Below are 71095 nucleotides of genomic sequence, written 5' to 3' on the forward strand. Positions count from 1 at the left end.
GCCGTCAGGCCCTGATGTGGTGGCCTCCTTAACCCTCTCCTTCTGAAAATCAATTACCCAAGTTTTCTTTTGGGGAGGGGTGAGGGGTGAGGGGTGAGGAGCATGCATGATATTGAAAGTCAAAGTCATAGCTGTCAACTTTTCCCTTTTCTTGCGAGGAATCCTATTCGGAATAAGGGAATTTCCCTTTAAAAAAGGGAAACGTTGACAGCTATGGTCAAAGTACACAGTGCAGCACATCTCCGCGTATGCTTATTGACTCTCCCAAAGAACACGAAAAGTGCTGATTGTACTAACTCGGTTGTCATCTTCAGTTCATTCTGTTTGTTTTAATGACAGACCACAAAAGCTACAAATTGGATAGTGTTCAGGTACTGCACTGTACTTGGTGTCCTCTCTCTGGTTCACCTTGTGTTCTTGTGCTGCGATGCAAAAATAGCTCTCCTTTGATGCAAAGTGCCAAGAATTTCTGCCACAGCACATTAGAAGCATCAGTGCAAGATGGGTGGGTTATAAACAACAAAATTATTATTATCATTATCACAGAGGCTTATAAATAGTAAAAGATTCAGCCGTTGCAATAACATAAAACCTTGGTAGCATAAAACCTCTCCCTGTCCTCTTTGAGATCCCAACCATGAAAATCTACTACTACATTGCTGTCCTTTCTGAGACGTTCTTTGTTTCTCAAGGTATTTTTATTTTTATTATTTATTGAATTTATTTACTGCCCTATACCCAGAGGTCTCAGGGAAGTTCACAGAATAAAATCAAAATATAGAACCACAAAATACCTAATCAAAATAAAAACAACAGCCCAATAACCCCTACCCCCCCAAAAAACCCACCACATTTTTAAAGGGCATAGGATGTCAAGGTATGCATACCATGATGTGTTGCAATTCAGCTGTTTCATGTAACAGCTTCCTTGGAAGTTATTTTGCTTTAGGGTGGCCAGGTTGAAACGCCACCTCCCCTATTGGTCTTTTAATATTGCTATTTTGGATGTGAGAGTTCTGTCCAGTTATCTGCAAGGCCAGTAAGACAGAGTTGTTCCGCCTGGCCTTTGGCTTGGAATCAACTTGATCCCCATCCCCTCTTTCCTTTTTCCTTTCTCCTTCTGTGATGGAACTCCTATTTGGGGACTATCCTGGCTTTTTTCTGGCCCACATAGGACCAGTCTGGATAGTTGGCCTTGGTGAAGATTTGAAGTTTTCATCCCCCAAAAGTTTTTGATTTGAGTTTCTACTGAAATGAGGCTGCATTTTAATGTTGTATTTTAATCTTGTTTTTAAATTGTGTTTTAATCAATTGTTTTTATACCTGGTGTTAGCCACCCTGAGCCTGGACTTGGCTGGGGAAGGTGGTGTATAAATAAAATTTATTACTACTACTACTACTATTTTGCATAGAGAGTGGGCTGTTTGTTCTTTGCAGAATGAAATTGGATGTTGGTTGTCATTGTTGTTGCTGCTGCTTTTTGTGTGTATGTGTATGGAAGAGGGAGAGGGGGAGGGAAAAGGGGAGAGACACCATGCTCTTGCTTCTTGATCTCTTGTTGGCATTTGATACATACGACCATAGAACCTTCCTAGACCAGGTCTGAGGAACATGAATATGGGAGACTGTATTATAGTGGTTCAAGGAGAAACCTTCACTTTATTTGGAGCCTGCTGAAAACATTCTTGTTTGGATAAATCTACCTGGATGCTTAGAAAGTTGAGGTGTTTTAGCATTTTAACTTCTGTATGTTTTAAAATATGGTTGTAAATTCTGTCCATAAGTCACTGTGGAGGCCTATTCTGGATCCACACATTCTTCTACTGTGGCGACATAGGTTTCCAGGTGGGAATTGATCACAGTGAGAGTTTGCCAAACATGCCTTCCTCTTAGCTTGTTTCTCCTTTTGTCCTGAGTTTGTGCTTCATTAAAGTCCACGATGCCTTTGGTAGAAGCCAGTCTCCAATTGAAGTGCTCACAGGCCAGTGATTCCCAGTTGTCGGTGTTTATATTACTTTTTTTTTTTTAGATTTTCCCTGAGAGTGTCTTTAAACCTCTTTTGTTGTCCACCAGAATTACACTTACCATTCTTAAGTTGGGAATAGAGTAGTTGCTTTGGAAGACGATAATCAGGCATCTGAACCACATGACCAATCCAACAAAGTTGATGTTGAAGAAACATTGCTTTGACACTAGTGATATTTGCTTCTTTCAGTACACTGGTGTTAGTTTGTCTGTCATCCCAAGTGACATGTAAAAAATTTCAGAGACGGAATCTTTTGAGGAGTTGGAGATTGTGTTTGCAGCTTAATTCATATATGGAAGTTATTTTGTGTGTGCAAAGGTGAATTTGTGTGTACCTCGAGTCTTCTCTTTTACAAAGGTCTTGCATGGGAGGGGGTGTTTTTCCTAGAAATGAATATTGTTGTTGTTTAGTTGTTTAGTTCCGACTCTTCATGACCCCATGGACCAGAGCACGCCAGGCACTCCTGTCTTCCACTGCCTCCCGCAGTTTGGTCAAACTCATGTTGGTAGCTTCGAGAACACTGTCCAACCATCTCGTCCTCTGTTGTCCCCTTCTCCTTGTGCCCTCAATCTTTTCCAACATCAGGGTCTTTTCCAGGGAGTCTTCTTTTCTCATGAGGTGGCCAAAGTATTGGATCCTCAGCTTCAGGATCTGCCCTTCCAGTGAGCACTCAGGGCTGATTTTCTTCAGAATGGATAGGTTTGATCTTCTTGTAGTCCATGGGACTCTCAAGAATCTCCTCCAGCACCATAATTCAAAAACATTGATTCTTCGCTGATCAGCTTTCTTTATGGTCCAGCTCTCACTTCCGAAGATATTAAAAAGGTGCACCCATGAATGAGTGGCTTACAATGCCTTTTCTCTTTCTGTTTGCAGGTCAAACCGGTTTTATAGAAACTCGTGAAGCGTGCAAAGCCGCTGAAGGTTGGTGCCAGGAAGGCCCATGCAGTATCGGACCCATGGAAATTGGAAAGTGTGACACATGGATCTTCTGCTGTTCAGGGTAAAGTTTCCCAGTTTGTTTGTTTGTTTTTTAAATCCACTCTGCCCCAATTAAACATGTGTTTGCATTTTCAAATTTTCAAATTTACATATACAGTACACTGGAACATCACAGGCCCCAGTAGTTTTGCTTCTGGAATACAGTGGTACTTCTGGATGTGAACGGGATATGTTCCGGAGCCCCGTTTGCATCCTGAATAGAATGTAAGATGTGACTGCATGTCTGCGCATGTGCGGGTCACATTTTGCTGCTTCTGTGCATGAGCGTGATGTAATTTTGAGTGTCTGCGCATGCGCGAGTGGCAAAAGACGGAAGTAACACACTCCTTTACTTCCAGGTTGCCGTGGAGCGTAACTTGAAAACGCTCAACCTGAAGCACATTCCACCCCTAGGTATGACTGTACACAGTTTGTTTTCTTCATAAGGAGCTGGTACCTGTTCGTTGGTGAAAACTAGAGAATGGCTCTGAAACCTGAGTACAGTGGTACCTCGGGTTAAGAACTTAATTCATTCTGGAGGTCCGTTCTTAACCTGAACTGTTCTTAACCTGAGGTACCACTTTAGCTAATGGGGCCTCCCGCTGCCACTGCCGTGCGATTTCTGTTCTCATCCTGAAGCAAAGTTCTTAACCCCAGGTACTATTTCTGGGTTAGCAGAGTCTGTAACCTGAAGCGTCTGTAACCTGAAGCATCTGTGACCCGAGATACCACTGTACAACAATGTGAAGCAGAAGAGTAACTTTTTTGGGGGAGTGCTTTGTCATACACAGACACTGAAAAATGGCGATTTGAAAATGCAAATACATGTTTAATTGGGGCAGAGTGCTGACAGAAAATCTGAAAGGGGATTTTGCTTAGTTGGGGTTCAATTCGGCAGCAGAGGAGGCTCTCAGGTAATGCAACCGGTGTGGTCACGCTGGGCACAGAGGTCATGGGGTGCCACAGCATACACTACCACTAATGCATCCAATAGAAGGTGAGAGTTGTGGGGGGTTCCCAGTTTTTGGCATCACACAGAGTGCCACTGAAATTTGATATGTCAAGGTCTTTTACTGCCTGCAGGTAAGAATGAGTTTTCTCAAGGCTCAGCTCTGGAACAATGAGGAAATCCCCCAGACCCATGAAAATTAATCAGTGCACATTACAGCCAAAAGATGGTTGAAGGAAAAGTTTGAGAGGCATCCATACTGCCTTCCCAGTCTCTTCTTCACTTCCTGGGTTATTGTTTTGGGGAAGAGAGGAGGCTGAAGGAGATAATGACATTCACCAGCTTGTGTTATGGTGATATCTGTAAGTTCTTTCATGCAGAAGTACTATTTTTGTGCTTGAAAATCTGCATGAATATTCTTCGGTAGACTGTGCTTTCTGTTTCTTGCAAATGCCATGCGAGGTATGTCCCTGAAAATAAAAATCTGCTATCTTCCTATAGGAACTACGGAAACTGAAGTTGGCACCTCATCAACTATTATGTTCTCATGTACATGATGATCCACTACTCTTTAGCCTTCAGAATATGTTACCATGGGACTGAGATCCTACATTGTTGATTGCAGGATTTGTTACACATCTTTGGAAAACCAGTGCATAATGTGTCAAATAAAGGAGATGATGTACCACTAAAAATTCCTGTGTGTGCATTCTGTTAAATGTGCATATTGTCTACAAGGAAAGTGGTTTTACTTTCAGTTCAGTGAGCTACTGGACTATGAAGTGATCTGCTGGCAGCCCTGCCAGAGAAAGAAAACCTTTCCAATTTTGGGAACACCTTTGATGCTCCATCTTGTATTCACCTTTGCCTGCTTCACAACTTTTACAGGCACAGAAGGGAGCCAATGGATAGTGCAGAGGCACTGCAGAGACATAACTAATCAACTCAGTGAGTGGACTTTAAATAAGTATTCTCCACCCCCCAAAAAAAAAATCAATTCACACACATTTTTACAATGCAGTTTCAAATCACGGTGTATTTATTTCTGTGGTCTATATAATGGGAGATTCAGGGTATGTATTTCTATTGATGTTCCCCTTTGATAAAGAGATTGTATATTAAGCAGAAGATGAACCCCAAACTTAGTACTGCCTGCAAAAGAAAGAAAGAAATGAGTCACTGAATCGCTCGTGCAACAATGTGTAATTTAACAACAAATTCATAGCACTGTTGATGCCCACCTTTAGAATTTTTCTCATTGATGCAATACTGCTTTTGGAGATCAAATAACAAAAAAAGTAATCAAAAGCTAAAGGTGCTGAAGAAATTGCATGCTTGTCCCCACCATAAGTTAGAAAGAGAACCCTGAAGGCAGAGGGAGGCAACAAGATGTCTTCAAAGACATCTGGTGAACTCATGTTTGCAACCAAGGGCTCTATACAAAGTCCTGCCCTGTGGCAAATGATCAGCAAGTTTCTCCTCCAGGAGAGAATGGCGAAATGGCTGTCGTCTCTTGCCCAGGATTCCAGCCTGGTAAGAAGATCGTGATTATATTGTTAGAATTCCTGCTCCATGATTGCAGTCATGGGGTTGTTGTCTTTCACATGACGGTGTACGTTTTGACTCCACAGAATGGGAAGTGACAGAGACAGGGTGTTTGTGTTACTGTGTTCAGTGAAGTGGGATTATTGTCCTTTGTTCATTCGCTTTGCTGTCTGATGCTAGAGAGATAGGGAGCCATGTTGCAGTGCTCTGTGTGTGTTTATATGTAAATAAAGTAGATTAGCAAAAATGCTGAGTTGCTCAGGTCTGTTACGCAAGCTGCGCAAACTCTGAGGCTCCCTAAGTGTGCCGATGTCTGTTGGCATCGCTCGCTGTGATGTTCAGGCTGAAGAAAGCTTTTGAAGCTCCTGAACAATCGACCAGGAGGGAGGGAACATGCCAGTCGGGCATGTGTCTCTACCAGGGTTCTACTCGAGTGTAGGGAGACCTCCTGACACATATCACTTGCCATCAGACTGAGGGACTCATATATATAATGTCCAGTAGCACCTTAGAGACCAACTAAGTTTGTTCTTGGTATAAGATTTCATGTGCATGAATACTTCTTCAGATACCCTTTCTCTGAACTGTTCATTTTCTGCTACTTGCTCAAAGATGAGGAGTCTTTTCTTTAAAAAGAAACAAAATGAAGGGACATGGGGTTGCAGCTGTTGTATATTCAGCATTTGTGCCTTACATCAAACATTCAGAGAATTCTGTTGAAGCATTTTGTGGGGATGTTTAGGATAATAGATAAGGATACATTTGTTAAGTGTTATCCTTCCTTCACTCACGCTAGGGTCCTCTCTTAAAGGGGTTATATAATGGGTGTCACTGGCCATACACTGTAAGGTTGTCAGTGAACTACCCTGCGTGCAGGGCTATGGGCTTGGCTGCCTGCTACATTTACGTCTCACAGAGCACCCCCATGTCCCATTTATCCTGATGTTCCCCAGTTCCCCCACTTGGGGGAGCTGGGAGGGATACATGCCCAAGGCCTAAGCCAAGGTCTTCCTACATTCGGAAGTCTAATAAAATTGTGGCCCAATTTTTAATTCCATAATGTTGTCAGAATCTTTTCTTATGATCCCTGGGGGCTGGGGCTGTCACGCCTGGTCAAGCAATCCCCTGAGCCTGAGCTCAGTCAGAGCAAGTAGCCTATCAAGCAGACAGAGGAAAAGGCAGCCAGCTATTTCCCTGTTCCAGGTTGTCAACGTGCTCATTGAGCCATATATGGCTGTGTCTTGCCCTGCTTTCTGTCTCTGTGTTTGGGGCAAATAATGGCAACCACATTTAAGGTTGGCTTAAGGGAATTTTGCCTACCTTAAGCAGCACGGACTTCCTCTGCTACACACCCCAATTTTCTTGTAATTATCAAGACAATGCCACACCAGGCAATGGGCCCCATTTATCTTGCATGAAATCATGTGATTTATCAAGCTAAAAGAAAGAAAGGAAAATTCGTGATCAAAACAGGCTCAAGTCAGGAAATGCTAGGCTTGCTAACTGCCTAGCTGTCTTCTGTTTAGCTCAACTGCTGATATATGACAAAACATATGATATATATTACTTGATTGTAATAACCTCGAACCAGTTTAGAAGAAAAGAAGAAGCTTTGCATCAAGATTATCAATAAAAGTAAGAGAAAACAAGTTAACCTAAAATGTATCAGTCAGATTGTTTCCCAGTTCTGCAGATACAAGATGAACTTTGTTGCTGGTGCACGCCTATAACATATAGAATGACTGAATAATTGAATATGAGATCAGAGCATATTGATAGTCTATATCTTTGAGATCACAGTCCATACCTAAGGGAAAGTTTGTCATCCTTCTAATCTTATGTTCAGTTTGTCATGTTTCTGCATGTTTGGGATACTTTTTTAAAAAAAACAAAGTAGTCAACAAAATTCACAAATGTTTTTGAGGTTAGCGGGAACTAACATTTCTCCTAATATGCACATATATTGAAATACTTTTGCCCAATATTCCAATTTTTGCAAAACATTTTCATATGTTATTTTCCCCGATGCATGCATTATAATGCAGACTTTCCAATAATGTGTAGTTTTGGGGTTGAAAGCACAAAGTCAACAAAAAGTTAAGAAACCCAACACAAAGCTAAGAAAGCCGAATTTTGTCATTTAGCCACATTTCAGATCACCTACTGTAGATGATGATATTGTCAGTGCTTTTCTTCTGGAGGGACCCAGGGGTATGCATACCCCTAAACATTTTGTAAGTTTGGCCTCATTGAGGGGCAGTATTTCAATATGAGTAGGAAAATGAGAGTACCCCTAAACATTTTTTTAAAGAAAAAAGCACTAAATATTGTTATAAACTTTGCATGATTGTGCTCAAAGATGGCCCAGCCATTAGGCAGGGTGAAGCTGCTGCTTCAGGCATCAGAACACCCTCCCCACCTCCAGGTCGCATGCCAATGGGTGCCCAGCCTGCTCCACCTCTGGCTTCAGTAGTGGAGAAGTGTGGCTGACATTGGCACCAATTTTGGGCAAGATCACATCCATTATAGGCCAAATTTCACGTGTGTTGTCATTTCTTTGTCAGTGGTGGGTGTGGCAGGGCATGTGGTGGTAGTGGCAACAGCAGTGGCAGGGCAAAGCAGCACTTCCTGTTTCGCCTTAAGCAGCAAAACCTGATGTGCTACCCCTTTTTGGTACTTTACATGTGAATTTATGCATCCAGCACAGTTGACCTGCCAGACTTACCTGCTTTACTTTCACATATGTTGTATTTGCCATCTGAAAGGACAAGCATTTCCCTTCACAGAGTACAGGAGCTCTGCATGAACTCACGCCACTCTCAAATGCAGAGCCATCAACCACAACTCCTTGGAACATGAACATGCTTAGCTTGATGGCCCTGCAAGGATCATTGTGGCAAATTCTGCTTACCTTTTACAACACATCTTCCCTTCAGAACATGATCCAAGGTTCAGCGCATACAATGGACAGTGTTTTTGACAGTCAGTATTCTTAATATATAAACATGAGATCTCATCAAGGTCCCTTAGAGCAGAAAGCCCTAAAGAAGAAAAGAAAGAAAGAAAGAAAGAAAGAAAGAAAGAAAGAAAGAAAGAAAGAAAGAAAGAGATGAATATGAGAGCTGAGATTTCAGTATTTCCCAAAAGTTTCCAACTCTTCTTAGCATCATAATCCATATGCAACACATGACCTGGTTCCTCATTTGATGCCAGATAGAGCTTGAAAAATGGCACAGCAGACAGCAGTTTTATCAGCTGTAAGCTTTCTGCATCATTTTACCAATCAACGTTATCGTCACCGACACCATCATCATTTAATACCTGGTCTTTTCCATATAGATTCAGTGTTGGAAAAGACCACCTCTATAGAAAAGAATGTAAGTTGTTTTTATATGCAACAACAGCAGCAAGAATATTATTGGCACAAAAATGGAAGCAAGAAGAATTACCGACGAAAGAAGAATGGAGGATGAAATTAATGGACTATGCAGAACTAGATAAACTAACAGGAAGGTTTCGAAATCTGTGGGACCAGAAATTCACAGAAGACTGGCGTAAATTTGCAGACTATTTGAAAAGTAATTGTGATGATCAGACTACGTTTGTAGGTTTGCAAGAAGTTTTGTGAGGAGAATTATTGGAACTATTGCAAAAATGGATAAAGGGGAGGATGGTTAGTTATGATAATTAAAGGCAATATGAACTTAAGAAATGCATAAGAAGTGGCTAAAACGGTGGATCATCAGAGGTGCTGATGGAAGTCCCAAAAAAGGAAGAAAAAAAGATTGTATAAGTGGTGAAATTTTGTGGTATGTACTATAATTTATATGTTAAAATTAATAATAAATATTATTAAAAAAGAAGAGGAAAAGGCCACCTCTTACTGCAGAATCTCCATCAGTGTATAAACACGCACTTGGCTGACAGAAGGTGAGATTAGGAATGGAAGAGAAATGTGCTTAATACACATTTCAATACAAATCAATTTATGTATGCTGTTTCCCAATCTCAACAGCCTAGGAAGGTGGTTGGCCAGTGGAGTGGTGGTGATGCAGCAGCAGTGAATGAGAAAGAGCAACTTTAGCATACCACAACAGAAGGCTTCAACACCTTCCCTTTCCCCTGGACTATGTAAAATTTTCCACCCACATTCCGATATAGACAAAATCTTCACACCAAATGCACCCTCTGGATGAGATTGCAAAGGGTTGAATATGTGCTAGCATTACTACCAATCCTCCTCATCACCACTATTATACCATCTCCTTTATAAATTGTTTCCCTTAAAACATCTCCAGGTGATTTAAGATTAAAAGCACATACAAAAATAATCTTAAATCCAGTACAAATGTAGACTGGGATAAAAATATCCACTTAAGAGAGTTATGGAAAAAGGAAACACAGATTGCAATATAGTTGATGCCTAAGGTAAAAATATGCTTTTATATGCATTTTGGTACTCTCTTTTTTTAGCTAAGAACTGCATTGCAATGTTCAGAGAAATGCAAAATCTAAAGGATAAAATTAGTTCAGGAGGTATAGATCAGGTCAATTCATGTCAGAATCTTCAACAAATGATTTTTCTTAGCATCTCTAAAATAGTTGTGATAAATGGCAAAGGGAGTGGTTGGCTGGCAGGTCGTCTAGAAAACTAGTGTTTTCTGTTGGGTCTCCGGCTTCAGCTAGCTTGCTATGCAAACATTCTAGAGAGATGCCTTGCCCTGCTAATTAATAAGGTGAATACATATATATATATAACATACCTGGAGAAGTCAACAGTGTCCGTAAAAGAAAAAGAGGAATAACCCAAAAGACTTTCATGGTTGTTTTACTGAGAATTCAACCACTGTGGCAAACAGGGTTATTTGCTGAATCTAATCAAAAATTAAATAAAATACTTGCTATCTTCCTGGGGGAGGGGGAATGCCTAGACACAAATAAATGCTGTGTGTGTGTGTGTGTGTGTGTGTGTGTGTGTCTGTGTGTGTGTTTGCTTAGGGTAGAGAGAATTGTTCAGAAACTGTCTTTGTGGGACTTCAGACAGAGATTTTAATGGCACACAGTGGAAAGCAATGACGGACAGACAGCAAGGATAATATTGAGTACAGATTATTCGCTTGGACAACTTTTGTCACAGGACGTTCAACAGTGAGACGGAATGAGGTGGGTAGTGCCTGATGTTGGACTTCATGGACATCTTTGATGCCTACAGAACGTTCAAAAATACAAAATGTACGCTCCGTCAGGACAGCTGCAAACAAGTTATCCCAAAATAGGTCTCTGTGAATTCAGGGGAGGGGGCTAATCCCTACCGAGTGCTTTTCATCTCAGAGGCTCATGTAAACACATGGAACACAGCCATGTTATTGGGACATAGAGCATATGAAACTTGTGTTTTATCTCAACAAATAGCTCTCCCTCCCCCAAATGCCTATAGCACATGTGAACATAAGAATGGCTCTGTTGGATGAGGCTAGTGGGCCATCTAGTCAGGTATCCTGTTCTCCCTGTGGCTAACCAAGTGTCTATGGGAAGCTCACAAGCAGTGGCGTAGAATGGGGAGTGGGCACAGGAGCAGTAGCCTTGAGCGCAAAATTGTGAGGGGCACAAAATTCCAACACCCGGTACTGCCTCAATACAGCCGTGTGCTTCTTTTGCTGGGCTCTGTTGAAAATGGCTTCTCTATGCAAACCAGGAAGTGGCCTTTCCAGACAATGGAATAATTCTTCTCATTTCTGTAGCTGTGATTTCTTGGGTAAAGCGGGTGCCGTTAGGCAGTTGAATATGTATGCATACTCTGTCCATTTCTCTCTCTCTCATTCCTACTCCCTGTGGCCCTGGACACTTGCAACCCATGCTATACCACTGCTCAAAAGCAGGGATACAGGGAAATGTTGTAGGGGTAGTTTAGCTGCTGGTGTTTGATGCTGGAGGAAGATGTTTAGCCATAGCCAGGTGATGTGTTCCATATCTGATCCATTGTTAGTACCATCTCAAGGGGGGGGGGTCCCATTTTTATTTTGATCATTGTCCTTTATTGTTTTAAAGCTTTGCAGCTGCACTCACAAAACAAGTTCCAGGACTTTATTGAGACACAATAAAATATACTCATCCCATACATAGGAAGAAGAGGAAGAGTTTGGATTTGATATCCCTCTTTATCACTACCCGAAGGAGTCTCAAAGTGGCTAACATTCTCCTTTCCCTTCCTCCCCCACAACAAACACTCTGCGAGGTGAGTGGGGCTGAGAGACTTCAGAGAAGTGTGACTAGCCCAAGGTCACCCAGCAGCTGCATGTGGAGGAGGGGAGACGTGAACCCGGTTCCCCAGATTACGAATCTACCACTCTTAACAACTACACCACACATAGGGTGGACTATTCTTTTCTTGCAAGCTTTCTTCTTCTTTGCAATGGTAATTTCTAGATAGTATTGTGCATGGGTGCATTCAACACTGTTGACCTGCAAAATCAAGTGGTGATATGTGTTCCGTATCTCCAAACATCTAAATAATGTCACTTTAGATAACCACCCAATGAAGTAGATGCACAAACTTTTCAGCAAAGCAATTTCACATCAAAATCGTTTATTGGTTGGTTGATTGTGTCAGTAATGAAATGGATAACTGAAGATATGAATTCCTGGTGGCAAGATTCCTTGGGAGTCCAAGCAAATTGATGTAGAGTACATGAATCAGAGAAGGCTCTAGACACACACACACACCTCGAGATATTCAGGTCTCCATTTGCTTCAAAATATGATTTGACCAAATGGGACAAATTCTTCTAAGCCATAGCGTGGCTGAGTCTCATCTTTGCTGTTTCTTTTACACTATTTTGATCCCAGGTGGTTTGCTGTCTCTTTTATTCTTCATCAAAACCTGCTGATGTCACCCATAATTCTCTTTATTGAGACTTTTCCGACTTCAGCACTGGAGTCCTAATAAACTCTGCTGTTGACTGGTTACACCCACAGCATTCTGGTCACCCTATTAAAGAATATAATGGGTTAGGTGAGGCTGGCCAGGAGGGGAAATTTGACTCATTTTCCATTTAAAGGTATAATGATCCAATCCACACTTTCTGAAGTGATGTAAGAAATGAAACACCACCTTTGCTTGAAATTTTTTGAATTTTCTGATGCAGTTTTTCAGCCAAATATGGTTTACAAAAATGTATGTATTGGAGAAAAGTGTGCATGAATATGCATATTTTAGTGAAAATAGCATGCATATTAGGAGAAACTGCTTGCAAAAATGTATGCTTTAGGCAAAGATGCATATAAAACGTGTTTACTAGAAAAGATTTGCACTAAAATGTTGAAGAATCTGTCTATAACGGCTTCTCTTCATTTCTGGTTTTCCCCATCTTAAATTCAGGTCACCTCATTCCTACATCCATTTGTAATGTCTCCCCCTCTCAATATATGTTCTTATTTTTATTTTGGTATTTGCATTTGTCTGATATACATATTTTTGCAAGCAATTTTTCCTATTGCAATGTAGGAAATCCATGTATCATGGATTCTTTAGTTGAGATTCCTGCATTGCAGGGAATTGGGCTAGAAAATGGTTGAAAATGTATATTGAAGCAAATACTTTGTCACAAAATACACCAGAGATGGGGAACCCTCAGGCCCAGGATCCAAATGCAGCCCTCTAGGAATAATAATCTGTTCCATCATCCTTTGCCTCTGATCATACCCATGTTTGCTTCTGGACTCCATTGGCTAGTAGCCCCTGGAAGTTTGTCCAGAAAGGAAAACAGCCAGCCCTTTGACTAGAACTAGGTTCACCACCATAAACTATCTAAATAAAGTACATTTTATGCTAAAATACACATCGTTGAATGCACTTTGGTGCATTTTTTGAATCAATAAATCCATAATAAAATTCAGAGGAGTGGAAAATCTGGAGAGAAAAAATATCACTATAATTGCATTCCAATCTGTGAGAAGCAAACAAAAACTTTTCACTTAAAAAATGCAAAATGAAGGAAATTATTCTGTGCCATAGTAATCAGAATTAGGAAACAGTACAATCTAGGACTCAGCACTCAGGGCTGATTTCCTTAAGAATGAATAGGTTTGATCTTCTTGCAGTCTATGGGACTCTCAAAAGTCTCCTCCAGCACCATAATTCAAAAGCATCCATTCTCCGGCGATCAGCCTTATTTATGGTCCAGCTCTCACTTGGCTGCATCTTAAAAAGCAGAGACATCACTTTGCCAACAAAGGTCCGTATAGTTAAAGCTATAGTTATGGTTTCCCCAGTAGAGATGTATGGAAGTGATAGATGGACCATAAAGAAGACTGATCATCAAAGAATGGATGCTTTTGAATGATGGTGCTGGAGGAGACTCTTGAGAGTCCCATGGACTGCAAGAAGATCAAACCTATTCATTCTTAAGGAAATCAGCCCTGAGTGCTCACTGGAAGGACAGATCCTGAAGCTGAGGCTCCAATACTTTGGCCACCTCATTGGAAAAGACCCTGGTTTGGGAAGGCTTGAGGGCACAAGGAGAAGGGGACGACAGAGGACGAGATGGTGGGACAGTGTTCTTGAAGCTACTAACATGAGTTTGACCAAACTGCAGGAGGCAGTGGAAGACAGGAGTGCCTGGCGTGCTCTGGTCCATGGGGTCACAAAGAGTCGGGCACGACTAAATGACTAAACAACAATCTAGAAAGAGCCCTGCTGGATAAGTAGACACTTGATAACCTTACCCTCCATGAATTTGTCTATGCCATCTGTGTTGGTGGCCACCACTGCCTCTCCTGGCAATGTACTTAGATGGGAGTTGGAAAGGATAGTTATGAACATTTCTCTGGACTTACCCTGGAGAGATTGGCCTACTTTCCTGGAATGGACTTCACACAGCATGGGCTTCCTCTGCCACATATTCCAAACTGAAAGTGCTTGAGAGGGCAGTACCACATTGAGCAAAAACCTTTACCAAATCCACACAGCCACATATTTGTTACAATGCTGAAGAAAGAAAGAAAGAAAGAAAGAAAGAAAGAAAGAAAGAAAGAAAGAAAGAAAGAAAGAAAATCAGAATGATGGCCTGTGTGAGCTATATTATCCATGAACATATCAAGGGGGAAATAGGCTGTTGAAAATATTCTTGGGCATTAAACTCTTGTTAATAATAATAATAATAATAAATAACAATTTATTATTTATACCCCACCCATCTGGCCGGGTCTCCACAGCCACTCTGGGTGGGTTTCAACAAGATATTCAAAACACAATAAAACATCTATTGACTCATTACGTTGAGCAGAATGTGTATGATAACTGGCCAGACGAAGGGCGTGGCAAATACTCCAAGCAAAAACACCTGAGAATTATAAGCTTCAAGCGTGACAATCATTCAGGAGTGGAGGCCAGAGACATGACTGTAACACTGCCCTTGAACATTCCAAGTACAAAAGTGTAGGGCTCTGCCTAGCCCCGCTTCCTTGGTTCCAGTCCTGAATCAAATTGGGAGTCAGGTTAATGCTTAATTAGGGCTTTTAAAAGCTGCTGGATTATGCAGATTCATGGAGGAAAGGGCTGCCAAAGGCTACTAGCCATAAAGGCTGTGCTCTGCCTGCAAAGTTGGAGGAGGAAGCAATGCTTCTGGTTTCTGGAAATCACTCGAGGGGAGAGTGCTCCTGCAGCAGCATAGGAAGGGGCATGCGGTGGTTGAGGGAGTTATTTTTTAAAAAAACACATAATCTGGCCATTTTGTCACCCCCTCAGTGATGACACCCGGGTCTTCACTGGCTGCTTCCTATGCCACTGGGGTGAAGACACTCCCAGATCACTGTGTCAGGCAGCCCAGTATGGTCTGGGGCAGTTAGTGTCAGGAGCTTGTCTTACACTTGAGTAAGACCCTGGCACAGACACATGCCCGACTGACATGTTCTCTCCCTCCTGGTCAATCATTCAGGAGCTTCATTAGCTTTCTTTAGCCTGGACATCACAGCGACTGATGCCAACAGACACCGGCACACTTAGGGATCCGCAGAGTTTGCACAGCTTGCGTAACAGACCTCAGCAACTCAGCATTTTGGCTAATCTACACACGGAGCACTGCAACATGGCTCCCTCTCTCTCTAGCATCAGACAGCAAAGAGAAAGAACAAAGGACAATAGTCCCACTTCACTGAACACAGTAACACAAACACCCTGTCTCTGTCACTTCCCATTCTGTGGAGTCAGAACATACACCATCATGTGAAAGACAACAACCCCATGACTGCAATCACGGAGCAGGAATTCTAACGGTCAGGGAATCAGGAAGGAAGGCTGCAAGAGTCTGTTTCACCAGCCTGTTCCCTTCAGGGAATGTGCTAGGGAAGCAGATCCCAGGAAGATTGGAATCCCCTTGCAAACCAGCACCCTGCAGGCTCAAACCCTCCACTCACCAGCTCGTGAATGCACTTGCAAAGCAACACTCTGCAGGTTTAGACACATGCGGACATGGGAGGCAATTCGGCCTAGAAAGTATTGCAGGCTGATTGCATCAGCCAGTTGCATCAGCTAGCAAACTCAAGCCTGCAGACTCACTATCTCACACAGCATTCTGTGAATCCCGACAGCGTCTGCCCACCGCCTCAGTCACCCTACAGCTGAGGGGGAGGCGGTGGAGAGGCTCCATGCAGCGTGCCCTGCCTTGGCTCACCCTGTCCCCATGGGCAGTTTACCGCGCCCCCATGAGCAGCTCGTTCCACCCCCGGCTGCAAGGCTTGTGTGCAGGGCACCCAAGCGGCTAGCTATGCCACTGCTTCACTCAATTTGGCTGAAACCCAAATCTGCCCGATTCTCTCCAGACCAAATCTAGGACAGATCCCTATAAAAGGGGAGTGTTTTAAAACTTGGGGGCAGGTGAGATTGGACCGACAATGGCCACAAATGTTATATAGACCCACAAACACCAATCACTCTCCAAATCTTAGAGCCGATTTTTTTCCCTACAGGGGGAAATTAAAGAGTTCAGCTATGTTCAAAAAGGCAATCATCACAGGGAAGCACGACATGGACATAGCTGGAAATATATGGCTGTTAACAAGAATAGTGGCAAGCATTTCCAAACCTGCAAGAATAATATTGAAGAGTTGTCTACCTTGTGCAGCAAACTGCACGTTTGCCGCATGGTGCAGTAGTCCTAGAAAGAAAAGGGCACGTATGCTTGGAGCACAATCCTTTGTCGAGCCAACACATGAGTAGGTCACGTGAGAGGTTTGGATCAAATGGGTTATCTATGCAAGTTGCCAATGCAGAAAGAGAGAGGGAGAGAGGAAAGGAGAAGAAGAAGTTGTTAATGACCATGTAAAAAATAATAATGATGTGGTGATTGTAATTTGGGATTTCATCATTTGGGATTTCGTCCTTACAAAACAGCGCTACATTAATCAATATTTCACACATCAAAGACGACCAGCAATATTCAGTTTCATTCAGGGCTCCATGGTAACTCAGCCCAGCAGGAACCTCAGTTCAAGCAGCCAGACATTTCAGGTGCTGTATGGGCTCCTCCTATCCCTCCCCCCTGCTGACATGCAATATCATATTTTAAGGGGGAATATGCAATGTATCTTAGAATGTATGCATGCAGCACACACCAGGGTTTTGCAACATAGGAGGTTAACAAGGAAGTACCCCCCCCCACCAAACTTCTATATACTTCTGGGCAATTCTTATTGGCTTGCTGGGAGTGGCATGGGCCATATTTTTGGTTTGGCATTTAGTATCCTCATGAGAGGAAGTACATAAGTGTTTGGTGCATTGAGGCATTATTGAGGAGCACTGAGACATTATTGCATTAAAAGCCATTTGTCACAGCCTTATGCACAGTGGGTCGGGGGGGCACATTCTTGTGAATGCTGGATAGCAGTTCCAGGGTTCACATGCTGAGTTCATGTACCCAAAGCTCACTTAGGAAGGAGGAAATAAAATTCTCCCAAACCTTGGCTGGGGAGACTATGGACTTACCTTTCCTGTGCACTGTCCATGCATAATTTGTGCTTTAAGGCTCTACGTCCAAGCACCCTTTCTTTTTTCTTTTCCCCAGTCCAGAACTTTCCCCATGAAAGCTCTTTCTTTACCCCTGAATCAGAGCCAACAGCAATCCACAGAAAACCTGAATTGCCATTTGTTGCACTTCGACTTTAAAGAGCGGGTTTTCGTGGGGGGATCTCCAGAGCAAAAAGATGAAGCACTCGGACACAGAACTTTAATGCATGGATTTGTGCCTGGAACATGCAGGACAAAAAAGTTAATTGTGGCTAAGCCCTAAGACAGCAGCTATTAACATGCCCAGGGGAACGAAAGGTCGTTTCCATATCAGAATAAGACAAAACGCTTTCCAAATTTGGCATGCAGATGCCGTATTTCTTATATTCATAAATATGGCCTTTCAACCGTTACTTTGCATCATGAATCTTCCTTGCAGGTGTGGAGGCAAATGGCAACCTGCTACACCAGTATTGCTAGACAACTGGATTAATTGGCCTTAATACTTTATTGTTGTTGGCACCCGTCTGTCTCAAGAGGCAATGAAATACGCCTCTGGGGGTGAAGACAAACCACTGGAGAATCACAGCGCCTGCTGTGGCTGCAGAGACTGGTAACTTGTAACTGCTGCCTCCCTCTTTTACTTATTTCAGCCATATTAACATTAATAACTACAAAAAGAAACAGAAGCACACACCTTACCTTCAGCAGCCAGATTCATCCATGAAAGAGCAAATATGAGAAGTCGAAAGACTCCCATGGGCCCAACACTCACAGGGCACAGTGGCCACCAATGGCCATCGTCCTGCAAAAAGCAATAATATGCCAAGAAGAAACCGGAAATTGTGAACTGGAGAGAAGTTTGCCTTTAAACGCAAACCGAATAAATTTTCTCCCTCTTCTTTAATTTGGGACCTAATAATAATAATAATAATAATAATAATAATAATAATTTTATTTGTATCCCACCCTCCCCCGCCAAGGCCAGGCTCAGAGCGGCTAACATCATAGAAACAACACAATATGCATAAAAACAGACATCAGTTAACTAAAATACAGTGGTACTTCGGGTTACATACGCTTCAGGTTACAGACTCCGCTAACCCAGAAATATTACCTCAGGTTAAGAACTTTGCTTCAGGATGAGAACAGAACTCGTGCAGCGGCGGTGTGGCGGCAGCAGGAGGCCCCATTAGCTTAAGTGGTGCTTCAGGTTAAGAACAGTTTCAGGTTAAGAATAGACCTCCAGAACGAATTAAGTACTTAATCTGAGGTACCACTGTACATCTTAAAATTAATTCAGACAAGTTAATATCTGGGCAGGTGGCAATTTTCAGGTTGGAATTGAGAGTGGTTAATATTTGACAGGACCAACTATTTCCACTGATCATACAAGGACCTGTGAGTGTGTTGGGGGCCTCCTTCGGGCTTGTTTTATACAAAGGAATGTAAGTCAAACTGCATCCTGCCCAAAGGGGGGGGGGGCACAGAAAGCTGCCTTATACCAGCTCAGACCATTGGTCCTGCTAACTCCATGTTGTCTACACCGACTGGGAGTGACATGCCAGGATTTCAGATGGAGAGCATTTCAAACTAAACCAGGGACTTTCTGTAAGCCAAGCAGACTCTGTCATTGATCTGTGGTCCTTCCCATATGTGTTCTCTCTGATCACCATTAATATTCCCAGGTACCAAAGTTCATCCACCCAGCACCACCACATTCCTCCTTTCCTGGGTGATTCTGCTTCCTGCCTAATGTCACCTGTGAAGATGGAAAGGATGTTTTTTTGCCCCCTTGCTATCTTGCATACTCTTAGGTTGTGCGTCTACGACCTTCTTTCCTTCATTAGTTCCACCGGCCACTGTCAGGAAGCCCAGCTTAGGTAGGCAGCATGGAACGGTGTGTGTGTGTGTGTGTGTGTGTGTGTGTGTGTGCAGTGCTGGATTTACGTATAAGCTAAACAAGCTATAGTTTAGGGCCCCACTCTCTTGGGCCCCCCCAAAAAATTTAAAGGTGGGGAAAACTGGATGTGCATTTCCAAAATATAAGATAAAAAACAGATGAAATAAAACCTACATACAGCAACAGTGTTTTGTGTTGTGTAGGCTCCTATGATGTAAGTAATGGGCCTTGCCTGCTAGCCTGCTCCCTAAAATATCACGGGTTTGCTCCTTTCTATATATAGGGTGCCTTCATTCTGCATAGACTGGTTGCATGGCAACATGTGCAAATGGCTTTAGATACTTATTAGGTCCATAAATGACCATATAGCATATATTCAACACAAAAAACAGTGACAATTTGTTGTTGACAAAGGACAGCTGGACATATAAAGGGCCCCATTATCTTCAGTAACTTAGGGCCTTATCAAACCTAAATTCAGTCGTGTGTGTGTGTGTGTGTGTGTGTGTACGAATAATTGAGGAGGTCTACTTTGAGGTGCAGGTGGGGAGTTGTGTTCCTCACTTGTCTGGCTTAAAATTCAACCCAGATAAGAATTTAGGTGTCACCATCTTCTCCTGGTGATTTGAGTAAATAATTTCTGGTCTCCCCACCCCCAAGACTTGTGTTTCTGAACTAGGAAATCTCAGCAGCATCGCAGCTCACCTCCTGCAGTTCAAGTTCTGAGATGAAAAAAATATCTGAATCAAAAATTTGTACCTATATTGTATTTGTAGAGGTGCCTTTAATAAAAATAAAAATCAAACAAACAAACAAACATTTGACTCTGTTCCAGTAGCTCAGGAATTAAATGGGGTGGGGGTGATGAAGATGGAATGTCTTACGTGAAGACCATTCTCTCTCTCATGCTGCTCTGATGTCACAAAGTAGAATCCTGTTTCTTGGCTACCTGGATGATTTGTCATGCGGACTGAGTGTGGCCTAGCTTGGTGAGAAAATGGATTCCTCTGAATTTGTGATTTGGTTGAATCTGGTGCGCAGCCTTAACTTCTCCCCTCTCCAGTTCTTGTCAGGCAGTGAGGGGGGCAAGTGTTTAAAAGCGCTTCTATTACTTCTCCAGGAATAAGTATGGTGTAAGTGAAAATGATATGAATTGTAGAGTTTTGTATTATTATTTTTAACGCATGCCCATTTCCCCTCATTTTCAGCTTATTTCCAAGGTTTGCTTTCCTTTTGTGGAGTATAAGATGCACTAGTCGTTTATATCATTTATATTTACAGTGGTACCTCGGGTTAAGTACTTAATTCGTTCCAGAGGTCAGTTCTTAACCTGAAACTGTTCTTAACCTGAAGCACCACTTTAACTAATGGGGCCTCCTGCTGCTGCCACGCCACCGGAGCACGATTTCTGTTCTCATCCTGAAGCAAAGTTCTTAACCTGAGGTACTATTTCTGGGTTAGCGGAGAATGTAACCTGAAACGTATGTAACCTGAAGCATATGTAACCCGAGGTACCACTGTACTGTCCTACAAAATGTAATTAACCATTTATCCCCTGTGGTGTTTGTTTTGTTGTTTTCAGAAGTTATGTGCAAAATTAATAAAGAGTATTTAGTTATTATTATTATTTTCTAAAGTACTGCCCATATTTTGACTGATAAATTAGGGTTGCCATATCTCGAAGAGCAAAAAGGAGGACAGCCCAAGCTGCTGCCAGCCTGAGCTGGTGAAAGAGGCATGCAGGTGTGTGGGGCCACTGCCACCTTGCTTGTGCACCTCTTTCCTCGGCTCAAGCCATAGCTGTCAACTTACAGTTTTGAAAATAAGGGACCAGCAGCCTAAAAAATAAGGGATCAGCAGCCAAAATAAGGGATTCTCCAGGCACAGGTATGATCAACTTCTGAGCCCCTCTGAGCCAAAGGCAGAAAGCCCATCCAGCAGCCAAACAAGGCCTCAAGCGGTGGTTCCCACAGCGCAGCAACCTGGCAAAGGGGATGCAGCAAGGAAAACCACCGTCACCTCTCCGCTGGGAAGTGCATCATCAATTGACATCATCAATAAGGGACAGCAGCGGGACACGGCTCTGGGATAAGGGACTTTCCCGCCAAATAAGGGATGATTGACAGCTATGGCTCAGGCTGGCAGCAGCTGAGATGTGCAGAGCAGCCTGCGCCCAAGCCACCCACCCCCAAAACCTGGACATTTCCTCTAAGATGTACAAATCCATGTGGATGGGCATGTTGCCCCTCCTCCAAAAGGAGATGTCCAGGTTTTTCCGAACATATGCCAACCCAATGACAAATGGGGTCGTTCAGGTACGTACAATAAACCACTATCTTGTTTCTTCAGGGTCTTATTTCTGCAACTACTTGAGTTTGCTATTTGTGGAAATGAAGATTCAAAGGATATTTCTGCACCACTCATTTATATAATATGTCATGTAAATCCTTTACACCAGGCATAGCCTGTTAATCAAAGGAGATCTTGCCTGGGAGAGCTAAAACCATCCATGAGAGGACAGAAAAGAGAAGCCAATAGACTTTCATTGTTACTTTTACTGAGAATTCAACCACTGCAATGACTGGGATTGCTATGGTGCTTTTAATCACAGGAACAAAATATTTATATGGCTTTCCAAAATAGTAATCCACAGACCGTTGCTTTTAATGGTTTCGAATATGAATCAGAACTACTTGCTGTGTTCCTTATGGAGCAAAAATTATATACACTGATTTGACCCCACCCCCATTTTTACTGCAGTTAATAAAGATGTTAGTGGTCACACAAACTGCTTTGCCATTGCAATGGGGGGGGGGTGTCCAGGGCCACACAATATCAACCTCAGACTGTGGAAGCAGAGCATTGCATCACACCAAACACTAAACAACCAAACAATAAATAATAGGAGAAATAAATGTTGACATACCAATATAAATCAAGGCATCCATATTTCCTGAGCTGATGTGGTGATATTGTGCATTGATTTCTGAAGCATGGGAAATAAAATCCCGCCAGATGACATAATAGAATTGTGGATCCTTCATCGCCTTGGAAACACACATATGCATGACACATATTTTCTCCCACAATAGGCCAAAGGTCCATATGTTCTTATGTCACAAAAACAAATGTAGATTTTCAAGGTTTCCCATTGCTGGGGCTGTTGAAATCCTAGCTGCAGCAAACATCCATATTGAAAGATTTTCAGAGAGATGAGTTTTCATGTTGTTCATCCTCATATTCTGGAATGACAGTTGTGTGAAAGCCAGACATCTTAAACTGTTGATTTTTTTGTGCATTGGGTAATTCTGAAAGACACATAGTCACCACCTGAGATGTGGAGAAGTGGGTGGTGCAGGACGAACTGAACACAATCTCAGAAGCTTAGATAGGTATGCATACAGAGAAACATAGTGTTCTTTTCTTTGATGTTGCCTGAGAAAAGAATAGGGCTTCACTCGCACTCCTCTCTCCCCATTAAGGCTGGGCAATATCTGATTTTCAGCATCACAATATATCATCAGCTAAACATTGTGGTATATCTATATATCATGATGTCCGAAATAAGGATTAAATTATGTAGAGGCAAACATCTAGGGCTGGGCAATATCTGGTTTTCAACAGTGTGATATATCACCACCTAAACAACAATTTATCACACTGTCTGATATATCATCATATATCACAAAATATCACGATATATCAGGCTGTATGAAATAAGGATGGAGCTATGTAGAGGCATTGCCTGGCTTCATGGTTTCCCCTGCATTGTGATTTTTGCACAATGCACAGAGATACACCATGATTCGTGATATATTGCCAGGTCAAAAATTATGAAAACGATATCACAACATAAACTTCAAACTGGTTTTGTATAATATGTTGATATATCATCCAGCCCTACATACCATCACTTCTTGCTACATGGATTCCAGTGCAGATGGCAACAGGAGCATTGCAGATCTACTTACTGATGAGAAAAGAAGCCTGCTGGATCAGGTTAATGGTCTAGCATTCTGTTCTCATAGTTGACAACAAGATGCATGCAACTCCCAAACAGGACCTTTGTACAACTGTACTCTCCCTTCCTGTGGTTTCCAGTGGAGGGGGTGAATAGGCAAACAGTGTTCCATGGGGGTGCCATTTTGCTGCCCCCACATGCATCCTGCCTGTGGCAGTTCCCTCAGTTTGCTTAATGGAAGGGCTAGCCCCTGAATTGGAAACTGGAAAGAGAGAAAGCATGGAATAGGAATAAATGGGTAATACCCATAGTAGATAGGGACGCGGGTGGCGCTGTGGTCTAAAGCACTGAGCCTTTTGGGCTTGCCGATCAGAAGGTTGGTGGTTTGAATCCCCATGATGGGGTGAGCTCCCGTTGCTCAGTCCCAGCTCCTGCCAACCTAGCAGTTTGAAAGCATGCCAAAAAAGTGCGAGTAGATAAATAGGTACCACTCCGGCGGGAAGGTAAATGGTGTTTCTGTGCGCTGCTCTGATTTTGCCATAAGCAGCTTAGTCATGCTGGCCACATGACCCAGAAAAACTGTCTGTGGACAAATGCCGGCTCCCTCGGTCAGTAAAGCCAGATGAGTGCTGCAATCCCAGAGTCATCTGTGGACTGGACTTATCTGTCAGGGGTCCTTTACCTTTACCATTTTACCTATAGTAGATAGTTGTACAAGCAAGAAGTTTGGTGTCCCAACGCTTGGTATTAGGACAGGCACTTTTTTAACTTGATCTGGAGTTTAGGGATATAGCAGCCTTTGTGCGGGTATGAACTTTTAGGACTTGTCATTTCTTTGATGGGGGTTTGTCTGGGCACCGTAGGACATGTGCAGTCTTGAGCACACTGGAGGAAAAGTGAATATCAATGTGACAAATTCACCTTAAAATTATATCTGCACCACTTCACCTTAATGTTTAATTTCTTCTCTTCCTGTTCCTATACTTCCCATATTTCCTCTTCCTCATTACTTCTAGAATAATGTGCTTACATAATGCCACATCCATTAAACTCATTCTTTCAAAAGTCAGTAAACATCATGTCAATTATACTCTGCAGGAAGTATCATATAGCTGCCCTTGCGTGATTCACATCAGACCCCTTTCCCCCTGCCACTATTCCAATTTCAGCCATTGGTTTGGGTTGATTTAATTTCACCCACTCCCCTTGTTCCTGATATAGATCTTCACTCCTCTCTTCTTCCCTGTCTAGTGGGGTGAAAGGTGCCATTTTGTGGTTTGCCCCAGGTTCCGAAATATATTGTTCCTGAGTGTGTCTAAGGTACAATGAGCTCAGGGCTCTGCAGGAACAGGTTTGTTCCCTTGAGGCCTGGAAAAAATAAGACTCAGAGAAGTTATAGCTGTGTCCCACTCCAACAACCATAGCTCCCTTGCATTCAGGAAGAGTAAGGGTATCTCAGGAAGCAGCACATTTCCTGAGAAGGGACTCATTTTTTGTGGGACAAACAGCTATCCTTTTGTGCCAATGATACTCTCTGTGGGTGGAGGGATCCTGGCTGTGGGTAATCCAGAACATCAATACAGACGGCAGGGTGAATTGACCGCTTGGAGCAAGCATAGTGGATATTGCCTATGGAGTGGCAGCAGTGGTCATGGTACATGTTGGCACAAATGACATGGGGCATGTGGTTGAGAGGTCCCAGAAACCATATTCCCATGTGAGCAAAGTTTACAGCATATGGGACTTTTTAGTTTAGAGACAAAGCAAGTAAGACTTGACATGATAGAAGTTTTTTGAATAAAGATGGCATGGAACAATGAATAGAGAAAAGTCTTTCTCCTTCTCTCATAACACTACAGCTTGTGGATGTACAAGGAAGCCAAATGTTGGACAATTCTGGACAGATTAAAAGCAGTACTTTATCATGCACAACTTATCATGTAGGAGCCTGCTCCTACAGGGGTGATGGCCACCAACTTGGATGACTTTAAAAGATGATTAGAGAAACCCATGGAGGAGAGGACTATTGAAGGCTACTTGCCATAATGGCTATGCTCTGCCTCCACAGTTAAGGTAAAGGGATCCCTGACCATTAGGTCCAGTCGTGACCTACACTGGGGTTGCAGCGCTCATCTCGCTTTACTGGCTGAGGGAGCCGGCGTACAGCTTCCGGGTCATGCGCCAGCATGACTAAGTTGCTTCTGGTGAACCAGAGCAGGGCACGGAAACACCGTTTACCTTCCCACTGGAGCGGTACCTATTTATCCACTTGAACTTTGATGTGCTTTCGAACTGCTAGTTTGGCAGGAGCTGGGACCGAGCAATGGGAGCTCACCCCGTCGCGGGGATTCGAACCGCTGACCTTCTGATCGGCAAGTCCTAGGCTCTGTGGTTTAACCCACAGCGCCACCCGAGTCCCTGCCTCCACAGTTAAGAGGCAGCAATACTTCTGAAGTATCAATTGCTAGAAACTGCAGGATAGGTCTCATGCTCGAATCCTGCTTGTGAGTTTCCCACAAGGATCTGGCTGCCCATGAACAGGGTGCTGCACTTGGCCTGGTCCAACAGGCTCTTCTTATGTTCTAAGAACATAAGCAGAACAATGCTGAATATGGTCAAGAGTCTATTTGCTTCAACATTCTATTTTCAGAGCTAGTCATTCAAAGTTTTCTGGGAAGTCCATAAGCAAGACATGGTTTCAATGTCTTCATTGCTTGAACCCTGCCCCGAGCAACCAAGCTTCAGAGGACTACTGTGTCTGAAAACAGAGGCTCAGTTTCAGAACCAGCTTCCATAGAGACCATATTGTCGTCTGGTTCCTTATAGCATTGCATTCAAACCCCTTCAAGGAATTCTGTTCTTGCTGTTCACTGACAGGCAGATGTGCAAGGGCTAGCTGAAGTTGGCAGGTAAAATTCAAAGGTGCTTAGTGTGTTTCAACAGTGATGGGGAATCTGTTCCCACCCTCCAAGATGTTGAATTCCAAATCCCATCAACATCAGCCAACATGGCCCATGGCTAGAGATGATGGACCAACTTGTCTTACAATAATCAGTTCTGCATGTATTAAAATCTCTTTCTTGTTTGGAATGAGTTTCAGTTGTTTCATCCTCATCTGATCCATTCCTGCCTCCCCCTCAGAGCTTCCATCACCAATTCACCTGGCTTGGTTGCAACAGAAAAACAGAGTCCGCCCCATTTTGCAGAACTCAAAGGAAAACAGCCATGAAGTTCTTTGGGCTTTTGTTTGCTGCTCTTTTATTGATATCTTGGGCTTCTCCAGGTAAGATATTATGGGTGTCAAGCTGTTCTAAGCAAAATGAAGCTCTGGGTCCCAAGCTAGTTAGGACTTTGAGAGTTAAAGGCAACATCTGATAGTTGCCCAAGTGAGACCCTTCTCTGTTGTAGCCCCTAAATTGTGGAATTCCCATCCAACAGAAGTGCATCTGGCATCTTCACTCTACCACCTACCAAGAGGTGTAAAGGATGCAACCCTTTACACCTCTTGACACCTGAGATGTGTGTTTTCAGGGCCCACTTTATTCCTATGACTGTGATGTGTTTGTAACTGGATTTCAAATTGCTTTAACCCACCTTGGAACCTACTGGTGAAGGGTGGGCTATCATCACCATCTTCATCACACAGGAGTACTGATAAAATTTGGTTCACAGTAACTATGATTAAGCTAACTTTTTACAAAATAATATACCTTAACAGATTTGTGGAAAAAATGGATTTATTTGGGTAACATTTTGGAACAGTAAGTTCAATGATGATGCTATTGTGCTGCTTTCAACCTGCTGTAACACTGAGTATTTCTTTATTTCCTTGTGCTTCTATCTTTTACCATTTCATTGATTAACAAATAACATTTAAAACAATAAAGGAGTTATGCAACAAGGGAAATAGAAGTCAATAACCTATTCAAACATTCAAAAAACATGAGGGGTAGGGGGTCAAAGCATGTAAAGTGTGTTGGGTAAGGATGTACAAACCTTTCCATTTCATTTTGGTTTCTCATTCTTCCATAATCTTAAATTCATTTCTCCATAGTTCTGAATTCCATGAACTTCCCTGTAATATAATGTATTTTAGTGTGCAGTTTTACCAATGTATGCATACATTACCATGCTATTATTTTATTTTACCCAAGTCAACCCAGGGTAAATCAAAACCAACCAACCAGCCAAACATACAAACAAACCCACAAAGAAGGATTAAAAATGGGGGGGGGTAGAGAAACACCTTAGAAACATCACACCCACTTCTAAAAGGCCACAGGTAGTTAAATGCCATAGACCTGGTTAACAGAGGAAAGTTTTTGTCTGGCATGTAAAGATATATAATGATGGCACCAGCCAAGCCCCCCTGGAGAGAGCATTCCATGAATGGGAAGCCACCACAGAAAATGCCATTCTTGTGTTGCCACGCTCCAGACTTCTAGTGGAGGAAGCTCATGAAGAAGGGCCTAAGAGGGTTATCAGAGGGTCTGGGTAGGTTCATATGAGAGAGACAGTCCTTGAGGTATTGTAGTCCTGAGCCATTTAAGCACTTTGAATTGGGCCTGGAAATCAATTTGCAGGCAGTGCTGTTGGGTCAGATTTGGAGTAACATGCTCAAACCATTTTGTCCCAGTGTGCAACCTGGCCACTGAATTCTGCACCAGCTGATGCTCCAGAACCATCTCCAGAGGCAGTTCCATGTGTAACGTGTTGCAGTAAAGAGGTTACCAGAGCATAGACAACAGTAGTTAGGCTATCCCTGCCCAGATGGGGCATAGCTGAGCCACCAACTGAAGCTAATAGAAGGCACTCTGCAATCCGACCCTCAAGTAACAGCAGTGGATCTAGAAGTATCCCCAAGCTGCGTACCCGCTCCTTCAAAGGAAGTGTAACCCCATCAAGAGCAAGCGATCTCCCACTAACAGTTCCTCAGTCTGATCTGGATTGAGCTTTTCAGTTCATTGGTATCCATTACCAAGGCTGGTTGAAACCACACTACATATTTAAGAGAAGTATGACTCTTGAAGGATGGCTTTTTTTTGTTTCTGCATTGTTTCAGAAACTGCAGCTTAGGTAGTTTCACAATTTTCTCCCCCGATTCTCAATGGCTGCTGCTGCTGCTGATTTTATACCCTGTCCACTTGGCTGGATTGCCCTATCCCCACCCAATGAACCCTCATAGCTCCACCTCTGACCCTCCTGTCTTGAGCAGGAATGTCTGAAGAGGGGGTCTGCATGTGTTAAGCTGAAGCCACTCAGAAACCTTCCTGCAATTTGAAACTGCGCAATTGAGATTCACATCCAAAGGGAGGTCTCCTAGTGCACCCAGCAGAACACACAGATAGCCCCACTTCAGACCTTGCACCCATCACATGAAGGTCTGAGTTTTTATCAGCCACCACAGATTGTAGCGTCACTCATCTTTCAATACACGCAAACACACACACACACACACACACACACACACACACACAAACACACTTAATCCAATGCCTGAATAATAGGGTCAGATGCTCATGAGGAAGTTAGTTCTCAATGTATTGTATGCTAGCCATAAAGGTTGACTCTTCCCTTTCTTCCTCTCATTTTGCAGTGGCCTCTAAAGTTTATGGTTCCCATGACTGCATAAGCATTAATAAGGGTAAATGTTTTCGATGGGACAAGTGCTTACCCTTTTATGACATGCTTGGAAAATGTGACAGTTTGAAGATATGCTGTAAAAGGTGAGATAGGATGCCTCAGGGTCATCTACAATTCTATGGCTCCATAAGATCCTGAACGTCCTATGCCCCACCCTCAGGACTGGCCAATGTAGCTGCAGCCAGCTCTCATCCCACACTACCACCTGAATTAGATGGTGGAGGAGGGGGGCAACTTCCAGTCCCTGCAGCTGCTGCGGCAGCCATGTCCTAGCAGATCTGCAGAATGCTCAGGTGGAGGGCATTCAACCAGCTGAAAGTAACAGCAGCACCCCCATCCGCTGCACCCTGAAATTCACATTGACATCACTATCGCCTGCAGCCACCCTGCCAGCTCCCCAACACTATCACAGAGCCAGCAGTTAGGTGATGGTTATGTCCTGCCTGAAGCACTTGACCTTGTGGTTTCTGTTGGCTACACGAGCTGACAATCCTGCCAGCATCTGAGGGAGGGGCTGAACAGGGCAGAGGTCTTGGGCATGCCAGTGGAGGCACCCTTGCTCTCCCCATTGCCATCAGGCCCTGGCAGGGAGAATGGGTATCCCCAACAGGAACAGCAACTGTGCCTGACCACCCAGCCTTGCCACTTCTCACAGGAGAGCGACATCCCACATCCCTCTGCTGCAACTGGCACCAGAGATTGGAGGGCTTGGGGTGGTGAGAGTTGTTCCACAAGGGCAGAGGACAATGGCTATGCATGTTTCCTGGCTGGCACAGCCCTGGCTGCTTCTGATGGGGTTGCCTTCTGCTTGGTGGTTGGCATTCTCTTCTCGGCTGGCCACCACTGCTGCTCTGAATACGGGGTCTGCTGGAGAGGAGCTGCAGAAAGGGAGAAGAAAGGGAGTGGAGATGGACAGAACATGGAATGTAGCCCTGTTGTTGTTGTTGTTGTTGTTGTTGTTGTTGTTTAGTCGTTTAGTCGTGTCTGACTCTTCGTGACCCCATGGACCAGAGCAGGCCAGGCACTCCTTTCTTCCACTGCCTCCCGCAGTTTGGTCAAACTCATGCTGGTAGCTTCGAGAACACTGTCCAACCATCTCGTCCTCTGTCATCCCCTTCTCCTTGTGCCCTCCATCTTTCCCAACATCAGGGTCTTTTCTAGAGAGTCTTCTCTTCTCATGAGGTGGTCTTATGCCCCACCAATGCTAAGCCTCCCTCTTCAGCTGGTTGAGGTGAAGAGGTACTAGAGGGATCAGAACAGGCTGGGTAGATATTACCCAAGCAGCTTCCTTAAGGAGCGGGACATGCTACTTTTCTTAGCAGAGTGTCACCTATAATCACACCCAAGGACATGTTATCTGGATCCCGTGGCGTTAGGACTTAGTAATGACTCACCTTTAAGTAAAACTCTTTCTGTTGCTGGGTACAGATTATAATGCATCACACAAAATTGCCATATTTGTTAAAAAGGTTACGGAGAAGTGAAAGCTATTGACTGCACCTGAAGATTCCACAGGTGAAAATGAATTCATTGGCTGCTTTCATGGGGGAATGTTTATAAACAGGGTTTTTGTGATAATGTATTTTGCATGCATGAATTTGTGTATGTGTTCGGCCTGGTTGGCTAAAAGGCAATCAACTGTTTCCCATTTCAGGAAGGAAGAACACGTCAAATCTCATTCTGATGGGACCACCAGGTGAGACTGTGCCCAGTTACTAAGTATTGGGCCATGCCGACTGATTTCTATTGTGACTTTTGCATTAGACCACCTTCTTTGCCTGTTCAGTTTATGCCAGGTTCCCAGGGCACATGGTTTAGGAGCCAGAATAAGCCCCCTTTCCCTCCTTTCTCAACCCCACATCAAAGTGGCTCATCTCCCAACCTATTTGTGCAGCAACAGCTAAGAGCATGCGCAGAGGTGGGAGCATACACCTCTGTGTAATGCAGCCTCTTCCGCTGCGTGAACCCTCTGGCAACTAACCTAGCCTTGTACTGTGGTTCTCCAGATTCTGTGGGTTTAAGGCGATAAACCCACCTGCTACTCACAGCCTGTTTGCTAGCTGGCAACGTTGTGAGGGAGAACACACCTAGAGACTCCATTGAGCTCATCTCCTTCTGCATTGCCTCATGTCATTTGCTGGCTTCTTCCTGAGGCAGCTTCTGTACATCCTTAAAGTTTCAGGTTCACACCTAGCCACACCAACCCACACACTTGTGGCTTCAAACTTGTCAGGTGGCTTACCCTTAGTGGTTCTAGCTGATCTCAGCGTAAACTCTGGTACCCCCTCTGACCCACTAGGGCCAGCCAGACTACCCCCAGTGTTAGAGAACTCCCCCTCTGACCTGCTGTATCTTTTGAACCTCACAGCTGGACCTGCGGGCGCGGCCGGCTCACTCTTTGGCTCAGACTTGACAGTGGACTGTGGAGGGCTTCTAGGCCACCCCCTTGGAGGGGTTTTGGGCCGCTACTGCTCTGGGCTCTGTTGCTCTGGACTCTGTTCCTCAGCAACAGGTTCAGTTCCCTCCTCTTCCTCCTCATCTGAGTCAAGAAACTGTTCTGAAAGAACATCTGGGTTACCATGTATGCGTGTCCACCCACTTTGCTCACAAAATTCAGCACTGCTGCTCACTAGCAGCCGGGACTGATTGTCATCAGGATATGTGAACCACCATGCTTTGAACCCAGGTTCATATCCGACAAAGATCATCTTCCTGGACCTTGGTCCACCCTTTCTGCATTTGGCCTTTGGGATGAGGACCCAAGCCTCACAGCCAAAAACACGTAATAAATGCACTTTGGGCTTCTTACCATGCAGCAGAAAATAGGGCGTGTCCCCTACAGCTGAATTAAACACGTGATTCTTCACAAAAGCCGCAGATTTCCAACATTCAGCCCAAAAGTGTTGTGGGAGTCCTGCGTCAAACAGCATGGCAGCCACGGCCTCTTGTAGTGTTCTGTTCTTGCGTTCAGCAACACCATTCTGTTGAGGACTGTGTGGTGCTGTCAGCCTGTGACTGATTCCCTTCTGGCGGAAGAAACTCTGCAGTGCAGACCCAGTAAACTCCGCCCCTCTATCGCTCTGAAAGCTACCCAATTTGGCAGAAAATTGCAACTCTACCACTGTGATCCAATCCTTAATCAATGCAGTGGCTTCCCCTTTGTGTTTTATCGAAAAAACCCAAGAGTTCCTCGAAAAATCATCCAAGAGAAGCAAAATGTATTTAGACCCACCCAGAGATGCTACTGGCATAGGCCCACACAAATCTGCATGGACCAGCTCAAAAGGCTTGCTTGTCTCTCTGCTCGACCTGGGATATGAGCATGTTTTCACTTTGGATTGCTTACAGGCTCTGCAATCCAGAAACTTATCACATCCCTTTAATTTCCACCCATCTGCACACTCTGGGGCCTTCTTGACATAGGACCAACTCGAATGAACGAGTCTGCAGTGCCATAGATGGGAACAGCCATCATGTGGTGGGATGTTTGCGCACTGCACCTGTGTTACCTCAGGGGGGTCATCACCAGCAACAGGCATCTCAACCACGAACAGCCAATTCTTGCACTCAACACTGAAAAGCTGCTTCCCATCCCTGGAAGAATAACACATGTTATTTGCAAACTGAACACAGAAACCACCAGCTACTAGAGCAGACATGGATAAAAGGCAGTTGGCTATTTCTGGAACCACAAAAGCCTGAACATCATGATCTAGGAACGAACAATAAAGGGTCCCAGACTGAGTCAGTGGCCTTCTGCTTCCATCTGCCAGTGACACATATCTTCCACTATGCACAGTCTTGCAGTTCCAAAGAAGTCCAGCTGAGGGCACTAAAGTGTGCGTGGCTCCAGTGTCAACAACAAAGGAGAGACTGGATTCCTGTTTGGGTTTCACAACAGCCATAAAAGCTGCTAGATGAAACAATGTTGTTGACTCCTTGCGCTCAACCCAGTTGAAACTTTTGGCATTCTTCCCATGCTTTGCAGAGGTCTTAATCTGGTTGCTCCGGGAGACAGCCTTGGGCCCTTCCTGCTGCGCCTCTGCAGGACAGTCTCTCACGAGATGGCCACTACTTCCACACTGAAAACATCTTTTGGAGACAAAGGCTTTTACGGAGCTCTCACAGCTTCTCCCTGCACCCCCACTCCTGGGTGCACAGTTTCCAGAGGAACAGCCTGCGACTGCTTTCCTCTCAGCTCTCTACCTCTGTTCCTGTCCATCACAAAGATGTGTTGAAGCATAAAAACAGCTTCCAGAAACATGGCTTTCAGCCCCCACTGGGCTCACGGCCCCCTCTCGGTCTTTGGCTCCCACTGTGGCTACACACACCTTCTGCAGTGCCTGCCAAGTGACCCGGGCCTCCTTGATCTCCTCAAGGTTTGGCAACAGCCAAGCGTCCACGCTTGCTCTCAGCATGCTCAGGACACTCTGATCCCTTTCCAGAGCTGCAGCCACTTCTGCCTCAGAAACTGTCTCACTAGCCTGAGGTGGTGGCGTTTGCATGCAATTCCAGAGCTGTTCTCCCAACAGCCAGTACTTCATCCTTACGGACCACTCCTCCCAATTGGGACCAGTCAGCCTTTCAAAAGGCAAGGTGAAAGCCTCTGGAGCCTGAGCCATTTTTCCTGGGGCTATAGCTTACTCACGCTTCTGCTGGCCGGTGCTCAAAGATGCTTCCTTCAGCTCCGCTTCACCAGCGAAATCTTGACTGCCTCAGCGTCTGGCAGGACTTCAAAGCTGTACTTGGACGTAACATTCATTTCTCACACTTAGCAGCAAAATGAACGGCCCATAACCTGTGAACTTTACTGCCTGTCCGGCACACTTCCGCGGTGCAATGAATCTGCTTCCAGGCAGCTGCAGAGCTGAGCAGCGGTTGCTTCCGTATGAGAAGAAGGAAAAAAGGGTCAACTCACTGTTCTTTCTTAACAGCGTTTATTTACAGCAAGCAAAACAACAAACAGTTCCATCGGAACTCGGACACATGCTGTGTGTGTCTCTCTCTCTCCACCAAAATCGAAAGTGCTTTTTACACAGACACAGACAAAGAACAACGCAGCTTCCACTTCCTGGGAAGCTCCTCCCCAGATGTAGGACATTCAGGAGGTTTAACCGTTAAACACCACACTCCACAGTTTATAAACAGGGTTTTTGTGATAATGTATTCTGCATGCATGAATTTGTGTATGTGTTCGGCCTGGTTGGCTAAAAGGCAATCAACTGTTTCCCATTTCAGGAAGAAAGAACACGTCAAATCTCATTCTGATGGGGCCACCAGGTGAGACTGTGCCCAGTTGCTAAGTATTGGGCCATGCCGACTGATTTCTATTGTGACTTTTGCATTAAACTACCCTCTTTGCCTGTTCAGTTTATGCCAGGTTCCCAGGGCACATGGTTTAGGAGCCAGAATAAGCCCCCTTTCCCTCCTTTCTCAACCCCACCATGCCCTTGGAATGCCCATTTTCAGGGTTTACACTGACATAAGATCGAACAAGCTCAGCTTTGTTGGCTGAGACACTGCAGGGTTACGGAAGATACTGCAATGTGTCTTTGGCAGATCTGTGGATGGGGACTAGTTGGGAACCCCCCAACAAAACCAGAGATCTGCTGGACCTTCTCAGCCCTGTGGATCTCCCTTCAGGAATACAGAGTGAGATAACAAAACTACTGTGTTCCAAAAACAACACAACCATAAGTCCAAGGATGATCCAATTGAACACAAATGTCAAAATTTGTTGTCAAAGAAATCTATAAAACAGGGGTCAGCAAACTTTTTCAGCAGGTGGCTGGTCCACTGTCCCTCAGACCTTGTGGGGGGCCGGACTATATTTTGGAGGGGAAAAACCCACACAAACGAATTTCTATGCCCAACAAATAACCCAGAGCTGCATTTTAAATAAAAGCACACATTCTGCTCATGTCAAAACACCAGGCAGGCCCCACAAATCACCCAGAGATTCATTTTAAATAAAAGGACACGTTCTACTTATGTAAAAACACGCTGATTCCCAGACTGTTCGTGGGTCGGATTGAGAAGGAGACTGGGCTAGATCCAGCCCCCACGCCTTAGTTTGCCTACCCATGCTATAAAACATGGGATGAGAACAATTCTGTAGGACAGGGATCTGCATACATGCAATCTGAGAACCAAAAGTAAATATTAAAAGTTATATCATGAGCTGAAAGGAGTTGCCTTATCCTTTGATCCGAAGCCCAACAACTATTTCTCTCTTCCTTTTTTGTACCCATTAAGTCACATCTACCTAAGAGCCAGCCTCCTTCCTTAGTCCCCTCCTTGGCCACCACAAAGAATGACCTTTGCCACTATATAACACCTGTGCTCAGGGATCTGCACTTTTTGCCAATTTGCTACTGGACCAAGTTCAAGGTGTTACTATTAGCATATAAAGTCCTTAACAACTTGGGACCAGTTTACCTACAAAATTGTCTTACCCCACATGTGCCCACTCAACCATTCCAATCAGCAGAACTGACACTACTAAGTTGTCTTGTAATACCTGCATTCTGTATTTGTAAGAACTCGATTGGTTACTTCCTACCCTTTGGAACTCCCTGTCTATTGAAGCAGGTGTCTTCATTGTACACTTTTTGGCACCTGTTAAAACATTCCAAGGGATGCAGGTGGTGCTGTGGGTTAAACCACAGAGCCTTGCTGGCCACAGGCTTGCTGATCAGAAGGTTGGCAGTTTGAATCCCCATGACGGGGTGAGCTCCCATTACTCACTCCCTGCTTCTGCCAACCTAGGAGTTCGAAATCACGTCAAAGTGCAAGTAGATAAATAGGTACCGCTCTGGCAGGAAGGTAAACGGTGCTCCAGTTCATCAGAAGCGGCTTAGTCATGCTGGCCACATAACCCGGAAGCTGTACGCCAGCTCCCTCAGCCAATAAAGCGAGCGCCACAACCCCAGAGTCATCCACGACTGGACTTGATGGTCAGGGGTCCCTTTACCTTTACCTTTTTAAAACATTCCAATTTAGACTAACCGACCCAGATGCTTAGAAAGTTGAGATGATTTTAATATGTTTAATATGTTTTAGTCTTTTAACTTTTGTATGTTTTAAAGTAGGGTTGTGATTTCCCCCCTTTGAGTTGTTTTTTTTTTTTTTTTACAATTGACCAATGTATAAATTTAATGAAATAAATAAAAAATAAAATATTTTTTTCCATGGCTGACGATTTTCTTGGCTACTATTCACCTTGTGTCCACTAGCAGCAAGGTTCAATGTTGTGGCCCCTTGAAAACTGACTTTATTACCTTCTGAGATAAGTCGTGTTCCAAGCACCTGCTCTTTCAGAGACATGCAGGTCTTTTTCATTTACCCAAGCCTTAGAATCATAGAATCATAGAGTTGGAAGAGACCACAAGGGCCATCGAGTCCAACCCCCTGCCAAGCAGGAAACACCATCAGAGCACTCCTGACATATGGTTGTCAAGCCTCTGCTTAAAGACCTCCAAAGAAGGAGACTCCACCACACTCCTTGGCAGCAAATTCCACTGTCGAACAGCTCTTACTGTCAGGAAGTTCTTCCTAATGTTTAGGTGGAATCTTCTTTCTTGTAGTTTGGATCCATTGCTCCGTGTCCGCTTCTCTGGAGCAGCAGAAAACAACCTTTCTCCCTCCTCTATATGACATCCTTTTATATATTTGAACATGGCTATCATATCACCCCTTAACCTCCTCTTCTCCAGGCTAAACATGCCCAGCTCCCTTAGCCCTTCCTCATAAGGCATCGTTTCCAGGCCTTTGACCATTTTGGTTGCCCTCCTCTGGACACGTTCCAGTTTGTCAGTGTCCTTCTTGCACTGTGGTGCCCAGAACTGGACACAGTACTCCAGGTGAGGTCTGACCAGAGCAGAATACAGTGGCACTATTACTTCCCTTGATCTAGATGCTATACTCCTATTGATGCAGCCCAGAATTGCATTGGCTTTTTTAGCTGCCGTGTCACATTGTTGGCTCATGTCAAGTTTGTGGTCAACCAAGACTCCTAGATCCTTTTCACATGTACTGCTCTCAAGCCAGGTGTCCCCCATCTTGTATTTGTGCCTCTCATTTTTTTTGCCCAAGTGCAATACTTTACATTTCTCCCTGTTAAAATTCATCTTGTTTGTTTTGGCCCAGTTCTCTAATCTGTCAAGATCGTTTTGAACTGTGATCCTGACCTCTGTGGTGTTAGCCACACACACACACACCACCAGTTTGGTGTCATCTGCAAATTTGATCAGGATGCCCTTGAGTCCATCATCCAAGTCGTTGATAAAGATGTTAAATAAGACTGGGCCCAAGACAGAACCCTGTGGCACCCCACTAGTCACTCTTCTCCAGGATGAAGAGGAACCATTGATGAGCACCCTTTGGGTTTGGTCAGTCAGCCAGTTACAAATCCACTGAGTGGTAGCATAGTCAAGACCACATTTTACCAGCTTCTTTACAAGAATATTATGAGGCACCTTGTCAAATGCCTTGCTGAAATCAAGGTAGGCTACATCCACTGCGTTCCCTTCATCTACCAGGCTTGTAATTCTGTCAAAAAACGAGATCAGGTTAGTCTGGCATGACTTATTTTTCAGAAATCCATGCTGACTATTGGTGATCACAGCATTCCTTTCTAGGTGCTCACAGACTGTTTGCTTAATGATCTTCTCCAGAATCTTCCCTGGTATTGATGTCAGACTGACTGGGCGATAATTATTTTTGTCCTCTCTTTTCCCCTTTTTGAAAATAGGGATCTTTAACCACTGTACATTGATCATCATCTAGTGTCGTGATGTTATATTAAAAGTATGGGTTTTCATTTGTTTGTTTTCTGTAGAAAGTTCTGATATTTTGTAATCTGAACATTTTAAAATAGTAAATGAGAATGACAATAATAAGCCACCATTCCATTTTTGCCTATATTCCCCTATCTGTTTTTTTGCAGAAAACACACTGTTTCCGTCAGAATTCAGCACAGCAGCTCTCATCACATGTGAGTAGGCGTGGGGAAGGAATCTGGCAAGCTGTGACTCCACATTAGCATGCCTGATCCAATGTACCCAGACCAGAGCTGGATTTTTTTCTGGGATCTGAACATTGCCCTGTTCCTATTCTCTTGTGGATCCCCATATGACTCTGGGTGGCTTCCAACAAAATATCAAAATACAGTAATGCATCAAACATTAAAAGCTTCCCCAGGATTTCAGATGTCTTCTAAAAGTCTGGTAGTTGTTGTTCTTTTTCGCATCTGGGCGGGCGGGCGCCACTACCGAGAAGGCCCTCTGCCTGGTTCCCTGTAACTTGGCTTCTCGCAGTGAGAGAACTGCCAGAAGGCCCTTGGCACTGGACCTCAGTGTCCAGGTAGAATGATGGAGGTGGAGTCACTCCTTCAGTGGTCTAAACCACCGAGCCTCTTGGGCTTGCCAATCAGAAGGTCGGCGGTTCGAATCCCCGCAATGGGGGGAACTCCCATTGCTTGGTCCCAGCTCCTGCCAACCTAGCAGTTCGAAAGCATGCCAGTACAAGTAGATAAATAGGTACTGCTGTGGCAGGAAGGTAAATGGCATTTCCGTTTGGTGCTCTAGTTTCGGTGTTCTGTTGCACCAGAAGCGGCTTAGTCATGCTGGCCACATGACCCGGAAAAACTGTCTGTGGACCAACACCAGCTCCCTCGGCCTGTAAAGCGAGATGAGTGCTGGAACCCCAGAGTCCTCTGCAACTGGACTTAACTATCAAGGGTCCTTTACCTTTACCTTTTAAGGGATGCCTGAGTCCTTTCTTTTTAAAATAATCTCTTCATAGCAGCCAGCTAGTGAGCAGAGCTCTGTTGATGCACAATTGAAACAGATGAAGCCAGTCCCACAGAAAGTGACACATCTTTCAGAAGCTCTCCTTGGAAGTTTTATATGTCACACATGCATTTTATGCACTGCTTTTTTCTAAAAAAAATGTTTAGGGGTACTCTCATTTTCCTACTCATATTGAATGAGGCCAAACTTAGATTCACAAAATGTTTAGGGGTCTGCGTACCCCTGAGTCCCCCCAGAAAAAACCACTGATTTTATGTATTTCATGTACAATTCTCCTTATCAAGATCTGCCACTCCCAAGTGGACTTGCTACTAGGGACAGATGGATCTATCGATTTCGGTCTTCTCAGTTTCTCTTAAAAAACAAAATCAAAATTACATTCATTACTCCATATTTCTGCAGAATTTTGCCATAACAAATTCCCATGAATATTCACCAACATTTTAGTGCAAATTTCTCCAGAAAAAGACATTTTTGTTTACAGTTTTGACTAATATGCACATTTTTGCAAGCCATTTCCCCTGATGTAATGATCTATGCCCAGATTTTTGAGGAGCTATATGGATTTGCCCTTAAAAATCCACAGAGAAATAGGATAGAATGAACTTTAGTCCCATACTTATGTGGATCTCAATATCATTTCTCCCTTATTTCTTTTTACAGGGGTGGATTGTAAGCAAAGCTCAGATTCATATCAAGAATGAAATAATCAAAGAGTCCTGGTTCACCTTCCTGATTTTTTTCTTTGTTCAAAATAAATTGTAGTTATAAAAAGATCCATGTTGTCTTATTTTATGGCAAGGAAATAACCCCGGTTGTTGAGTTGCTCATGAATGGACAGAGACAAAATCATATGGTGTTTTTGCTGGGGTTGATAAGAGAATAGATGCAGGGAGACAGGTCTGGGGTAGATATGTAATATCTAAAGGTTTGTCACATGGAAGATGGAGCAAGCTTGCCCTCTCCTGCTCCAGAGGCTAGGAGTCGAACCAATGGATTCAAGTTACAAAGAAAAGAGATTCTAACAAAACATCAGGAAGAACTTTCTTCTTCTTCTGATGATGATGATGATACCTTTATTGTCATTGTACAACCTGTGTACAATGAAAGTAAACGAGCCACCCTCCCCACCCAAACACTCACTCTTATCGAACAACACACCATCTCGCAAGTCAATTTCGCTATGTTATTTTCCATTCAACAGCCTAACAGCCCACAGTTAGAAGCTATTTTTTAGCCTGTTGGTACGGCTGATTATATTTCTATATCTCCTGCCTGAGGGTAGAAGATTAAAGAGGTGATGGCCGGGGTGTGAGTCATCCCTGAGAATTTTTCTCACTCTCCTAAGGCAACGATCCCTTGCGATGTCATCTAGCGGACACAAGGGACAGCCCATGATATCATGTGCTGTATTCACCACCTTCTGTAGAGACGTAGAGACTTTCTGTCCGTGGCTGTCAAGCCAGCATATTACACTGTGATACAATATGAAAGGACACTTTCTATTGTGGACGGGCAAAAGGAGTTCATCAATTGTTGTTTAACATTATCCTTTCGCAAGACCCTGAGGAAATGGAGTCTCTGTTGGGCCTTTGACAGCAGAATGGACTCCCTCGGAAGGTGGTGGATTCTCCTTCACTGAAGGTTTTTAAGCAGAGGTTGGATGGCCATCTGTCATGTATGATGTGGTAGAAAATCCTGTATTGCAGGGGATTGGACTAGATAACCCTTGGGGTCATTTCCAACTCTAAAATTCTGTGATTCTATATAGAGCTGGGTATTGTATATAGGTGGTACTGAAAGCAATAGGATTTAATGAGACCTCCTAAGGAGACTACAGAGGGAGGGAAGGGAGAGGACAATAAGTGCCTAAAGCAGACCCTCATGGGGACTTCAATGGAACAAAGGAGAGCAGAGGAGCTTCCTCCCCCAATGGAAACATTGAATGCATTGTGACAGATAAAAGCAGCTAAGAACATTTCTGAAAACTACGTGGATACATGGATACTGTTAAGTAGGAGAGAGTGGGGGGAGGGTTAACATTTTCAGTGCAGAAAAGGCAGTAAAGAAGAGAACAAAGCAGAGACCCTTAAACGCGCCAGTGACAATATTCTCTGTGATATCAGCAAGGGGAGTTTGGGAGGATTACAAGAGTGACTCACAAATTACTTCTGTGCCCAAGCAAAGCATGAAGGTCATTGACAACACCACGCCTTGCTTGCCTCTAGCATCTTGTTTTCAGAACCATATTGCCTCTGGACAACATGTCTCCATTTGGCTGTCACGGTGGGTAGCTCGTGAAAGAACTTCCTACTGAAGGGCTGTGGAACTAGCAAAATATACCAATAAGTAAATAAGTAAATATACCAATAAGCATTTCCTAAACTTAAGAGGCTCAACTAAGTCACAGTTGCTTCCATCTTCTGTAATCCTTGTCCCCTCAGATGCAGGTTTCCCAGACAAATATCCACTGCTAATTTTCCATCGCTATGAAGATCTGTTATATACTCTTTTCTGTCTTCTTCCTGGTGCTTTTTATTGAGCCAGGTAAGTTTCTCCTAAGAAAGAAAGACAGAAAGACAGAAAGACAGAAAGACAGAAAGACAGAAAGAAAGAAAGAAAGAAAAGAAAGAAAGAAAGACCCTAAGAAATGTATGGTAAATGCATGTAGTGCTTTTGGTTTCCCTCCTACGTAAAGCACTATAAGTCCTATTTTGCACTGACTCAAAATCTTCCCCATCTAACAGTCTGAATTTGCATTTATTAACAGCAAAGTAAATCCTACCAATTTTGATCAGAATTTACTTCTAGGTAACCAGGCATAGGATTGCACCCTAGCATAGGAGAGCTGTATTTGATGGTAGTTGTTACATTGATATCTAATGTGTGGGAAAAGTGGTGTGTTGCATGATTATTTCTTGGCTTCTGTGCTATTCAACACCTTTATAAATTACTTGTATGAAGGAATAGAAGGAATGTTCATCGAATCTGCAGATGACACCAAACTAGGAGAGGTAGTTGATACCTCAGAGGACAAAACCACGATTCAAGATGGCCTTAACAGATTGGAGAACTGGGCCAAAACCAACAAAATGAATTTCAATTAGGGACAAATGTAAGGTTCTACACAATAGGCATGAATAATCAGGTGCTCAAATATTGGATGGGGGACTCAACTGCGCTGCATGTGAAACAGATCTAGGGGTCTTAGTAGACCATAAGCTTAACAAGAGTCAACAGAATAATGCAGTAGCAAAAAGACAAAGAAAAGGAAAAAAGCTAAGGAAATTTTTGACTCCATCAACAGAAGTCTAGTGTCCAGATCAAGGGAAGTAATAGTACTACTCTATTCTGCCTTGGTCAGACCATATCTGAAATCCTGTATCCAGTTCTGTGCACCACAGTTTATTGACAAGCTGAAAATTTGTCTAAAATTCGATGATGATGATGATGATGATGATAATAATAATAATTTTTTATTTGTATCCCACCTTCCCCAGCTGAGGCCGGGCTCAGAGCAGCTAACATCATAAAAACAACACAATATGCATAAAAACAGACATCAATTAATTAAAATACATCTTAAAATTAATTCAGACAAGTTAAAATCTGGGCAGGCAGCAATTATCAGGTTGGAACTGAGAGCAGTTAATACTTGCCAGGACCAATTGTTTCCACTGATCATACAAGGACCTGTGAGCGGGTTGGTGTAAGGTTGCCAGACACCCCTGTTTCCCGGGGATAGTCCCTGGATTTACAGCTTTCTCAGCATTTACATGTATGTAGCAAACAATAAGTGTCCCCAGATTCATTGGAAAGAATCTGGTAACCTTAGGTTGGGGGCCTCCTTTGGGCTTGTTTTATGCAAAGGAAAGTAAGACAAACTGCATCCTGCCCAAAGGCCTAGCGGAACAGCTCCATCTTGCAGGCCCTGCGGAAAGATGTCAAATCCCACAGGGCCCTGGTCTCTTGTGGGAGAGTGTTCCACCAGGCTGGGGCCATGGCCAAAAAGGCCCTGGCTCTAGTTGAAGCCAGTCTAATTTCCCTGGGCCCCAGGATCTTCAAGGTTGATTCTAGAGATAGAGATAGATGGGGATCCGGGAGTATTTATGTATTGAATTGATATACTGCCCTATACCCAAGGTCTCATTTTGCCACCTGAGGTGAAACTGGAATGTGCTGTTGTGCTGCTGCTGAAGCCCCCCCTTACCTGAGCTGCTTGGTGGCACCCACAAAGCAGAGACTAATAAGATCTCATGAGAGTGCAGTGAAATATTGTGAGATCTCATCAGAAACCAGCATCAGAGGCAGCAGGTTGGATAGTGAGCCTATGAGCCTATGGGGGTATCTCCTCTCTGGCTTCCCTCACCCAAGGCAGCTGCTTCACTAAAGCTAAACCTCATAGGCATGGAGGCGAGTACAGCCACTTCATCACCAGCAGAGCCATCTTTCCCATGCGGCTTAGTGGTGCATTGCGCCAGGGCGCCAGCCTCTCAGGGGCGCCCCACTGAGTGGGGGAGCTGTGCAGCTTTGCCGGCGGCCTCCCCTTTTCCTGCATGCCCACCAGCTGTGCCCCATCAACCATATGGCTGGTGGGCGTGCAACTTGCCTCCCAAGCCTCCGTGGGAGTTGAGCGATCCCTGCAGAGGCTTAGGATGGAAGCTGCGCCCCGCCAACTATATGGCTGGCAGGCACGCAGCTTCCCTCCCAAACCTCTGCAGGGATTGCTCTCCCACAGAGGCATGGGGAAGAGTTGCGCCCCACCCCCAGTGGCTGGCAGTGCACAGCTTCGCGTGCCCCCCCCCATCCGTGGTAATTTGGAGACGCTGAGCGGATATTTGCACCCTGGCGTCACATCTGCTAAAGACAGCCCTGATCACCAGACACCACCCAGGCAGCCCCACACCAAAAGGCCTTAGGAATTCAAACTCAGCATGAAGAAAGCACCCATAATGTGACTTTCTAAAGTCTAATCATAATTGCAATACTGACCCATAAGCTTCTGTGGTTAGTTTTTATTTATTTGCTTGATTTTGAACTTTCGTCTCCAGCTTTTAGTTTTGCTTCGGAGCAAAATCAAAACTCGTGTACAATTTAAAGTGACTGAAAAACATGCAACAGTATTTAAAGTGCAGCAAAGAAGCAGAAATGGAATCAGTTGCATTCAGTTATATATAGAAATTAAGTCATGAAAATAATAAAGTAGGAGAAATGCTGGCGGGAACACTGATAAACATCATGCATATGAAACTTTCTGAAATCAGGAAGACGACAGAAAAGTGTGTGAGGAGATGATTATTATTGTTACTATTATTTTAGAAAGATTGCCCCACCTTCATTTGTGCAGGATTCACTCTGATAAACAATAGGAGAAAATGTAAGCATCAAAAAGGCCACTGCGTCCGTCCTACAAGCTCCCTAGCTTGTAAATATCCTGCAATCTTGATTGGAAGCTGCACTAGAAAGAAACTTTGCTGTAAAAAGTGAGTAGCCCATTGTATCCCACTGACTTGTTTGTGTGTACAATAAATTGATACCAATCTGCTGTAAAAAAAAGAAGAAGTAAAAAAAGTGAGTAGCTTCAGATATCTGAGATGGCAGTTATATTTGCTAACAACTCTCCCTGCCCCCGAGTCCTGTAAAATGTTTTCATAATGCAAACGAAGAACTACACACACACACACACACACACACACACACACACACACAGTATTTTTCTCTCTATAAGACACACAAGACCACAGGACGCACCTACCTTTTGGAGGAGGAAAACAAGAAAAAAAATATTCTGAATCTCAGAAGCCAGAACAGCAAGAGGGATTGCTGCGCAGTGAAAGCAGCAATCCCTCTTGCTGTTCAGGCTTCTGTGATAGCTGCTCAGCCTGCATTCGCTCCAGAAGAAGAAGAAGAAGAAGAAGAAGAAGAAGAAGAAGAAGAAGAAGAAGAGGAGTTTGGATTTGATATCCCGCCTTTCACTCCCTTTAAGGAGTCTCAAAGCAGCTAACATTCTCCTTTCCCTTCCTCCCCCACAACAAACACTCTGTGAGGTGAGTGGGGCTGAGAGACTTCAAAGAAGTGTGATTGGCCCAAGGTCACCCAGCAGCTGCATGTGGAGGAGCAGGGAAGTGAACCCAGTTCCCCCGATTACAAATCTACCACTTTTAACCACTACACCACACACACATTTCCCCTTACTTTTTAGGAGGGAAAAAGCGAGTCTTATAGAGCAAAAAATACAGTATATATATGTATATTTCCCCTCTTGTACATCATTTCCCCCCTGCACTATATTGCTAATACACCTCAAACCACCTCAGGCCTTTTATGTTTGCATTAATTTGGGAGTGGGCTATGTCTGTGGGACCATTGCTATTTCAATTGCCTTCCATGATGTTTCAATTGCCTTCCAAGCAATGGAAGTCGGGAGTCTCTATATCTAGATCATACAATTCAATATAGGTCACGCAATTCAATTGGAACAACGGGAGAAATTGTGGAGACATGATATTAAGTTTACAACATGGTTCACAATCAGAGAAAATATAATGAAAATGTTATACCAATGTTACTTAACCCCGGTTAAATTGGCTAAAACAAATAAATCAAAATCTAATACGTGTTGGAGATGCAAAAAAGAAACTGGAACGATGTACCATATATGGTGGGAATGCGTGCATATTAAACAATTTTGGAGTACTATACAAGAGGAACTTTTAAAAATGCTTAAAATGTCATGTAATAAAAAACCAGAAGCGTTCCTTTTGAGAATAATAACAAACGACATTCCTGCGACTAAGAAAAAAAGTATTATCATATGCAATAGCTGCTGTCAGAATGCTTATAGCAAAAAACTGGAAGGGTGGGGGGGATCCCTTCAATAAGAGAGCAGCAAACTAAATTTTGTGAATATATAGTTTTGGCAAGACTTACTGCTGTGATAAGAGGACAAACAGACCAAAAACTGATAGAGGAGTGGGATTGTGTAAAGGAGTATATGAAAAAATGTTGTTATGGTATAAATATATTGATATGCAATGAATGAAGTTTGCAAAGTAAAGATAAGAAGGAATTGGTTATAAGCGGTATAAAGGTAAAATAATATTAATAACACAACAATCAAACTTAAAATGAGACAAGGGAATCATATACGGGTGGAGGGAAGTCAATATTATATGTAATTTTGGTTTGGACTTTTGTATTATGGATTGATATTTTTCCTTTTTCATTTGTGGCTGTTTTTCTTTTTTCTTTAGTTCTTTTTTGTTTTGTTGATGTTGTTTACTCTGTTTGTTTTAAGTTATTGTAATTAGCAATTAAAAAAAAAAGGAAGTGGGGAATCTCATTTCCTTTTAGAATTTTGATTTTCAAGAGTCTAAAATGCATGAGTACAGGGGACTTTCAGTCCAAGGATGGAGTTATGAGGGTTTTCCTTCTGATTTCTCCAACTAAAAAGCTTTAGAACCTTGAAAACGGATCAGTGCTACCAAAAGACTGACATCAAAGGATAAATAAAACCTCCTGCTATCTTTCTTCAAGATTAATAGAGACAAATTGCCATGTCTGGTGGCGCTGTGGGTTAAACCACAAATCCTAGGGCTTGCCGATCGGAAGGTCGGCAGTTTGAATCCCCACGATGGGGTGAGCTCCCATTGCTCGGTCCCTGCTCCTGCCAACTTAGCAGTTCGAAAGCATGTCAAAGTCAAGTAGATAAATAGGTACCGCTCCAGCGGGAAGGTAAATGGCGTTTCCGTACGCTGCTCTGGTTTGCCAGAAGCAGCTTAGTCATGCTGGCCACATGACCCGGAAGCTGTACGCCAGCTCCCTCGGCCCATAAAGTGAGATGAGTGCTGCAACCCCAGAGTCGGTCACAACTGGACCTAATGGTCAGGGGTCCCTTTACCTTTACCTTACTAACACAATATTATTTTGAATGCATGAATAGGGCATGTGTCTCAACTCTGAGATGGCAGTATCCTAAGCTGTATACTGAACACGCATGTTTTCCCTTGCAGAGAACAATTGTTCCGAGGTAAAGCTAGAAAAGTTCCAAGAAGAGGCTGATCTCACTTCAAACCCACTCGCCATTTCAATGCAAAATGTCTGCTTGAGGTGGTTCTTCCCCATTCAGTAAACGCTAACTGCACAGAAATGTTTTAACATCACATGCACTTGCAAGAGTGAAAGTTGGTTCATGCTTTGGGTGGTATCCAAGTAACTCATCCCATCCATAAAAGGGTTTATCCTTTGCCCAGTAGAACTTTCCCCCATCTCCTCTCCCTGTGTGCATTCCATGGTATCCTGAAATCTATTTCAGGGGTGCATGGACAGAGGGGCAAGCAGAAATCCTTGTGCTGATAGCATGAGCAGCTTGGATGCAACCCATTGGTTTTAGTATCACAATGTGCAAATGAAACGACCATGCCTGGGAAGACATATACCATTCAGGCACAATCTACAGGTAACCAAAGTTGGTTCCTTTCCAGGAACAAAATAAATGACTTGTACCAGATTTATGGGTGGATGAATCCATAAACTTTTGTTTCTTTCCATTTCTCATTGTTTCCTTATTTAAGTTCCACTGGCCCTATTTGCACATCAGTGTGTGTGTGTGTGTGTGTGTGTGTGTGTGTGGTGTATTAAAGAAACTCATGTTGAAATTTGTACAAATTGTCTGTGCCTTTCCCATACTATACACCCCCCCCAGCAATACCCATAATACATTTGTGTAAGCTATTTTCACCAATAAATTTATTTTTGTGCACATAATTCTCTAGCATATCCTTCTTTTGTACACCTTGTTTGGTTGGACAATTGCACAGCCAAATTCAGAGAAGTGTGAATTTTAAGGAAGCTGTGCTCTCTGAACGATTTCCTCTCTCATACCTAGTCAGAAGTGGGGTTTGATTTTTTTGTTTTTTGAGATGGAAAATAATGAAGCAGAATACAAACATGTGGTAAAACTTGGACCACTTAATTATATAACACAAGAACATGGAAGTAAAACTATGTATGGGGAAATATCCCCAAACTCTGTCCGGCTCCTCAGTCTACAATGCAGGGAGTAACATTGGCCTAGAAATCCAACTCTTCCCCCTGCCACACCCTTAAGGTGAGGATGGAGGTATTCCTGATTCATGTAGGGCACAGGTGGCAAGGTGGTCAAACTACTGAGCCTCTTGGGCTTGCTGATCAGAAGGTTGGTAGTTCAAATCCCCATGACGGAGTGAGCTCCCGTTGCATTGTCCCAGCTTCTGCCAACCTAGCAGTTCAAAAGCACACCAGTTCCAGTAGATAAATGGGTACTGCTGTGGTGGGAAGGTCAACGGCGCTTCCGTGCTCTCTGGTTTCCATCAGTGTCCCGTTGCGCCAGAAGCGGTTTAGTCATGCTGGCCACATAACCCAGAAAGCTGTCTGTGGACAAACACAGGATCCCTTGGCCTGAAAGTGAGATGAGCACCACAATCCCATGGTCACCTTTGACTGGACTCAACCGTCCAGGGGTCCTTTACCTTTTACCTTTACCTATTCCTGATTCATGCCTCTTCAGGACCTTAAAACCCCAAGTGGCATAGGTTAACTTCAAAAGTGATCTGCATCTTGACCCATGAGTCTCTGGCATCCCTGTTCACCTCAAACATGTCTTAGGGTACTTACTATCTGTTCCAACCTCTTGCCTTTCCCACCATACATGTGTGCCCTGTGACCAAAGTCAATTGAACCAACCACTAAACCAAAGTATCCATCACCCATTGCCATCTGTCCCTACCCAGCCGTAAAGTGGGTTAGGCCAAGAAGAACCCTCTGTAGGCCAGTCACGGAAAGGACAAAATAATCACTGCTTAGCCCCGCTAAGATAAACAGCTAAACTCACAATGCATACTGAGAGGGAAGGCCTTAAATTCCTCCTCCAACTGCTTCTCACTGCTGAAACTTGCTGGCTTCTAGAGCTGAAAGTAGCTTCATGCCAGTCTTCAAGTCCCCATGCAAAGACTGGGGTAGACAACCTTTTTGGCCCAGTGAACTACGAAAAAACCAAGGTCTGAATACCTGCTCAGCCATGGAAGCTAACTGCATGACCTCAGACCAGTGAACTTCTCTAAGACTATCCTACTTCCTAGCATTATTGTGTGGATAAAATGAGGATGGGGGATAACCATGCACCTTGAGGTCCTTCAAGAAAACATGGGATTGAAATGTAATAGTGAATAAAATAATTAAGTTTCAGGGGATCATAAGGAAGATGTGTTCTTTCCCCATGGCTGACCCCAGCAGGGGCATATTTCCCTTTGTACATGTTGTCTCCACTTGGCGGTCATGGCTGACCATTCTTAATAGCTGGCACTGCTGATAACCTTGATAGAACCTCTCCTTTGGAAAGGTTGATTAAACCAAGAGATGCAATAAACAATTCCTAAACTTCCTTGGCTTCGCACACTTGAGTACCCAGGGTAGAATATAAATTGAGGGACCATCCCTGCCTGCACTGGCATCTCATGTTCCATGAGATACAGAACTTCCACTGGAAACTTTCAATAATGATGAAGATTTCTTTGCTTCCCTTTGTTGTCCTTTTCTTGATGCTTTATGCAGATCTAGGTATGTTTTATTCCATTTTGTTATTCATATTAAAAAATTCTACTCCATGCAGAACAGCTACTAGACTGTTATGACTTTGGGTCACCTCCAGCTTCTGGTCTTCCTCATACCCAGTTATGAAAAGCTTTGCTGAACACTTTGGGAACTGAGGGATACCCATATCTGCTCAGTAGCCTGGTCCAATGCCTATTGTCACAGAGCTAAAAGCTTGTAAAATGTGGGCTAAGTGACGATACTATTAGGTGGATTTGTAGCTGGTTGACTGACAAAATTCAGGGAGTGCTCACCAATGGTTCCTTACCATCCTGGGAATTACAAGTGGATGCCACAGGGTTTTGTCCTAGACCAGTTGTAGTTCAATATCTTTATGAACAATTTGGATGAAGGAATTGAGGGGATGCTTATCAAATTTTCAGATGGAAGGGTAGCTAATAGAGCAGAAGATAGAAAGAGGATTCAAGATGTCCTAGGATGTGCCCTGACCCTTGCTACTTGACAAAGAACTCCAACTTGGGTTTCTGTTTCTGTCAAAATGTTCCAGTCAGGTTACATAAGGAAGGCAAGGGTTCAAAGGCACAGCAGGTAAATTGCATGAGGAATGTCTCAAGTTGAGACATTGAACCAATGAGTGGCATGCCCCTGTCCCTTCCCTCTGAGAAGAGGGATGGCCATAGTCTTCAGCACAATCAGCATGAGGAGTCCTTCATACAGGCAACCAAATGGGCACTCCTTGAGTGCATTGGGCCTGAGTGTTCTGCCATCTCCTTGACCTAGGAGACAGGGGAGTCATCAGCATCAGCTCAGCATCAGTCCTGTCATCTGGTGTCTCCTCCACAGGAGTAGGTGCCAGAGGTAGCATTGCAACAAGTTGACTAGAACATTTAGAAGAAATGTACTACTCCAACAACCTGCTCAGCCCTTCCCAGGGATCAGGTTGTACATTTTCTCACCAAACACTCTCCTCCCCTGGTTCTAAGATCTCTTTGGATCCTGCTGTCACCTCCCCGTCCACCTTGGGCACCTCCCCCATGTTGCTGAGGTCTAATTTGGTGAGCTCTTCCACCTCCTCTCTTGATCTGACTGTGTGTGCCCATGACAATTCCTTGAGGCTGATGACACAGAGGATCAGATAGAAGGCCATGTAAGGCCTCAATCCTACTTTTGCTCTAGATGCTAACCCTCTGAATATGAGAGCCCGTCACCGGTTACAGTTCCAAACCCTGCAGATCTTTCCAAGTAATTATTACCCCTTTAACCTACACGAAATCTTTTTTTATTTGCATGTGGGGAGGGATGGCATCTTCTGCACTTTCTCATACTTGCTCACTGAACAGCATCTTGAACTGGTTTGGGCTCTTGATATTTCTATCATTTTCATATATGCAGGACTCACTGGCCACCATGATTGTGCACACGGAGGAGCGCTATGCCAAGAGAAAGGCCGCTTTCGCTGTGAATGTGAAAGTATTCATGGAAAATGTTCTTTTGAAGATTGCTGTAAAATGGTGAGCATTAGATACCAGACAGGACCAATATGGAGATGGCAGACATATCATATTTACCAAGACTTTTTTCCCACCTACCTGCGCCTCATAGCTCCAAGACCTGAGGTCCCACACCTCTAGACCCTGAAATTTTCGGGCAAGAGGAATATCACAGATATGCTCCCAAAGTGATAGAATCATAGAAGCAAGTTGGGAGGGACCCTAAGGATCATCTAGTCCAACCCTCTATAATGCAAGAATATACAGCTGATGAAATCTGCAGCCTTAGAGTTATCAGCACCATGCTCTAACCAAGCCAGTGTGGTGTAGTGGTTAAGAGCAGTAGACTCGTAACCTGGTGAACCAGGTTCACTTCCCCGCTCCTCCACATGCAGCTGCTGGGTGACCTTGGGCTAGTCACACTTCTTTGAAGTCTCTCAGCCCCACTCACCTCACAGAGTGTTTGTTGTGGGGGAGGAAGGGAAAGGAGAATGTGAGCCGCTTTGAGACTCCTTAGGGTAGTGATAAAGCGGGATATCAAATCCAAACTCCTCAACTGAGCTATCTAGTCATGTGCTATTGGCTAGGAGCTGCAGCACCAGAATTATTGCCCTGCTGAGACACTAGTACAAAAAGGGTGTTGGAGATAATTCAACAATTCGGCCAGGTAGCCGGATTCAAACTGAACAAACAAAAGACTAAAGTTTTAGAAAAAAACTTAACAGCTATGGAGAAGGAGAAATTTCAAGAAGAGACAGGTTTGACAGTGGTTAAGAAGGTGAAATACCTAGGGGTTCACTTGACATCTAAAAATTTGAACTTGTATAAAGACAATTATGAAAAATGTTGGTCAGAAATTAAAAAAGATCTAGAAATATGGTCAAATTTGAAATTGTCAATGTTAGGCCGAATTGCAGTTATTAAGATGAATGTATTGCCTAGAATGTTATTTTTGTTTCAAACTTTGCAGATTCTTGACAAGATGGACTGTTTCAAGAGGTGGCAGAAAGATATTTCGAAATTTGTCTGGCAGGGCAAAAAGCCCAGAATAAAATTTAAAGTACTTACAGATGCAAAAGAAAGAGGGGGATTTGCCCTGCCAGACTTAAAATTGTACTATGAAGCAGCAGCGTTTTGCTGGCTGAAAGAGTGGATGCTCCTCGAGAACACAGATATCTTGGACTTGGAAGGTTTCAATAATACATTTGGTTGGCATGCATATCTATGGTATGATAAAATCAAAGTGCATAGGGCCTTTAAAAATCACATTGTCAGAAAAGCGTTATTTAATGTTTGGATAAGATATAAAGACTTGTTGGAAAACAAAACCCCTAGATGGTTGTCACCCTTGGAGGCTAAGGCATTGAAGAAACTCAATATGGAGGCCGAATGGCCAAAGTATTGGGAAATCTTGGAACAAGATGGAGATAAATTGAAATTGCAGAGTCATGAGAAATTGAAACCTAAAGTAAGAGATTGGCTCCATTATTATCAAATAATGGAGGTTTACAAACAAGATAGGAAAATTGGCTTCCAGGTGGAGAAATCAAAATTAGAAACTGAATTGTTAGAACCCAATACCAAGAATTTGTCAAGAATGTATAACTTGCTGCTGAAATGGAATACACAAGATGAAACAGTTAAATCGGCTATGATTAAGTGGGCACAGGACATTGGTCACAATATTATGTTTGCTGACTGGGAATGGTTGTGGAACACCGGTATAAAATTTACGGCATGTAATGCCTTAAAGGAAAATGTTATGAAAATGATCTACAGGTGGTACATGACCCCAGTCAAGCTAGCAAAAATTTATCATTTGCCTGATAATAAGTGTTGGAAGTGTAAAGAAACTGAAGGTACTTTCTATCACCTTTGGTGGACGTGCCCGAAGATTAAGGCTTTCTGGGAAATGATATATAATGAAATGAAAAAGGTACTTAAATGTACTTTCCCTAAGAAACCAGAGGCCTTTCTCTTGGGCATTGTCGGCCAATTGGTGTCAAAGAAAGATAGAATTTTCTTTATGTATGCGACGACAGCAGCAAGAATACTCATCGCAAAGTATTGGAAGACACAAGACCTACCCACCGTGGAAGAATGGCAGATGAAAGTGATGGACTATATGACACTGGCTGAGATGACTGGCAGAATCCGTGATCAGAGGAAAGAGACGGCGGAAGAGGACTGGAAGAAATTTAAAACTTATCTTAAGAGCTATTATAAAATTGATGAATGCTAAAATGCCGAGGTGCTGGGAGAAAAGGGGAAACAGTGACATAAGATTAAGTTAGAGAAAGGACTAAGAGGACATATATTTGATAAAATTGCTCAAAAGCTGCTGAAATAATTTTGCAAACAGGGATGCAGAAAGGGGAGGTATGGGGGAGTCCGAGAAACGAAGGTTATGGAAAAAAGGTTGTGAAATTATACATGTTTGTTTGTCTTTTTATTTGTTTGTATTGTTTAAAAAATGCTGTAAAACCAATAAAAATCTATATTAAAAAAAAAACAGAATTATTGCCCTGCTGAATCCTGCTGCCATCATGAAGATTGCTCCCTGAGAAATGTTTATTTTCTGCCTCTTTCAGAAGGTGGATGGATGGTTGGAAACATGTGTTTATTACACTGGGGGTTGGCCAGGAGCTCTTTTAATTATTATTATTTTACTTTAACAGAAGACATTTTGCACTTTGTGTGTAAAACTCTATCCCAGCCAGGGCTTCCTGAAGTTACTGTGTTAACTTCAAGAAGCCCCGACAAGATGGAGTCTTATGGCACAGTGAATGAGTGTGGGTCTTTTTTTACAATGTTGGAAGCAAAATAAATGAGCCCATTGCCAACACACCTTGAAGAAGACTCAGGAATTAGCCAGTAACCCTAACAAAGATCCAACAAACACACAACATACACACAATCAAAGGAGCAAGCACACAAGGAATAAGAAGTGATGAGGGGTGAATTCAGCACAGATGAGGAAGTCACACTGGCAAACTCTCTCTCTGGGAGCCAGGGCTGGATTTAGGTTTGATGAGGCCCTAAGCCACTGAAGGTAATGGGGCCCTTTATATATCCGGCTGTCCTTTGTCAACAACAAATTGTCGCTGGTTTTTCGTTGTTGAATATATGCTATATGGTAATTTATGGACCTAAGGGATGCGGGTGGCGCTGTAGGTTAAATCACAGAGCCTAGGGCTTGCTGATCAGAAGGTCGGCGGTTCGAATCCCCATGACAGGGTGAGCTCCCGTTGCTCAGTCCCAGCTCCTGCCAACCTAGCAGTTCGAAAGCACGTCAAAGTGCAAGTAGATAAATAGGTACCGCTCCAGCAGGAAGGTAAATGGCGTTTCCGTACGCTGCTCTGGTTCGCCAGAAGTGGCTTAGTCATGCTGGCCACATGACCCAGAAGCTGCACGCCGGCTCCCTCGGCCAATAAAGCGAGATGAGCGCCACAACCCCAGAGTCGGCCACAACTGGACCTAATGGTCAGGGGTCCCTTTACCTTTAATTTATGGACCTAATAGCTATGTAAAGCCATTTGCACATAACAAAATATGTATTTTTTCCTTTAATTTCTTTGGGGCCCCCAAGAGAGTGGGGCCGTAATCTATAGCTTGTTTAATTTATACGTAAATCTGGCACTGCTGGGAGCATATAGTAGATGAGGCCTCAGTCATGTGCAAGGCAAAGAAGACCAAAGTCTGGCTTCTAAAACAAACACTCCCGGAAAAGTTAGCAAACATGGAGGCTACTGTTTGTAGGGGAAGTACCTCAAGAAGACAGGATCAGTAGCAAGATATACCTTTCCCAGACCTGGTTGGCAATCCTAGACTAGGCATTGCCAATGAAGGCAGCAAACACAATGAGTCAAAACCAGAATCCTTCTTCCAATGAAATCTGGAGTTTTTAATACCCTCATAGTCAAATGTGTCAAAGCAAATTTAAAACAATTTCTTAAAATCCTTTTTTAAACATTTGTTTGTCATTTCTTTTCAGGTAAAAATGCGTGAGGAGGCTGAAGACAAATGTCGCAGCTATAATTAACCAACCCCGTAGAAAGCCATCTAATTAGACTTTAATTTGATTTTGACCTGTTTTTAGAAGGTAATTTAATTATTGTTTGATTTTATACCAATGTTAGCCACCCTGAGCCCGACTTCGGCCAGGGAAGGCAGGATATAAATAAAAGATGATGATAATGATGATTAATCCCCCCCTTTAAGTATCTTCCCCCAAAAAAATCGGGGGGGGGGGGACCTGAGATTTTTTTATCCATGTTCTTTTTAAATCCCACATGTAATAAAATTAAACGAAGTTGAGTAAACACTATCTGACTTCTTGTTGTTCTTTTGTTCCCATTCTTTGTTTGTCTGGCCATATCCATTCATTCCGATACATCTATACAGAACATGGGGGAAACTGAATGCAATTCATAGTCGCTGAGTTGGTGCTGTTTTCCTGATCCAAACATCCTGCCCCTGTCCCCCCATATATATATATATATATATATATATATATATATATATATATATATAGTATATAGTATATATACTCTCTCTCTCTCTATATATATATAGTATTGATAGTCCTGTTGAGGGGGCTTTCTGCAAGTGTTGCATACCCTTCAGTATTCAATTTGTTTTAGGGAGAAAGATGCAGCAAATGACCTAATAAAATCTTGCCCCTTCCCCGTCTGTGAACTTCCTTTTCCTTGTAGGTCCCACCACATCCTTTCTTTTTACCTATTTCTAAAGCATATCCTGGGACATGCCTGGTGCTGTGATTTAAACCACTGAGCCTCTTGGGCTTGCCAATCAGAAGGTCGGTGGTTCGAATCCCCGCAACAGGGTGAGCTCCCGTTGCTCGGTCCCTGCTCCTGCCAACCTAGCAGTTCGAAAGCACACCAGTGCAAGTAGATAAATAGGTACTGCTTTGGCGGGAAGGCAAACGGTGTTTCCATGTGCTGCTCTGGTTTCGCCAGAAGCGGCTTAGTCATGCTGGCCACATCACCCAGAAAAACTGTCTGTGGACAAACACCGGCTGCCTTGGCCAGTAAAGCAAGATGAGTGCTGCAACCCCAGAGTCGTCTGCGACTGGACTTTATTGTCAGGGGTCCTTTACCTTTACCCTTTTAAATCATATCCTAGCATCAAAACATTTCCAGTGATGAACCAAGGCAGAAGAGAGTCATGTCATATATAAATAAATCAATAATCGCTGCAGGCTACTGTAAGCCAAAAGGGGATCTCTGTATCTCGGCATGATGCATTGCTCATACACCCCAATATTCAACCTGATATTCAACTCTTGCACAGATCCAGTTTGAACAATGATGAAATAAGTTGCCAATCTCATCTCCTATGCTGCAATTTTCTTCCTCCTCTCTTACTGTAACAGGAGCAGTGTGGGCACTCCAGAGCCCCAGTAGAGCATTTTTTCACTCCACTGGAAAAAGGACTAGGACTCTCAGTTTTACCATTCCCAGTGAGAAAAATCACACTGTAGCAGTTAATGGTGCTGGACCAGCACTTGGGAGACCAGGGTTCAAATCCATGAAGCTCACAGCCTGACCTTGGACCAGTAAACATCTATCAGGAAATCCTACTTCTGAGGGCTTTAATCCTTTACCCATATACAGTCTCTCTCTCTCTCTCTCTCTCTCTCTCTCTCTCTCTCTCTCTCTCTCTCTCTCTCCCTTAGCTTGATCAGGGATAAAGGGCTTTCAATGTGATGATTAATTACATGCTCAAGTCCCTCCCAGTGAAATCAACAAGGCATAGGAAATGCTCTCTCTTTTTAATAAATTTATTCATTTATTTTAAAAATCATTTCCCACTTTTGACTGCGAAGGTCTTGAAGCAGCTTGGAATAACGCGGTATGCAAAATTTGAAATGTAAATTGAACTTTGGCCAGACTGTGCCCAGCCAAGTGGAACATGCTCAATCCCAGATTCGTCAGGCAAAATAATGAGTGTGTTTTAAGTGATTAAAAACAGAAACAAGGAGCAGAAAGGTATTATTCACCTTTATTGCACAGGGAAGGCATTGTAACCTAACTAGCAATACCAGCTGTGTGTTTTTTAAGATTAAATTCCCTGGTTTTCCCAAGGTTTGCACTGCATGTGAACACTCCAGGTACCAGGATTGGGAACCTTCAGAGCCATTTGTGCTACTCAAATCTCGCCAGATAACTTATGCTCCTGGGCGAGGCCTGTGGAAAGAGAAGAAAGTCAAGTTTAGAAAGTTTAGAAAGGGAGCACAAATCACAAATCACCAGCAACTTTAGCCATGCAAGCCTTGTTGAAGAAAATGGGTTGGAATGAGAAGCATCAATAATAATAATAATATTTATACCCCGCCCATCTGACTGGATTTCCCCAGCCACTCTGGTCAGCTCCCAACAGAATATTAAAAAGACGATAAAACATCAAACATTAAAAACTTCCCTAAAGAGGACTGCCTTCAGATGTCTTCTAAAAGTCAGATGCAGTGGTACCTTGGTTCTCAAATGCCTTGGTTCTCAAACCCCCAAAATTTTCAGAAGCTGAACATCCAATGCTGCTGTCAGCTATTGTTTCCAGGGCACCTACACCAATCAGAAGCTGTGCCTTGGTTTTCAAACATTTCAGAAGTCAAATGGACTTTCGGAATGGATTAAGTTTGGTGCTTTTTGTTTTTGCTATTTATTTTGTATTTTTGTTTTTGAGGCTTTTTCAGTTAATTTGTTTTTTTGACTGTGTGGAACCCAGTTCAGCTACTGATTGATTGATTGATTGATTGTGTGACTGTGGAAATGGATAAAAGCCCCCCAACCAAACAGTGACTATCATCAGTGCAGATTTAAAAAATAATGATAATTTAGATTTTTATCATCTACAATACTGACTTATTTTAAAATATAGTACATTGTTTATTGATTTCATTTTATGGGTCAATGGTCTCGTTAGATAGTAAAATTCAATGTTAAATTGCTGTTTTGGGGTTGTTTTTAAAAGTCTGGAATGGGTTAATCCTTTCCTTTCTGTGGGAAAGCACACCTTGGTTTTGGAACGCTTGGGTTTTGGAATGGACTTCCGCAATGGATTAAGGTTGAGAACCAAGGTACCACTGTAGTTGCTTATTTCCTTGACATCTGACAGGATGGTGTTCCACGTAGGTCATGTCACTCACACGGGAATATGGCCCTGGAACATGGTGTTGAGGATCCTCCATTCAACATTTTGGAAAGTATAGAAGGGAAGGTTGCATGGGCAAACCCCAGAGGAGTAATCAGGCCCATGGGCCAGTGGCTCCTCATCCCTGGCGGAGCAAAAATGAGGGGGGGGGAACCCTTGTCCAACTTTATTTAAATGATTATGCCACACCCCAAACCCTAGGGACATTCTCAGCAATTCTTCCCTACATGTTGCTTAAGGTAAAACTGTGCAGGACCGCAGATGTCAATTATCCATTGGAAGTGCTGTCAGAAGGGTCTGTTTCAAGGGCAGAGAATATCTTTCTGCCCAAAGACCTCATTCCTTCACTGGAAACATTCCAGGGATAACATGCCACTGGTGGACAGAGCCAGAAACAAAAGTGGATGGAGATATGGATGTGTATCCCACCTTTGCACTATATGTATGTGTACATCCCAGCTACACACAAACCAGAGGTTCCTGTGCACACACATCTTTCCATTCTCCATTGAGGCAAGAAACAGACATACAGTGGTACCTCTGGTTAAGAACTTAATTCGTTCCGGAGGTCCGTTCTTAACCTGAAACTGTTCTTAACCTGAGGTACCACTAATGGGGCCTCCTGCTGCCACTGTACCGCCACTGCGCGATTCCTGTTCTCATTCTGAAGTAAAGTTCTTATTATTTCTGGGTTAGTGGAGTCTGTAACCTGAAGCGTCTGTAGCCTGAGGTACCACTGTACTACAGTTCAAGGCCAGATTTCAGCCGGGCAGAAGCACTTGAAGAGGGGTGGTAAGACGTGTGGCCTGGGATGGGGTCTTGGTCCAAGACTTGGTCCAAAGTCCATACAGTCTTGGTCCAAGACTTGGTCCAAAGTCCATATAGTGAGGCCTGGGGGTGCCACACTCAACCCCAAGGTCTGAAGTCTCCCCACCTCTGCTCTATTTGAATAAGTCCTTTCTCTGGAGGGCTTTCTGGTCCAAGCCCACAAGCCCGTAAGAATGGAGAGCAGTGAGGACCTTGAAGTTGCTCATCTACAGCAGCTTAGCATTTGAACAGCAGACTGAGAAGGCACCTCCCCTAGCCATAGTCTTCCCCACAATGGCGAGATGTATTGTGTGTCTGTTTAAATGCTAGTCTATTATTTTTGAGTTTGCATCTGTACATATAATTTTTCATTCATATCTATGCCCTCCTTTCTGGTGCCTTCTCTTTTTGGCTACTCTAACTCAGCAAAAATGTCATATACAGGGGCTTCACTTACCATCTGCAGCAGGACATGGTTCCTCCTTTGCAGGTCCCCACATTCTGGAAACCGGGTCTGCAAGCCCCAACTTGACAGCCACCACCACCGCGGCCACATGCAATTGTATCCTCAGGCGCCTGGGCATCCCCTGTATATCACATACCAAAAAGATTCCATCCGTGAGAACTGCTCATGATGAAAAAGGAAAAGGAAGGCAGCCTATGGACTGAGCCCAATTCCCCGCTGCAATAAATGGGTTTGCATAATAAACTGAAATGTCAGCCGAGAAAAGTAAGATCAGTTAGAACCATGCAGAAGCAAAGATGTCCCTGTTTGTCTCAGGAGAAAAACAAACAAACACTGGTGATCATTTATTGCCCCCCTCCTCCAAAAAAAACCCCACCATAAAAGGGGGAAGGGGTAAAATTACTTGCATCGAATGTTTCCCAATAGAGCTGAGCATATTATAGCAAAATCACCTTTGAAATGAATGGAGTTTTTTTCAGAAAAAGAAGAAGGAAAAGTCAGGTTTTTCCCCGAGTCAATCTGAAGGAAGCTACTGTATTACATCAAAGGAACAGAGCTATTGGTACAAAAACCAACATGGGTGGTAGGAAGTCTCCCTTTGTGGTTCTCTAGAGGATGGGTTCCTCCACCCTTGCTTTTGGACATGTCCACCTCCTGATTTTTGTTTTGTTTTGTTTTTTGGCACAAGTTGGAGAGTTTCTTCTGGAAAGATAACGTCTGTGCTTGGTGAAACTGTAGCCTTTCCCCCAAGAGTCTCCCAAATACCACTTCCTATACAATTGTGTAGCTGGAAGGGGCAAACTGCATAAAGGTACCCCTTTCCCCAGCTTTAGCAAGATATGAATGTCTTTATGACATCAGCAGTCATTCCTTCCATTCCTATCCTCACCTCAGACCTATTTCCAAGCCTAGGAAACAACAAACATCACCTTATTGATTGATTGACTGTCATTTGTCGAGAGGTTATGTGGCATAAATAGTGCTTGGCTCAGGCTGGGAAATACCAAAAGTGAAATATAACATTGTCAACAACTATCCATAAAGCTGCATTTAAAACACATCAATTTAACATTTCCAGCCAATAAAACAGTCTAACAGGAGTCAAACAGACAAATCTCATCTCAATGCCTGCATGAAAAGATGCCATAATAAAGTCATTGGTTTATTCTATGCCAGTTGCTATGAGAAGTCAGTCGTGTGATAGATTCACTAGTTTAAAAAGTCACTGGTGTCAACTTGCAAAGATGCACTCTCTTTTATTAGAGGCAGGCACATTTTTATCATTCCAATGCTTTGATCATTAGAACTGGTCTGTTTCTATAATTTTGTGACCCCATCCCCCCGCCCCCGAGAAAAAACCCTTTTTTGCTTGCCAACGCGGGTGGTGCTGTGGGTTAAACCACAGAGCCTGGGACTTGCCAATCAGAAGGTCGGCGGTTCAAATCCCCGTGACGGAGTGAGCTCCCATTGCTCGGTCCCTGCTCCTGCCAACCTAGCAGTTCGAAAGCACGTCAAAGTACAAGTAGATGAATAGGTACCACTCCGGCGGGAAGATAAATGGCGTTTCTGTGTGCTGCTCTGGTTCACCAGAAGCGGCTTAGTCATGCTGGCCACATGACACGGAAGCTGTATGCCGGCTCCCTTGGCCAATAAAGCAAGATGAGTGCCGCAACCCCAGAGTCGGTCACGACTAGACCTAATGGTCAGGACCCCTGTCCTTTTACCTTTACTTATGTACCTTCAATCAATTTGGGAAGAATAGTTGAACACAGAGTAGGGAACTTGGCTTGATTTAGCTAACCAAGTTGTCTTCTAGCAGTGCTGAGTGTGGGTTGGTGACAGAAAAGGATTTTCTTTGGGAACTCAATTCAGGATTGGTGGTTGTGCTATCAGCTTCAGGAGCTGCCTTGCTCTCAATATGCTCTGCTTGTATATTTATAAACAAGCGTACATTGCAAAGACACTATCGGCCTGTAGTGCTCTCTCACAATGAAGAAAGAGGTCCAGAGCCAGAGGTCATCCTTAAATTCCCTTCTCACTGGGAAGACACATACATGCACAAACACTTCTGTAAACCAAAACACCCACCACTTCCCAAGGCTGCTGATAAATAGCAGACATCTACCAAGCAAATTCGCTTTGAGCTCTATTTCTCATAGAGACCCTATGGGTCTTCTTACCTGGTACAGCTTGGGATGAAATCAGAACAATGGCAAAGATAAGGAAAAGGGTCTTCATGGCTGAAGCTCAATGCAATCCTTGCTAGAGACAGGAATCTGAAAGTCAGGTCAAGTAGAATTTGGCAACTGAGGAGCTGGCTATTTATGAAGTTGGTGTGGGACCCAAGAGGAAAAGGGGGGTTAATAATCCACTGAGAGTTACAAATTAAAGAGGTATTCAAGCGTATTACAAAACTACACACACACACCCTTTGGATACATAAGGTGGCCAAAATGTCACAATTATGCAACATGGTGTTTTTTTCCATTCCCTAGTTGTTGGTGGGCTGTTTCCACAAAGGACTTCGGATTGGAGTAGAACAGAGGTGGCTTGCTGATTCAGACCAAAGTCCATCTCCTTCAGTTGTCTGCTTTCAGCAGACGTTCACAAGAAGGGCACTCCAACCTATGAACGCAATCTAGTTGAATTCTGGGTTGATCAGAATCAATTCAGTTCTGTTCAGGGTCCAGGATTCAGCCAGATCTGATGTAGAGCTCTAATTCTTATTGATGATGACTATACATGACCTCCAGTGGCAGAGACCATATTCTTCTCTATGGCAGTTGCTATAGGATGCAAGCCGAAAAGTGCTACTGCCCTGTTGTCTTGCTTGATGGCATCTCATAGGGATGTTGTTGGCAACTAGAGGAATAGGATGCAGGAATACCTGGGTATTTTGCCTTATCCATTGCAGGGTTGTTGTTTTTTTAAAATGTTCCTATGGAACTTACTTCCTCAAGATATGGTAATGACCACCAACTCAGATGGCCCTTTCCTGTGTTCCCACCAAGGCTGCCTGAGAGGGTGGTGAGACTTAGAGAAGGGCCTACCTTCACATCTATTTCTAAAGCTATCCCATGAAGGCCGAATGCTTACAAAACCAAATGCAGCACTCTAGCATTTTATTTTATTGAAATTTTTAAAAATAGTGCGTGAAAGGCCTTATTTTAACCTGCATGCATTTCAAATGTACTTTTTACATGCAACACACATGTTTTTATACCAGATTAAAACTTTTCAATGTTTTTCAATTCGTTCATCCATAAACTATCCATTTTTGTACGCAACTTTCATGTAAAATGCATATTTTGGGGCACAGTTCTTGTGTATTGGTCAGCACTGCAAAATCTGGAGAAGGGCCTGACCCAAATGGGATTACCTTTCTCATTCAGCATTCCTAATGGTAGCCCTCAATAAATCTACTCATGTCCTGAGTTATTTAACTATTGACGCAGGGAGTCACAAAATGTGTTAGAACTCATATAGCTTGTTCTGAACTGGTAGTGGGCAGTTTCTACCGAAGACCTGTGATTGGAGGGAAAGGGAGGTGGGATAAAATATGCTGGGTTTTTTCCAGGTATTGCAACCATTTAATATGTTAATAAGTAGCAGTGACATTGAGAGAGAAGTGAGTTCAGCAGAACTCCAGGTTACAGAGTGTTCACAAATACTTCTGGGTCTTTAGCGCAATGTTGTGGCGAGGGGGGGGTGAGAAGAAAGGACACTTTGAAAAAGGGGTAGATGTTGTGGGGGGTGCTGTGTCCATATATGTACATCCTGTATCCTATTTGTGGAATGCCCTCCCTTGATGAAGTGTGTCTGTATCCTTCATTATTAACGTACAGGATGAATTTAGAAACATTCCTGCTCACCAAGACCCTCCCAAAATGTGTGTGGCCATACCCCTCAACATTTCTCCAGTCAAAATAGGGATGTCTTATTCCATCATCGTCGTCATCATCATCATCATCTGGTTTTCTGGATCCAATTCAATTAGGGTTTAGGCCTGGTTTTGGCACAGAAACCACTTTGGTCAACCTGTATGCAAGGCTGTAGCTAGGGGGTGGTGAGGTGAGCCCGCACCAGGGGCACAGGTGATGGGGGTGGCGCAACATCAGCTTAAAATATGTCCATTAATATAAAAATTTATTATTGCCTCATAAGAAATGGTTTTTAATAGAGGGTGAATTGAATGGGTGGAGGGGGGGTGTTGGAGGAGAGGCAGAAAGAAGAGCTAATTTGTCCATGGCTTGGGGGCGCAATCTGGATGGTTCTTCCAGGGGTGCAAGATCACTTAGCTATGGTTCTGCCTATATGATGACCTCTGTTGAGAGAAAGACAAGGGAAACATGTCCCTGTTAATTGTTCTCGACCTCTTAGCGGCTTTCAATACCATCAATCATGGTATCCTGCTGGAGCGACTCTCCAAACTAGGGATGGGTGGCACTGCTTTGCAGTGGTTCCAGTACTACTTGGATGGTTGTTCCCAGAGGGTATTACTGGTTTTCAGCCTTGTGAAACCTTCAATGTGGGGTTTGTAGGGCTCAATCCTATCCCCCATGTTGTTTAACATCTACATGAATCTGCTGGGTAGGGTTATCCAGAGGTTCGGAGTACTTTGTCAGCAGTATGCTGATGACACTCAGCTCTATTTCTCCTTTACATCTGCAGGTGAGGCAGTGGAAGTGCCAGACCAGTGTCTTGCCTTGGTAATGGACTAGATGAGAGCCAACAAACTGAAGCTCAATCCAGATATGACTGAGGCACTGTTACTCGTGGGTTCCCTAGACCAGATGGGTGGGAGGTCACCTGCTCTTGATGGGGTTACACTTCCTCTGAAGGAGCAAGTTTGTAGCTTGGGGGTACTCCTGGATCCTTTCTTGTCACTTGAGGCTCAGTTGGCCTCAGTGGCTTGGAGTGCCTTCCATCAGCTTTGACTGGTGGCCCAGCTGCACCTCTATCTGGACAGGGATAGCCTAACTACTGTTGTCTATGCTCTGGTAATCTCAAGGATAGATTAATGCAATGTGTTATACATAGGGCTGCCTCTGAAGACGGTTCAGAATCTTCAGCTGGTGCAGAATTCAGTGGCCAGGTTGCTCACCAGAGGAAGATGGTTTGAGCATATTACACCGATTCTGGTCCAACTGCACTGGTTACCAATTTGTTTCCAGGCCTGATTCAAGGCACTGGTTTTGACCTATGAAGCCTTAAATGGCTCAGGACCACAATACCTCAAGGACCGCCTCTTTCCATATGAACCTACCCAGATCCTGAGATAATCTTCTGAGGCCCTTCTTTGTGTGCCTCCTCCTTGAGAGGTCTGGAGGGTGGCAACATGAGAACGGGCCTTCTATGCAGTGGCTCCCCATCTGTGGAAGGGAAGTTTGTCTGGTGCCTTCATTATATACCTTTAGGCGCCAGGCGAAAATGTTCCTTTTTAACCAGGCCTTTGGTTGATCTGATTTACACATTTTTAAAATGTGGATTATAATAAAACATACAGTCATACTTCGGGTTAAAGTCACTTCAGATTGAGCATTTTCAGGTTGCATTCCGCAGCAGCCCGGAAGTAACGGAATGGGTTACTTCTGGGTTTTGCCACTCGCGCATGTGCAGACACTCAAAATAATGTTACGCACAGAAGCGGTGAATCACAACCTGTGCATGCGCAGATGCGCAGACGCAGGTTGCATTCTGCCCAGGATGCAAATGGGGCTCTGGAACAGATCCCATTCGCATCCAGAGGTACCACTGTATAGTAAAACCTTCCCTATACACGACTGCCTTCAGATGTCTTCCAAAGGTTATCTAATTTCTTGTCTCCTTGGTTCAGTGGGTCCCATAACTCCACACCCTCCAACCTGTCACTGATGAAAATAGGAGCATCCTACTATACCCTCCAATATTTCACCAGTGAAAATGGGGACATCTTTATTGAATGGTTTATTTAAATATTAAGGTTCATTATTGTTTCACAAGATGTGTATCTCTTTAAAGGCCAGAGTAAATATCATGGCCTAGTTTTACAGCTGTGAAGCAGTATAGCAGATGCTGTTGTGTTAATTAAGCTGTGTCAGCAATTGGATATAGTATATAAAGAGCAGCGTGTACCTCTCTCAGTACCCTGGTGAATGGGTTGATGGATGGGTCATACTTCTAGATTTAATGTAAGAAGAGTTTTTGTTTTTGTAATTAAAGCCAAGCAAAAGATATTTTTGCGTTTCTTTATTGTTTTACTGAACATGTGGTCTCCCCAGCACACTTTCTGCAGCGCAATTAATCTGCTAAATATGCAACAATCTTAAGGAAAAGTGGGACATTCTGGGATGGCTTCTGTAAATCTGGGACTGTCCCTGGAAAATAGGGACACTTGGAAGGGCGGGGGGAGACAAGAACATAAACTTATTTCAGGATAATTACACCAAAACTTGGTTAGAGATTAGAAAAAACTTGGTAATCTGGAGTAAACTAAAATTAACATTTCTGGGTAGGATTTCCATTATAAAGATGAATGTGCTTCCAAAATTAATCTTTTTATTTCAAATGATTCCGATACTGGGTGAAGCAGGTTGTCTCAAGATATGGCAAAGAGAAATTTCCAAATTCTTGTGGGAAGGGAAGAAAGCTAGGATTAAACACCTGATCTTAATAGACATAAAAGAGAGAGGAGGCTTTTCCCTACCCGATCTAAAACTTTACTACGAGGCTGCCTGTTTCACCTGGCTAAAAGATTGGTGCACGTTGCAGGATCCAGACCTCCTGGACCTGGAAGGTTTTGACAACCGTTGGGGATGGCACACCTACCTAATATATGGAAAAGCGAAAATTCATAAAAAAATTTACCAACCATATAATAAGAAAGTCACTCTTTGCTGTATGGGAAAAATATAAAGATCTGATGGAGCCTAAAGTCCCGTGGTGGACTTCTCCAGTAGAAGCCATAGCAGTAAAACGGAAAAATACTCAGGAAAGCTGGCCAACATATAAAATACTTCTAAAAAATGAGGATAACCAAATAAAATTAAAAAACTTTGAGGAGATAAGAGAACACATTTCAGACTGGTTCCAATACCATCAGTTATTTGAAAAATTTAAATCTGACAAACAAAAGGGGTTCTCAGCAGAAATTTCCCGATTAGAATCTGATCTTGTAAACTCTAAAAGAAAAACTCTTTCCAAAACTTACTGACTCCTCCTTGACTGGACAGTCAAGGAGGAGGAGGTAACAGTGGCAATGGTGAGGTGGTCCCAGGATTTTGGCCATCCAATAACAATGGCCCAATGGGAAAATTTATGGAAGATCAATTGGAAATTCACAAACTGTTACACAATTAGAGAGAACTTTCAAAAAATGCAACATCGATGGTATCTAACACCATGGAAACTTTCAAAAATGTATAAAAATGTGTCAAGTAATTGTTGGAGATGCGGAGACTCAGGAACATTCTACCATATGTGGTGGATATGTAGGAAAATACAGGTATTCTGGGAGAGTATACATGCAGAACTGCAAAAAATGCTAAAGATCTCTTTCAATAAAAAACCAGAGGCCTACCTCCTGGGAATAACAGATCTGGATATTCCACAAAAGAGGAAGGGTATCTTTTTATATGCGACAGCGGCAGCAAGAGTTTTGATCGCAGCAAAATGGAAGAGTAATGAAATCCCCTCTATACAAGATTGGATCCAAAAGCTGACAGAATATGCCGAATTAGATGGTTTATCAGAAAAAATAAAGAATAAATCAAAACAGGAATTTGTTTCTAAATGGGAGGTTTTCAAAGAATATCTGAAAAATAAATATAGTCGTTTAAATTCTGTTGCAGCATTAGAGGAACTTCACTGATAGTTGCTAGGTAGATAGAAGAAATTAGATTTATTGAGAATAAGTTTAATTATGAAAAAAAATGTGTATTGGCAATACGTAATATGAATTTGAAATATGGAATAGACGGGAAGTTGGGTCTTTAGTGTTAAGACCAATAGATGTTTTATTGCTTGCCAAGAAAATTATGTGTCTATGGTTATTTTTGTAATTTGTGTGTAATTTGGTATTTGTGTTTTTTTGTGTATGTTTTTTTCTTGTTGTATATATAAATAAATAAATAAATAAATTTAAACAAAAAATAAAAAAGGAAGGTGGGGAGAGAGGGAGAGCGAGAGAGAAATAACTGCTTGAGAAACTCTTTTGGAAGGCAGCCTTCAGAGCAGCAGTTCTTGCCATGCTCCCTTTGAAATGTGGGCCCCAGAGGGTTGGCCATGGATGAATGTGGCCATTGGCCTAATAAAGGTTAGTCACCTTCAATCCATATAAGTTATGTGTTACGAAGAGAGAGAACTGGCAACGGGGAAGAGATGGATAAGTGTTTCGAATTAGAAACGGAGAGAGTAAGCCATTATTTGTAGATCCACAGACAGAAAGAAAATAAATGCTTCAAATTGTCCTGTTGAAGATGAACTTTTTTTATTAAGGTTTTGCAGGAGAAAAAACACAGAATGATCAATCAGTGCAAATAACACACCCCATATTGCATGTTTGCATTCACAATGACCAAAGACTTTTTACCCTAGTGTGTTTGTCCAAAGATCCATATGAGGTTGTGGTGATCTACAGGGATCACACTTAGCATGGGATATAAGGCAATGCCACATAGTACTTGCAGAGTGCCAGAGAAAGAGAGGGACTGGGAGGTATGGACATAAAACCATAATTAGTCATGTTTAGAGTAGACCTATTACAATCCATTGTTCTTCTCCTAACATGATTGGAAGTCTTGCTCCAATCCAAACCGAAAGGTGGATGAAAGAGAAGACTTTTAAAATATGCATATTATAATATTTATGTATTTTTATAACAAATATTCTCCAATTTAATACATAACTTTTAATAAATCTAGAAAACAGATTATTATAATTATTTTTTAAAAATATTTTCCTTATCCATCTTTTAACACCATTGGTTTTCAATGTCACAGCAGAGAAATCCCTTTTTTTTAACCTTTTCTTAACTATTGGGAATTTGTTTCATTTCCAGAATGTTGCGTACAGAACTGTGTGAATCGAGGAAGGGGTCGATTTTCTCCAGCACTTAAATCCGTTCAGATAAGCAGCTCTTCACCCTTGACTCCAAAGCTGTTCTCAGCCATTTCAGAAGTAGACAGAGAAGAATATCAGAGGTCTTGCATTGACTGTACTTGGCTCATTGACTCCAAGGACTACCGAAAGAAAAGACAGATTATTAATACCCAACTCTGGTCATACTTTGTCTGATACACTCTTAAATGGCAAGTCTCTACAGTTCCCACACTCTACAGCCATACAACCTAACCCAAAACAACAATATACCGATAAAGTTAGGAGCTGTCTTGATTCTAATCTCTCCCTATAGGACAAAATAAAGGAGGCAGTGACGTAATGGTTATGCTTCATCTCATATTAACTGAGACAGTTTATCTAATTATTGACTCACACAATTATGGTCTGCATTGGTAATGACGATGGGAGTAAGGAGTTTTTCAGGCATCCTAGTCCAGACTTCATTTGTACTTCTGGGTACAAATGAATAGGATTCTATCGATGAGTTCCTAGAATTAGGAATTTGCAGAGGGGTAGACGTTATAGCCTCTTGCAGGGGAAAAAACAACTGGAGTCTTGGAGACTAGCTATAATTGACTGCAGCATAATGGACTTCACGGACTCTAGCCCACTTTGTCAGACATGTGAAGTGAAAACTTGGTTGGCAGGTATATAAAAGGGAGCATTTTCACGTGGGAATTGAATGGCAATGACTTGCAAGTATTACAGTTGGTGACAAGGGGTTTATATGTCAGACAGCCATGTTTTCAACCCTTTACAGCAGCAGACTGGAGACAGAATCATAGAATAGTAGAGGAACCGTGACATAATAGTAGCAGCATCCAACATTATGCAACTCTTGAAAAGCTCAAGCCAAAAGAGGACGCAGCGTAGGGGAAAGTGTATGTGGGAAAAGCAACCAATTCTTCACATTTCTACCATTCAGTGCTCATCTGGTGGGGCTGATCTTGAATAAAAGCACTGTATTTTACTTTCTTGGGCTCCATGATCACTGCAGATGGTGACAGCAGTCACGAAATTAAAAGACGCCTGCTCTTTGGGAGAAAGGCGATGGCAAACCTAGACAGCATCTTAAAAAGCAGAGACATCACCTTGCCAACAAAGGTCCGTATAGTTAAAACCATGGTTTTCCCAGTAGTGATGTATGGAAGTGAGAGCTGGACCATAAAGAAGGCTGATCGCTGAAGAATTGATGCTTTTGAATTATGGTGCTGGAGGAGACTCTTGAGAGTCCCATGAACCGCAAGAAGATCAAACGCATCCATTCTTAAGGAAATCAGCTCTGAGTGCTCACTGGAAGGACAGATCGTGAAGCTAAGGATCCAATACTTTGGCCACCTCATGAGAAGAGAAGACTCCCTGGAAAAGACCCTGATGTTGGGAAAGATGGACGGCACAAGAAGAAGGGGACGACAGAGGACGAGATGGTTGGATGGTGTTCTCGAAGCCACAAACATGAGTCTGACCAAACTGCGGGAGGCAGTGGAAGACAGGAGTGCCTGGCGTGCTCTGGTCCATGGGGTCACGAAGAGTCGGACGCGACTAAACGACTAAACAACAACAATGATGTTTTCCATGGTTACCTTGTATGCTTTGTTCTCTCTCTTACTGCTTTTAGCTGTCCTGAGCACAATTTGGTGACAAATTGGTGGAAAGACAGGATACAGATATGGATGGATGGATGGATGGATGGATGGATGGATGGATGGATTGAATGAATGAATGGAAAGAATGTTGGAATGGTCCAACTGAAAGCATGATTGTATTAAGACCCATGTGGGGAGGCGCAGTGCCCAAAACCTGGTTTCCTGGCAGCAAGATCACTGCTGCAGATCAGGAAAGCAAGAGGCGATGGCATGGCAGTGGAAAGGTTGGGGTCGTCCAGGCACACTGGTGGAGCCAATCTGATGCCCCCAGCAGTATGCCTCAACTATGCTAACCTTGCCACCACACTGCCCGATACCATCCTGGTGACAGTTGCATTACCTTTTGCAGCACAGTAGACGTCCATCTTGGCATGTTCCCCCAGTATGTTCTGTCCTAGGAGGGCATTGTCCATATTTACAGAAACCTCGTGCAAACCTGCATTCCATGGTATCATCTGCAGGATATCCAGCCCTTCCTATTACAATAAAAAAAGAGAAAGGGAAAGAACCTCCTGAATTAGCTTGTAGGAGCTGAGTAGGGGAGATGCAGGGGGCAGAGCAGAAAACTTTTTTGCGAATGCTACTGGCCTGCAATACCTAGTCTCACACCCTCGTCCTTCCACAGCAAAAGAAGCTTGCCCTCTCCTGAGCTATGCAAACCACTTTAGTGCTGGAGGCACTTCTGTTCCTGTTTTGCTTTCATGCGATCATGGCTTGTTCTTAAAAGGAAGAAAGGTTGTTTCCCCTGCCCTCAGAGGTGCTCTTAATAAATTACCAATTGATGAGACCTGCAACAAAATGTTGCATTGTGGGTTGGCTCCTGCTCAAGATTCCAGAAGGAGGCCATGCCCTGTGCCAGGATACTTCATTCCACCCTTCCTTTCCATGATTTTATGTCCCCCCAACCAAGATATTGGGGCTTGTTTACATACAATCAGTGATTCGTCAAATTGTAGAGTTGGAACGGACTTCATGGACCATAAAAATCAAAGAATTGTAGGGT

At 43.3% G+C, this 71095-nt stretch overlaps 2 protein-coding genes and 4 long non-coding RNA genes across 17 annotated transcripts in view; 2 read left to right on the forward strand and 4 right to left on the reverse strand.

Moving 5' to 3' along the window:
- The first annotated feature begins 559 nt into the window (after window positions 1-559).
- Window positions 560-4651, forward strand: LOC308473080. Its single transcript, XR_013983896.1, has 3 exons — window positions 560-692; window positions 2903-3029; window positions 4458-4651. It is a non-coding gene; the product is annotated as an uncharacterized lncRNA (long non-coding RNA).
- A 339-nt stretch (window positions 4652-4990) lies between these two features.
- LOC308473308 (uncharacterized protein) lies at window positions 4991-10405 on the reverse strand. Its single transcript, XM_080998703.1, has 4 exons — window positions 10265-10405; window positions 8413-8542; window positions 6822-6938; window positions 4991-5108 (listed from the first exon to the last, which is right to left on the reverse strand). Exons 1-4 carry the CDS (start codon window positions 10320-10322, stop codon window positions 5099-5101), a joined length of 315 nt encoding a protein of 104 aa, XP_080854829.1. The 5' UTR covers window positions 10323-10405; the 3' UTR covers window positions 4991-5098.
- Window positions 10406-12055: 1650 nt separating this feature from the next.
- On the reverse strand, window positions 12056-23838 carry LOC308474688. Of its 7 annotated transcripts, none has more exons than XR_013984839.1 (6): window positions 23377-23838; window positions 22332-22713; window positions 18205-18417; window positions 16613-16748; window positions 14337-14487; window positions 12056-12489 (listed from the first exon to the last, which is right to left on the reverse strand). It is a non-coding gene; the product is annotated as an uncharacterized lncRNA (long non-coding RNA). The 7 variants fall into 7 exon arrangements; XR_013984840.1 differs by having other exon boundaries at window positions 22332-22647; window positions 23314-23832; XR_013984841.1 differs by having other exon boundaries at window positions 18205-18307; window positions 23377-23829.
- On the forward strand, window positions 20401-39597 carry LOC308474665 (uncharacterized protein). Of its 6 annotated transcripts, none has more exons than XM_081001245.1 (7): window positions 20401-20538; window positions 26461-26649; window positions 28963-29092; window positions 30664-30705; window positions 34248-34289; window positions 37957-38004; window positions 39485-39597. In XM_081001245.1, exons 2-7 carry the CDS (start codon window positions 26592-26594, stop codon window positions 39495-39497), a joined length of 333 nt encoding a protein of 110 aa, XP_080857371.1. In that variant the 5' UTR covers window positions 20401-20538; window positions 26461-26591; the 3' UTR covers window positions 39498-39597. The 6 variants fall into 6 exon arrangements, with proteins under 6 accessions (XP_080857371.1, XP_080857373.1, XP_080857372.1 ...); XM_081001247.1 differs by having other exon boundaries at window positions 26508-26649; XM_081001246.1 differs by having other exon boundaries at window positions 20402-20538; window positions 26467-26649.
- A 17315-nt stretch (window positions 39598-56912) lies between these two features.
- LOC308473346 lies at window positions 56913-61687 on the reverse strand. The gene is made up of 3 exons (XR_013984058.1): window positions 61528-61687; window positions 59339-59468; window positions 56913-57110 (listed from the first exon to the last, which is right to left on the reverse strand). It is a non-coding gene; the product is annotated as an uncharacterized lncRNA (long non-coding RNA).
- A 6110-nt stretch (window positions 61688-67797) lies between these two features.
- Window positions 67798-71095, reverse strand: part of LOC308474672 — a 3978-nt gene continuing 680 nt past the window's right edge. Inside the window, exons 2-3 of the long non-coding RNA XR_013984812.1 lie at window positions 70433-70568; window positions 67798-68565 (exon numbers count right to left, since the gene is read on the reverse strand). This is a non-coding gene — a long non-coding RNA (uncharacterized lncRNA). The remainder of the gene's footprint in view (window positions 68566-70432; window positions 70569-71095) is intronic.

The sequence above is a fragment of the Podarcis pityusensis genome (assembly GCF_964106645.2).
Source record: "Podarcis pityusensis genome assembly, chromosome: 3".
NCBI lineage: Eukaryota > Metazoa > Chordata > Lepidosauria > Squamata > Lacertidae > Podarcis > Podarcis pityusensis.

Bases quoted from the DNA above. Each gene is read 5' to 3' on its own strand.
- LOC308473308 (XM_080998703.1), bottom strand. From the start codon at position 10,322: ATGAAAGTCTTTTGGGTTATTCCTCTTTTTCTTTTACGGACACTGTTG. The intron at 8,543-10,264 runs GTATGTTATATA...TTTCTTCTTTAG, and splicing joins GACACTGTTGACTTCTCCAG to GGCTTTCTGCTCTAAGGGAC. The intron at 6,939-8,412 runs GTAAGCAGAATT...TCTTTCTTTTAG, and splicing joins GGGAAGATGTGTTGTAAAAG to CTTGATAAATCACATGATTT.
- LOC308474665 (XM_081001245.1), top strand. From the start codon at position 26,592: ATGAAGTTCTTTGGGCTTTTGTTTGCTGCTCTTTTATTGATATCTTGG. The intron at 29,093-30,663 runs GTGAGATAGGAT...TTCCCATTTCAG, and splicing joins TTGAAGATATGCTGTAAAAG to GAAGGAAGAACACGTCAAAT. The intron at 30,706-34,247 runs GTGAGACTGTGC...TTCCCATTTCAG, and splicing joins CATTCTGATGGGACCACCAG to GAAGAAAGAACACGTCAAAT.